This window comes from Diceros bicornis, chromosome 14 (assembly GCF_020826845.1).
Source record: "Diceros bicornis minor isolate mBicDic1 chromosome 14, mDicBic1.mat.cur, whole genome shotgun sequence".
NCBI lineage: Eukaryota > Metazoa > Chordata > Mammalia > Perissodactyla > Rhinocerotidae > Diceros > Diceros bicornis.
Window position 1 is genome coordinate 36,464,312 of NC_080753.1, and position 72,089 is coordinate 36,536,400.

A 72,089-nucleotide genomic window follows, 5' to 3' on the forward strand; every position below is an offset into this window, starting at 1 on the left:
AAAACAACCAATATGTCTATTCTGGAACACTGCAAAAATTTCCTATACTTTTCCCTACTGCCTCATTTGTCCCTTGTCTCTCAATTCTATTCTTGGCACAGCAGCTAGACTGATCCTTTTAAAAGGCAAGTCCTACCTTGTCTGTATTTGCTCAGAACTGTTTCACTCAAAGGCAAAATTCTCCCAACATCCTCCAGCCAACATGATCTGCCCATTCATCTGATCTCGGTCAGTTATGCTCTTCTCCAGCCGTACTGGCCTCCTGGCTGTTTCAAGAACACACAGACATGAGCATCATGGTGGAGTGAGCTTTCCTGTGAACTCTTCCCCCGACAAGATACAACAAAAGCAACAGTCACAGACCAACAACGGAATCCCAGACAGTGAAAAGCTAGAGTGGAGGGATCCACACTGCCGCACATCTGAGAGCGGAATGTGCTGGGCCCCCGGAGGAAGTGGGGAGAGGTAAGGAGAACTCCTCTCCCTCCCCATCAGATCAGCCATCCCGGTCCGTGCGGCTCCCAGAGAGGGGGGAGGGGCGGCCCTCAGCAGGGAAACCGTGGCTCTTCGGACTCTCTCAGCCAGTGGGAAACTCCCGCACAGAGGACTCAGAGGAGCCACATGGCTACCATCAACATCTGAGCACCCCAGAGAGCAGATAAAGAGGGGCAAATGAGAAGCCTCCCACGTCAGGGACCCAGAGGGCAAAAGAGAGAGCTCCCCCCTCCCCGCAAACCGGACTCTGCAGCTCAACTGACCAGACCAGACCTAGCGATCCACGGCAGACCTGATCAAACTACTGGCAGACCAGACCAAGTGATCTGCGACAGACCAGACCAAGCGATCCGCGGCAGACCTGATCAAACTACTGGACCCGTGGATTGCAGTGGGGAAAAAAAAACAAAACTGCGGATCGCAGCAGAAAAACCGGGGCAGAGCGCAGGGGGCTTAGACTACACAGCCCTTTACCACCAGACAGTGGCGGCAGGTGGAAATTGCAACCAGAGATTTCCAGGATGAGGAAAAACAAAACCAACACAGGAACCACAATGCAAAAATATATGAAATCACCAGACCAGAAACAAAATGACAAGCACCCAGAAATCAACCCCAAAGACACAGAAATCCATAAACTAAATGACAGAGATTTCAAAATAGCTATCATAAAAATACTCAACGAAATACGAGACAACACAGATAAACAATTCAATGAGATTAGGAGTTTCTTCACAAAGAGATTGAAATCATAAAGAAAAACCAATCAGTGCTGATGGAGATGAAGAACACAATGGAGGAGATAAAGGAGAATCTGGAATCTTTAAAGAACAGAGCTGACAATATGGAGGAAAGAATTAGTACTTTAGAGGATAGGAATACAGATATACTCCAGATGGAAGAGGAGAGAGAACTAAGACTAAAAAGAAATGAAGACAGACTCCGAGAAATATCTGACTCTATTAGAAAATGTAACATAAGAATTATAGGTATTCCTGAGGGAGAGGAGAGGGAAAGAGGAACAGAGAGCCTATTCAAGGAAATAATAGCTGAGAATTTCTCAAATCTGGGGAAGGAGCAGGAAATACCAGTAAGCGAAGCCAACAGGACACCTATATATATTAACAGACAGAGGCCTTCACCACGACACCTAGTGGTAAGGCTAGCCAGGGTCAACGACAAAGAAACCATATTAAGGGCAGCTAGACAAAAACAAAAAATAACGTACAAAGGAACTCCCATCAGGCTCTCAGCAGATTTCTCAACAGAAGCTTTATAGGCTAGAAGAGACCGGAATGATATATTCAAAATAGTGAAAGACAAAAACTTTCAGCCAAGAATACTCTATCCAGCAAAAATATCCTTCAAATATGATGGAGAAATAGTAACTCTCCCAGATAAACATAAGCCAAGGGAGTTCAAGGCCACGAGACCCCCACTACAAGAAATACTCAAGAAGGCCCTCAGGCCTGAAAAAAAGAAGAGAAAGGGAACACAAAGCTTGGAGCAAGGAGAAAAGTAGGTAGACAAACTCAGAAAAATAGTAGACCTTTACCGGAATAGGTTAGCAACCACTTAAATACTAAACTCAAAGATCAAAGGAGGAAATCGACCAAAAATAAATTTAACCTCATCACTGTAAACACACAGCCACAACACGAGATAGAATAAGGTATAACAAGAACAACTTAGAAGGGGAAGAGGAAAGTGACTGAATTGACTTAGTATAAGGAAATAGGAGGCTATCAGATAATGGACTATCTCATACACAAGATTTTTTGCCCAAACCTCAAGGTAACCACTAAATAAATAATCAAAGCAAAACCACATATGATAAACAAAGAGAAAACTAGAAGAATCATAAGACAGAACAACCAAACTGAATTGGCAGTCCAAAACAAATTGGACAAGAAACAAAGGAAATGCAAAAGAACCAGAAAATAAGTGACAAAACAGCAACATTAAGCCCTCATATATCAATAATTACCCTAAATGTAAATGGATTGAACTCTCCAATCAAAAGATACAGAGTGGCAGGATGGATTAAAAAGCAAGACCCAACAATATGCTGCCTTCAGGAAACACATCTTAGCACTAAAGACAAGCACAGGCTCAGAGTGAAAGAATGGAAGACAATACTCCAAGCTAACGGCAAACAAAAGAAAGCAGGTGTTGCCATACTCATATCAGACAAAGTAGACTTCAAGATAAAACAGGTTAAGAAAGACAAAGAAGGGAAATATATAATGATAAAAGGGACACTCCATCAAGAAGACATATCACTTATAAATATATATGCACCCAACATAGGAGCACCAATGTACATAAAGCAACTATTAACAAACCTAAAAGGAGAAATCAACAACAACACAATAATAGTAGGGGATCTTAACACCCCACTTACAGCAATGGATAGATCATCCAGACAAAAAGTCAATAAAGAAATAGTAGACTTAAATGAAAAACTGGACGAGATGGACCTAGTAGACATACACAGAGCACTCCATCCAAAAACAGCTGACTACACATTCTTCTCAAGCGCTCATGGAACATTCTCTAGGATAGACCATATGTTGGGAAACAAAGCAAGCCTCAATAAATTTAAGAAGATTGAAATCATAACAAGCATCTTTTCAGACCATAAGGCTATGAAACTGGAAATGAACCATGAAAAAAAAAACTGGGAAAGTGACAAAAATGTGGACATTAAACAACATGCTACTGAACAACCAATGGATCATTGATGAAATTAAAGGAGAAATCAAAAACTATCTGGAAACAAACGAAAATGATAATATGCCATATCAAACCCCATATGGGATGCAGCAAAAGCAGTCCTGAGAGGGAAACTCATAGCAATACAAGCCCACCTTAACAAACAAGAAAAAGCCCTAACAGGCAACCTTAAATTACACCTAACAGAACTAGAAAAAGAAGAACAAACAAAGCCCAAAGCCAGCAGAAGGAGAGAAATAATAAAAATCAGAGCAGAAATAAATGAAATTGACACCAAAAAAACAGTAGAAAGTATTAATGAAACAAAGAGTTGGTTCTTCAAGAAGATAAACAAAATCGACAAACCCTTAGCTAGGCTTACTAAGAAAAAAAGAGAAAAGGCTCAAGTAAATAAAATTAGAAGTGAAAGACGAGAAATTACAACAGATACCATGGAAATACAGAGGATTATAAGAGAATACTATGAGAAATTATATGCCAACAAATTGGACAATCTAGAAGAAATGGATAAATTCTTAGACTTACACAACTTCCCAAAATTGAACCAAGAAGAAATGGAGAATCTGAATAGACCAATAACAAGTAAAGAGATTGAAATAGTAATCAAAAACCTCCCAAAAAATAAAAGTCCAGGACCAGATGGCTTCTCCAGTGAATTTTACCAAACATTCAAAGAAGATTTAATACCCATCCTTCTCAAACTATTCCAAAAAATAGAGGAAGATGGAACACTTCCTAAATCATTCTACGAGGCCAACATCACCCTGATACCAAAACCAGACAAAGACAATACAAAGAAAGAAAATTACAGGTCAATATCGCTGATGAACATTGATGCAAAAATCCTCAACAAAATATTGGCAAACCGAATACAACAGTACATTAAAAAGATCATACACCATGATCAAGTGGGATTTATGCCAGGGACGCAGGGATGGTTCAACATCCGCAAATCAATCAACATGATACATCACATCAACAAAACAAAGAATAAAAACCACATGATCATCTCAATAGACGCAGAGAAGGCATTTGACAAGATACAACATCCATTTATGATAAAAACTCTCAATAAAATGGGAATAGAAGGAAAGTACCTCAACATAATAAGGCCATATATGACAAACCCACAGCCAACATCATACTCAACGGGGAAAGACTGAAAGCCATTCCTCTGAGAACAGGAACGAGGCAGGGCTGCCCACTCTCACCACTCCTGTTCAACATAGTACTGGAGGTTTTGGCCAGAGCAATTAGGCAAGAAAAAGGAATAAAAGGAATCCAAACAGGTAACGAAGAAGTGAAACTCTCACTATTTGCAGATGACATGATTGTATATATAGAAAACCCTAAAGAATCTGTTGGAAAACTATTAGAAACAATCAACAACTACAGCAAAGTTACAGGGTACAAAATCAATCTACAAAAATCAGTTGCGGGGCCGGCCCGGTGGCGCAAGCAGTTAAGTGCGCGTGCTCTGCTGCGGCGGCCCGGGGTTCGCAGGTTCGGATCCCGGGCGTGCACCGACGCACTGCTTGGCAAGCTATGGTGTTCTGGCGTCCCATATAAAGTGGAGGAAGATGGGCACGGATGTTAGCTCAGCGCCAGTCTTCCTCAGCAAAAAGAGGAGGATTGGCAGATGTTAGCTCAGGGCTGATCTTCCTCCCCCCCAAAAAAAAAAAAAAAAGGAAGCAAAAATCAGTTGCATTTCTATATGCTAATAATGAACTAACAGAAAGAGAGCTCAAAAAGATAATACCATTTACAAGTGCATCAAAAAGAATAAAATACCTAGGAATAAATCTTACTAAGGAGGTGAAGGACCTATACAATGAGAACTACAAGACATTATTGAAAGAAATCCATGATGACATAAAGAAGTGGAAAGATATCCCATGCACGTGGATTGGAAGAATAAACATAGTTAAAATGTCCATATTACCTAAAGCAATCTACAGATTCAATGCAATCCCAATCAGAATCCCAACGACATTCTTCACAGAAATAGAAAAAAGAATACTAAAATTTATATGGGGCAACAAAAGACCCCGAATAGCTAAAGAAATCCTAAAAAAAAAGAACAAAGCAGGAGGCATCACAATCCCTGACTTCAAAACATACTACAAAGCAATAGTAATCAAAACAGCATGGTACTGGTACAAAAACATACACACAGATCAATGGAACAGAATTGAAAGCCCAGAAATAAAACCACACATATACGGACAGCTAATTTTCGACAAAGGTGCTAAGAACATGCAATGGAGAAAGGAAAGTCTCTTCAATAAATGGTGCTGGGAAAACTGGACAGCCACATGCACAAGAATGAAAGTGGACCATGTGCTATCGCCATTCACAAAAATTAACTCAAAATGGATCAAAGACCTGAAGGTGAGACCTGAAACTATAAAACTCATAGAAGAATATATAGGCAACACACTATTTGACATTGGTTTTAAAGGAATCTTTTCGGATGACATGCCTACCCAGACTAGGGAAACTAAAGAAAAAATAAACAAGTGGGACTTTATCAGATTAAAGAGCTTTTATAAGACAAATGAAACCAGAATCAAGATGAACAGACAACCAACCAGCTGGGAGAGAATATTTGCAAAACATACATCTGACAAGGGGTTGATCTCCATAATGTATAAAGAACTCACACAACTGAACAACAAAAAAACAAACAACCCGATCAAAAAGTGGGCAGAGGAAATGAACAGACACTTCTACAAGGAAGATATACAGATGGCCAATAGGCACATGAAAAGATGCTCAACATCACTAATCATCAGGGAAATGCAAATCAAAACAACACTAAGATACCACCTCACGCCCGTTAGAATGGCTATAATCACCAAGACAAAAAACAACAAATGTTGGAGAGGATGTGGAGAAACAGGAACCCTCATACACAGCTGGTGGGAATGCAAATTGGTGCAGCCTCTATGGAAAACGGTATGGAGATTCCTCAAAGAATTAAAAATAGAGATGCCCTATGATCCAGCCATCCCACTACTGGGAATCTATCCAACGAACCTGAAATCAACAATCCAAAGAGGCTTATGCACTCCTATGTTCATTGCAGCATTATTCACCATAGCCAAGAAGTGGAAGCAACCTAAGTGTCCCTCGACTGACAATTGGATTAAGAAAATGTGGTATATATATACAATGGAATACTACTCAGCCATAAAAAAAGACAAAATCGTCCCATTTGCAACAACATGGATGGGCCTGGAGCGTATTATGTTAAGTGAAATAAGCCAGAAAGAGAAAGACAAACACTGTATGATCTCACTCGTATGTGGAATATAAACCAACACATGGACAGAGAAAACTGGACTTTGGTTACCAGGAGCAGGGGGGGTGGGGGGTGGGCACAAGGGGTGAAGGGAGTCATATATATGGTGATGGACAAACAAAAATGTACAACCCAAAATTTCACAATGTTAGAAACCATTAAAACATCAATAAAAAAAAAAAAAAAAAGAACACACAGACACACCCCTGCCCTAGTGCATCTGCACTGGAGGCTCCCCCTGCCTGAAAATAGCTTGCCCCAGACACCCTTGTGGATAATTTTCTCATGTCCTTCACATCTTTCCTCAAAGGTCACATTCTGAGTGAGGCCTATGCTGACCATGCTAGTAAAACAGTCGTCTTCTGTGTCCACACCCACCCACATTCAGGATTGCCTTCTCCACTGCACTTATCACCTTCTAATATAAACCCTTCCTTTATTTACTATGCTTAGAGTATATAGTCTGCCCCTTCTCGCTAGAACATATGCTCCATAAGGCCAGCAATTTTCACCTGTTTTTAGTTCAGCAATGTATTCCAGATGCAAAATAATGTATCATATAGCCAATACTCAAAACATGTTGGTTGAGGGTGGCCCAGTGGCATAGAGGTTAAGTTCACATGCTCTGCTTTGGCTGCCTGGTGTTCTCGGGTTCAGATCCTGGGCGCAGACCCATGCACAGCTTATCAAGCCATGACGTGGTGGCGTCCCATATAAAGTAGAGGAAGATGGGCACGAATGTTAGCCCAGGGCCAATCTTCCTCAGCAAAAAGAGGAGGATTGGCAACAGATGTTAGCTCAGGGCCAATCTTCTAACACACACACACACACACACACACAAATATTGGTTCAATGAATCATCATTGTGGAGCACCTCCCTATTCTAGAGACAGATCTTTATTAATGCAGCCTCAGATCAAATGTTATTCTGTGGCAGCTATAGCACAACATCCACTTACATTGCCATCAATGCCAGCTGAACTTTTCTCAGAAGGCTGCTCTCCCAACCCTCCATCCATCTCTCCCTCCCACAACAACCCTCCTGCACATCACAGCACACAATTAAATTTCTCTCTTCAGAAAACAATGATCTTTGACTTATGGGACCTATTTTCCAACCAAATATAAATCTAAATTAGATTCTGCTTTATAAATCCATGAGTTTGAATTGGAGCCAGCACTTGGATTACTAGAACTAAGGGCAGGGAAAAAGAGTAGGAGAGTAGAGAAGCTGGAAATCTAACAGAAATTTATCCAAGATGGTAAACTATCAAATCTCTCCTCTCTGTTGATATCAGAATCTGGTTCCTTAAAAAGGTTGGGGAACAGATGGAAAGAACAATTCAGGAAACAACACTACAAGGAGGCCAAGAGCTGGACAGTCTGCACATTCATCCATCAATACCACAGAGTCTCCTGTATGCAGAGGCCACCTGGGCCTGCTGGGGACAATGACAGGCAAAATGACTCCTGCTGCTGTCAGAAACGGGGGACATCCAGAGGAGAATGAGACCAGAACTCACACACAAGAGCAAGAACAGGCACAATTCTCTACAGAAACAGAGAAACAACAAATAAATACACAAAAGATAGAGGCTGAGGGCCAGATCCAGGCCCGAACCAGGGCTGACCTGGCCTCATGAAGCACCTGCTGCCCACAGTCTTGGAGACACGAGAAGTCTCAGGTGATATCTGAGTCCCTGTGATCACAGGGCCTGGTGGCACAAGGTTCTACTGAAGGGACAAGGACAAAGGAACAGAGAGTTGACCCAGCAGAAGAGTGACCACATCAAAGCAAACGATGCACTGAGCACTGACTGGGCACAGGCCCTGTCCATGCTGGGCTATTCAGAGTCTTCTCCTGTCCCCACCTGCAACATACTCAGCACAGCAAACATGCAATTCTGGAAGGTTCTCAAGTTTTATTTCCTCTCTCCAGTTTTAAGAATCTTTCCTTTATTAACCCACCAACCCCACCTTATCGCAAGAATTTGAAGAGTTTATGTCCAGATTCTTATTTTCAATAGAGAGGCAAAAATTTGCACCTTGTTCAAACATGAAGGTAAGAAAAGGATTTAGGACCTGTAGACATGTTTTTAAAATATAAGCAAAAGATTTAAATCTTAGAATTCTACCAACTTAGAACTCTGGCTGTTGCTCCCCACTCCTCCACCACATTTCCCTAAATTCAAACAATGCTTTTTCCCTTCACCCTCAGACTTCTCTCTCCTTATCGTCTCTACCCACATGAAAATATACATGAAACTTTTACATTTGTGGAGTAAAGAAGGATTCTCTAAGCATGAATGAAAGATGAAAAACCATAAAGAAAAAATAAAATGTCAATCAAATATCAAAACACATGCCTGTAATCAAACTCAAAAACACACAAAAAATTTGACAGATGAAATGGTAGCGTGTGTCAATATGCTTGAGGCAAAGACCAACAGGAACACACCTGTGGTTGAACACATTGTAGAGGGGAACATGAACCATGGAAACTGTGTGGAGTCAGGATGAGGGTGTTAGAAAGAATATATTACAGGATTTGAGCTTTGGTTGGGTGATTTGAGGGAGGGTCTATGGAAGCCTCTGTTTAGCACATAAATAGCTCTACTTAATTACACAGCAGATAGTACTAACTTCTCATGGGACTTTCTCAATGTTTGTTGCTTTTATGAAAAAAATATTTTAGAAATTTTTATTATTTCAAATACTTTATCGTGCAAAGCTAATTCATAATATTATTCAAATTTTCTTTTGGAGTGTTGCTAATTATTTTCATTGAATTCTGAGCACTGACAGAATGTGCTAAGCACTTTCAACTTTCACACAGCTTTTGAGCATCATTTGCTTATAATATTTACATTGCTAGCAATAATAAGACACCGGTGAGTTTTCATAAAATTAGCAGAGATTTTTGAAAATTTTAGCAATGCAAATTATTGTTTCCTTTGAACTAAATCTTACACAATATCAAAGGCATTCCCACTTGTTATAATTTTTGTACAATATTAAATGTTCTGTGACTGTGTTCAGGCTGTAACTCATTATTAATACCACTAATAATGATATCATTACTTCCTTGTTTCTTCTCGGATCCAGAAGATTAATGTTTACAACATTTAAAAGCAGTGTTAAAAATATGTCCAAACTTTGTTCTTCAGTTCATTCTTACTGTTTATTCTTTGTACTCTATTTTAAGTTCTTGAATTTAAAGATATCAAAAAACTGCACTTCTATTTTCTCCACAAAAATACAGCACACTAACAATAAGAACAAAGGAAAAGCCAAACACACATGCTTTTTAGAAGTTGTGCAATATGAGAATGATAAACTGATGATTTTCCTAAATCTCCGAGTGAAGAAAGTACAACACAGCCATGCTGTTGTCCAGACTGCTTTTGGACTCAGTCTACATCAACTCTTCCTTATGTATCCAGCCTGCCGGCCCACCCTGCACATTTTGGATTTGCCAGCCCCCACAATTGCATGAGCCAATTCCTTAAAATAAATTTCTCTCTGTATATACACGCATCTTACTAGTTCTGTTTCTCTGGAGCATCCTGACTAATGTCAGGGTATTAGTGACTGTTATTTTCACTAAGAATAGAGATCTACAAAAAATAATAGTTTGCTGTTTTCATTTTCATCAGTTTACAAAGGCAGACGGTGAAAACACAATCATGTGATGCTCATTGGCTATGGTGGCACACAAGCAGGAGAAACTCACCTTGCCTGAGGTGAAGAGTGGGGGGGTAAGGCAAATCATCCCTGAGGAAGTAACATTTCAGCAGAGACTAGAAGGGGGCAAGATCACAGGTTGTGGCAGGTAGATGGGGTAGAGTATGCCAGATGAGGGAAGAATACGGGATCAAAAGTTCTGGGAAGGAAAGGACATGTGGAACAGAAGCAAGGCCAGGGTAGCTGGGACAAAGAGAACTGCAGGCTGCTACTTCTGTTTGGGCGCTCCCTCCCTCCACCTGCACCACCTCCTACGCATTCATCATATGGAATCACTGGGTGACTTCAGAAACCCTGGAATTACCAAATAGTAGGAAATGGAGGACCTGAGACTTCTAGCTTAATGGCTTTGTTGTAGAGATAAAGAAGCTGAAGCTCGCAGACAGAAGTGACTTCTACTAGGAAACAAAGGGCATGACAGGGATGGAACTCCCTGACTCAGGCCAGTGCATTTTCCCCAGTGACACCAAAGGTGATATGTGGTAAGGGAATGTTAGTGGAGAGAACAAGGGGACCATCAAAGGTTGAGATGTTACAACATCATAGCAGGGGACCTGGAGAGAGTCCTATTTCCAGGCAACTTATACCTCAATTCAAGCCATGAGAATACTGCTAAAACTCCTCCACCACTCCAGATCCCTCTTCATATGTGAGGTACCCCGGTGGCCAGGGAGAGATTCAGGAAGGTGGTAGAACTTTGGATAGAACCTGATGGATGTGTGTTATTTGGGTTGATGAAGGAAGTAAAAATATACTCCAAGCAGTCAGAAGTTAGAGTGCGGCAAGGTGTGGGGTGAAATTGGGCTAGTGTGTTCAGGTTGTAGTTTAATAATTCGTCATTAATGTCTCTTGAGCATTGAGTGCTATCGAAACAGTTTGTGAAAGGCCTTGAATGACGAATGAAGGCATAAACCAGTGAGAGGTACAATTAAAGCTGAGGAGTGAGGCTGCTCAGCTTTCATCAGTTGATCCACGTGGGAGCATGAATTCAACAAAGGTTTGCCAGGTGTTTATGTTACAGGCATTGACATAGTCTCCACCTGCTAAGGGCTCACAGGGTAAGAGGAGAGAGACAATACACAATAAAGTTTGGTATAGTGTGTAAGAGCTGGATTAGGAACTTGAGCTGGTAAACTGTGGGAGCCCAGAAAACAATGGGATTAATCCAGGCTAAGGCAATCTCAGAGTTATTCAATTTGATTCTGAAATTCATTTGAGAATTTTCTCAGAAGTTTGGTGCTTGTTACTGTTATGTTGTTTATATTCTCTAATACCTCAAGGAAAACTATACCAAGCACCAGGGTTTTAGGGACACATTTGTCCCCTTTTATCTAAAAGACTGGTTCGTCATTCCCCTTGCAGATGATGCTGGACCTCAGCTTCTCCCTTGAGGCTGTGAGCCCCACACTGCTGGACCAGACATGCAGGGAGGATGGAGAGAGGGAGGAGGAAAAAGCTGGGGACTCTGTGTTACTGACGCCTTCCCAACTTGCATGAGGGTGCTTCCTTCAGCTATAACCATTCTTCTGCACTTATACTCTTCTGAGTCTGGTTATTTCCAAACCAAGCAAAGCCCTTTCTCTTTAAAACCAATATTTTCTGCTGGCAGCTGAAATACTCACTGTCTTGCAGTTACGTGCCTGTTCACAAATGTAAAATAGTCTGATTCTGCCCACTTTTCAGTGCTTAGGCTGGAAATGTTGTTCACTGGCCCTTTGTTATATCAGGAAAGAGATTAGTCCATGGTGTAGCCAAAGTCAGAACAATCCTGGAGAAGCCCTTCAATACGGAACTCAAATGTAATTCAAAGAGACATAGGCACACATGCCACAGTGCCACATGGCACGTGTGTAAAACAAATCAGGGAATATTCATAAGCAGAGAAGGATCAGAACACACTGATCTCTACTCTCTCATTGTCCCATGGAGGGATGCACTTAGGCTGGCACAGTAGACTATATTCCCATGGCCAACGTTATAGGAGTGAGCATTCCCCAATATGCTCTGCATATTTACCGGATCAGCAAAACAGAGACAACTGTTCCACTACGACATAAACAGGTCCCTGGCCAAAGAACTGAACTCATTAGAGAGTGGGAGTCCCTGGAACTCAGTGACTCCTTCACTGGCTTGTTCTTCCGAAGAATGGATTCAGACATGCTGACCCAGCTCCCTGCTCTGCTAAGGAGAGGGGGAGTGAAGGGGCCTTGAGGGCATCTAGCTCTGGGTCTTCTCAACACATTTTCCAGGCTCTGATTATAACTGCTCGCTGGGTTCTTCAGTCCCTGCAAAGACCCTGTCAAGCATTTCCGAGAGTACCAAGAGGTTATTTCCAAAGTTATCCCCCCATTTTCCACTTTCTTCTCAAATACATTACCACAACCTGTTGATGTTCTTCTGGGCAATATACCTTTTCCACTTTGCTATGCTAAACAAGCAAAACAGTTTATTCACTCCACTCACAATGAAAATTTTTATGCGTTTTTTTTTTTTTTTTTTTCCCTGATAATGGCTTCCAACTCTGCCATGTTTAACCTTTCTTTCCTACTGGATGGTGGGTTCCTTAATAATTAGCTGGGTATAGCTCATGATTTTACATTACTTTATGTTACTAGTACAATCTCATTGCAGTATTTAAAAAATTAATCCTGTTACAACTTTAATTTCAAACTGGATATGAAAATATGAATCCTATACAGTGCTGTATGCCAATTATATCTCAATAAAACAAATGAAAAAATGTTACTAAAAAAGATGAACAAGTAGTGTTTTAGGCAGATTTAATATATACTGATACATATTAATACTGAATTTTTAATTCTTTAAAAATGAGCAAAAATGTCTTCATTGTATAAGCAAAAGAATATGAAGTTACCCAAGAGAGGAATAAAATTGGTTTGTCTATGGCCTTTGCTTCCACAATATTGAAGCTGGAAGATAATGGAGCAGCATCTAAAAGAGCTTCAAGGAGAAAAATGTGCCTCCAACAAGCTTTTCCCAGTCAAACTGTTGCTCCTATAATAGGATACCAGGTTGACATAATGAGCTCTGAGAGGACTCAGGTAATATATCACCTGGGGACGCTCCCTGAGCAAGGTTGTACTCAAACTTGAGTTCTAAAACAATGAAAGATGGATCAGAAAGTTTAAGAACTCAAGATTGAGGAAGCCATGGCTAGAGAAGAGGACAGGAGTATTATTAATGCTAATAACAGCTACCATTTTTCAGTGCTCATATGGCCCAAGCACTGTACTAAAACCTGTATATATATTTTTCAAAATAAATGTAGTTTATTTTGTAAATAATACCCCCACTTATCTCAGTAGTAGCATTATCCTCATGTCATGTATGAGAAAACCAAGTTCGGACAGCTCAAGTAATTTGTCAAGATAAACTAGTTAGTAAATAGTGGAGCTGGAATTCCAAATATAGTCGAAAAAGTTCCTCAGATTCTCACAGTTTATTTTGTTATAATATCTTTATTTTTCTTATGTTTATCTATGTTTTCTAGTTACTTTAAATGAAAGATATATTATTTTTGAAATAGAACACCAATTTTTTTTTTAAACAGAAAATATGATTCTTGATGACTTAGTTAGCTTGGTCTTCCATAACAAAATACCATAGACTGGGTAGCTTAAACAATAGATATTTATTTCTTCACAGTTCTGGAGGCTGAGAACACCAAAGTCAAGGCAGATTCGTTCCTGGTGAATGCTCACTTCCCGGTTTGCAGATGGCCACCCTCTCACTGTGTCCTCACCTGATGGACAGAGGGACAAAGCTCTCTGGCATCTCTTCTTATAAAGGCACAAGTACCATCACGACAGTCTCACCCTCATGACCTCATTTAACCCTAATTATCTCCCAAAAGCCCCATCTCCAAAAACCATCACACTGGGGGCTAGGGCTTCAACATATGAGTTTGACAGGGACACAAACGTTCAGCCCATAATACTTGCCTTCTCTTCTCTCCAAACTAAGTTAGTGTTCTGACACTGGTTTAAGAGCATATATTAATTACAATAACATCGTTGTTACAACAAATAAACCCCCAAATTTCAGTGGCTTAACACAGTAGTGGCTATTTTTGCCTCTAAGCTGCTCAGTGTGGTTCTAATTCAGAAGTGTGTTGAGGAGGTTGAGAGGTAGCACTATCTGCTCCACACAATCATTCAGGGATTCAGGCTGACAGAATTGGTACCATATTCATTATGTGTCTCCTAGGGTTGCTGTCGTCATCTTCATCCAGAAGAGTGAAGACAAAGGGCATAGAAGAGTATGTTAATAAATCTTCATTAAAGATATTATGAAAAATAACACTTTTCCATATTTTTTTCCATATAAAAATTTCAAATAGAGATGGTCAGTTTTTTGGTTTTTTACTTTATCATTTTTGTATTTAGGTCATGTTTCGAAAGGCCTTTGTTATAATAATGTTATAACATTTTGAATTTTCTAGGTGGAGGGGAAGGAGAGAAGAGGGGAGAGGTGGAGGGGAGGAGAAAAGTGAAAGTGAAGGAGGAGGCAGTAGAGATGAGGAGAGGAGAAGAAGAGAAGGATGGCTTAGTGTTCTGGTATACAGAGATATTGTTTTATAATTTAAAGAATTTCCAGAATTCGTAGGCCAAGGCTTATGTGCTTTTTATAACCCACAAGGTTTCTGGTTCTTCAAAACTGGCTATGTGACAACCAACAGCTTCCATGAGCTGAAGGCAATTCTCTGGAGAATGGGGCAGCTGTGAGTTTTTAGCAATAACATTGATAGTAGCTGAGGCATGAGTGTACCAAACCTTGGTGGGTACCCAAAGTGACTGCTGCAGTCAGTCTTTTGCACTAATCAATTCCACTTTCTTCTTACATTAGTTACTCCATGTGAGCACAGCTTCTCCAGAATTCTGGAAGGTCATAATTTGTAGAAAACTTAGCAAAGGACAACTAGGACTATTATTGGAATGAAGAATGCCCTTGCTGCGGTTGGTTCCAAGGCTACAACACATCACCTCCTCTACCACCCGTTCTAGACTATTCTAAACCTTGGATAACACCTTTGGTGGTCTGGGTAACTATCTCGTGACTTACCCAAATCCCATCCCTGAGGAGTCTGAATCTGTGGTTTCCAGACCTCTATCACCTGTGGTTGCTATCCTGCCCATTTACAACTAAAAATGGACATGGGCATACCAAGCATAGCCCTTGTGGATCACCTGAGTGCCAAATATATTCCCTTCGACTCCCCTCCTGCTTCTCCTGGTGATTGGGATCAATTATCGTTGTCCATTCACTAACTCATTCCCTTGTCCATTGGTCTGCTGGCATGAGGAGCCCAAAGAGAACAGGTGGCAGCCACAGCTCTAAGTTTAATGGCACTCATACTGTGTTCCCCGATGGAAGCACCCTCCTCTGGAAACCTGAACTTCTAGAGCAGTAGAGTCTGTTGAGGGTATGGGAGGCACAAACACCTCAAGTGAGTTACTGAGAGTGATGTGAGTGAAGTCATTCCTTCTTCCACACCTGGCTGTGAGACATACTTATTCTACTCTTTGAGGTCATAGAATCCTATAATTGCTGCTGGTCTAAACCTTTGTATACAGTTCATCCTGAAGGATAGCACCCATTGTTGCAGGGTGTCATCTTCAGGATGTTTGCACAGCTGTACTTTCAAGAGGCCCTTCCACTACTCTATCAGCTGGGAGTTTCTGTATGCTATGGTATGGGGTGGGATCAGTGGATCTCCTGATCAAGCACTCACTGACATACTGCCTTTGTTTTAAAGTAGATTCCTTAGTCCAGGGCACTGTTATGTACAGTCCCATGTCAGAAGATCCTATCTATGTGAGTGTTTGGATAATGTTTCTGAATGAGACATTGTGGGAAGGAAGGGCAAATGCATATATGGAATACATGTCAATCCAGATTAGGAGGAATCTTTGATTTTTCTAGGGTAGAAGAAAAATAATGTTATCAACTTGCCACCAAATGGCAGTTTGGCCTCCACAGGGTTGGTATGCTATTGCAATTTATTTGTTGCTGGAAGGTCACATATCGGTTTTGGCAGTAACTATATCAACTGTGGTGAAAGGGAGCCCATGCTGTCGGAGACTTGCATAGTCACCCTCTTTGCCACCTTGGAGACTCTTCATGAGACTGTTGTGCAAGCTTTGTGGTGGTAAGGGCAGAGGCTGGCTAGTTTACTGGCTGAGTCATCCTGTGCACTTGGTAGTTTAGTGTCTCTTGTAGAGTGGATAATTTGTGGTTGGCATTAACATTTGATATAAAAGATCTTAACACTTTGTGTCTACTATATGCCTCTTCCCTAGAAATCCTTGTCTCTGATCTTACAGTCTTGCTCCTTCAAGGACCCTGATCAATCAGATAAGCCATGGCCACTGCCTGTGAGTTTGTGCATATTCTTACCTCAGGCCACTTTTGTCTCTACACAAAATGGATGAGGAGGAGGAGCACCTGAAGTTCTGCCCATTGGAAGAAAGTTCTCTCAACACTGGTCATCTCTGAATGGGACTGTAGTGTAGCAATAGTCCACTTTTGGTTCCCACCAACATACTGAGCTGACACATATAAAACCAAGTTCAGCTTTTATACATCAGTAAGAAAAGATCCACACATTCTTCTATGCTCTCATTCTTCCTTGTTCTGGATGAAGATGACCACAGAAACCTTAGAAGATACATAGGGTGAAGTCCAGTAGGGCTCCAAATGCAGGAGCTTTTGTCACTGTGGAACTGGGATGTGCCACCTTCCTGGCCTTGGATGCATTCACCAACCCAGAAGCTCATCAAATATTGTTCAAGAATTTTTACAGACCTTAAGATTCATCTCGCCACCTACCCAGAGGTCAGTGAGTGGTGCTGCATGTTCCAAACCTCTAAACTCTTGGCCTTTTGGTGACCAGCCCTATCCTGAATCTCTCTTGGGGCCCTACCCTAAGTCACTTTATTTGCATAACCTCTAGTGTGCTAAGAAAGGGGCTCCTTTTGAGTAACAAAAGATAATCCTGTCACTCAGCATATTCCGTGGGTTTTAGGAGCTTTGTGCCAGGAACCAGGGACAGAGACCAAATGTATTTCTTATTGGCTTAATAAGAAATACATTTGTATAGTACATTGGTATAATAAGAAACACATGGCTTTATTTCGGGGCTCTCCATTCTGTTCCATTGTTCCATGTGTCTGTTTTTATGCAGTATCATACTGTTATGACTACTATAGCTTTGTAATATAGTGTGTAATCAGGAAGTGTGATGCCTCCAGCTTTGTTCTTTTTTCTCAGGATTGCTTTGGCTACTTGTGGTCCTTTGTAGTTCCACAGGAATTCCTTCTTTCTACATTATGATAGAGAGCAGGAGAAGTAACATAGTTGTGGGACAAAATTAAAAGTATAGTCTTATTTGTCTCATGTGAATATAAACAACACAGATCCTCTTCTTCATAGGTATTCAATGCATTAGGCATATCAATAGTCATTACCACATACCAGCAATTCTGTAAACATGCTCTATTAAAGATATCACATCAACACAGCTGCTATAATTGGTGCTAATTATTGATTAAGTTTTCAGTAGTCCACTATCACTGGTAATGATCCATCCAGTTTTTGCAAGAACTACAGTGGTGAGATAAATGATTGTGCAATGGGACCACCATCCCTGCATCCTTTAAGTCTTTGAGGATGACATTAACCTCTTCCCTTACCCCCAAGATACAATATTGTTTTCAATTTTCTGTCTTAGCTGAGGTTGGGAGGCTGTTTTGGGGGGCTTCCACTTGGCCTTTCTTACTACAAAGCTGATATTCCACTGATCAAAGAACTAATGTGAACTTTCTGCCAGCTATAAATATGTCCGTTCCAATTATATATTTGGAAACCAGAGGAATAACCATGAAGTGGATGTGTGGACACAGAGAACCCACTGAGATTTGGATGAACCTGAGACAGATCTCAAGTTATTTCCTGTTCCCCATATACCTCTCTTCTAATGGGGGTTCATGATGGTGCTTTGGTTCCCCAGTGTCAAACTGGACTATGCATCCAGTAGACTTAAAAAGTATCTAAATATTTTCTTTCATCAGTGTATGGAGACCTGAGTAAATGGCCATAGGTACCTTTATGGAAGGACTTGGGGAATTACCACTGCACATAATTGCCATGGTGTTGTAGGGTACTTCCTCAGGGGACCTAGGCTTTCCTTCAACCAATGCGTTCTGGATCCAAGAATCAGCTCAGGTCTGGAAACTGGGCAAGTTATTGTAATTTTCTATTGGTCAACAAATCTCAGCCTTCAATTCTTCATTCTTGATCTATTAATTATAATATTAAGCAACACTCTTGTTGGCTGCCCATCTATCTTGACTCCAGAAACACCATGGTCTATTTACCATTTCCATAAACCCCTTGCAATCAGAATTTCCCAGCTTCCATTCTGACATTGCTGGCTATTTTGGTAATTTTGCTTGTTTCTACCTTGCTGCCACCTGTCCTCTGGCTTTCTGGAATCCTGTTTTCCCCATTGCTCCTAGGGTGCCTAGTTCTGTAATATTATCTCCTAGAGTCAGCCCAGCCTACAAAGGACAAAAACAATGAGGTTGATACTCTGTTCACCTGCTCATTCCTTATTGCCTGATAAACACAGTATCCTTTGGGCCCTTCCAAGGAAAATAGTTACCTGGCGGGTTTTCCAGTTTTATAGAGTAGATTCATAATAGCATGCCCCCTTCTCTGAGGCTTTTGATGTCTTTGTCTACAATCTGTCATGGCATTGTTTGGCTACTTCATTTAATGTGGGCCATCACTTTTTATTTATTAGTTTTATCTTTTTTATTACCCAAATAAATAAACCATTGCTTATTCAAGCTCTAGATTCAGATCATTACTTCAAAAATTGAAATTTGTCATTCTTTTTCCATCTTTTGCTCCCAACGTCTAACCCCAAAACCTCTACCCTCTTCCCACACTAACGAATTCCACACTTAAAGAGTCTTGGTAGGAGAAAGAGACCACCTCCTTCAGTAATAGAGGAAAACCCACTTTCCCAAATATTCTTGCAGATGGACACTGTACAAGTCTCCACCGGCCAGGTGATCACTTGCTGGACTCTGACTCAGCATATGGTGACAGATGGGGCTGGCCCCATGGCCTAGTGGTTAAATTCAGCTTGTTCTGCTTCAGTGGCCTGGGTTTGGTTCCCAGGCATGGACCTACACCACTCGTCGGCAACGCACATACAAAATAGAGGAAGATTGGCACAGATGTTAGCCCAGGGTGAATTTTCCTCAGAAAAAACAAAAGAAAAAAAGAACATGGTAATAGATAGGCTGGGACTGTGCCGAATGCATTTGGCAAAGGTGGTGTGAGTGGCAGTATGTCACCTAATTGCCAGAAGCAGCAAAGATAGCAGTCTTGGCTGCAGGGTCCAGTGTCCAGCATCAGGAAAATCCGTGGTATGAGCAGTGACAACTGTGCCCAGCAGCAGGGGAAGTGGTTCCTATGCGGAACTCAACCGAGGGTGGGATTGTGGATTGTGTTCCTGACTGTGTAGCCTCAAGCCTGTAGTGTGGCTTTCCCTGAAGTAAGAGAAGACTCCCGTTCTCTCTCTCTTTCATCTCTTTGTCTCTCTCTCTCTCTCTCTATATATATATGTATCTTCATTTATGCTTCAATTAGAACAATTTGGAATCCACTATTCGCACCAAGAATTGAGTGAGAAATTCACATAGGGAATAGTTTCAGACAGCAATAATTCATAGATTTTTTTTCCTAGCTTTATTGAGATATGTGATGTATAACATTGTGTAAGTTTAAGGTGTACAACCTGTTGATTTGGTAAATTTATATATTGCAAAATGATTACCACCATAGAGTTAGCTAACTAACACCTGCATCACATCACATAATTACCATTTCTTGTTCATGGACAGAACATTTACGATCTACTCTATTAGCAACTCAGATTTTCTTTATGCTGAGCTGATAGCCACTTCCTCACTCTTCTACCTGGCTATACCCCATGGGAGAGAAAACAACACATATGTCTCTGGATATCTCTTGCCTTTTTCTTCCTAGGGAAAAAACCTTTTAAATGTGGATTTTAAGACCTCTCCCCACCCTTGGTGTTCTCTGAACCACTGATGTGGTTCACAAACTGGCTGAGCACCAGCATTGCCTGTGGGCTTGTTAAAAAATACTCAGGCCTCTCCCCAGACCCACCATTTTAGAATATTGGGCACAGAATCCAGGAATCCCTTATTTAACAAGCTACAGGTGAGGCTGATGCACAGCCATGTGGGAATCCTGGTCTACCTTCCTGCTAATAACGTGTGATCTGAAGACCAGCAGCATCAGCTGTTTGTTATAAATGCAGAATCTCATGCTCTACTGCAGACTCGGAATCTTAATGAGATGCCCAGGGGATTCCTGTGCACAGGAAAGTTTGGGAATCCCGGGGTCTCCTGCCTTCTAGATGCGGAACTAGAACTGTGCAGTCTGCTCTGGGTGTGTGGTTTGAAGAGATCCCTCAGCACTGGGGGTCCAGGGTTCAGTCCTGGTTCCTTTCTTTTCTATAGTCATCACTCCATTGGTGACCTCATCCGTTCTCAAGGCTTTAAATATCATTTACCTGGCGTCACCTAACAAATCTATTTTTCCAGCCCAGACATCTAACCTAAACTACAGATTCACATATCCAACTACTAAAACTAACCTCACCTGCATCTAATAGACATCTCTGTTTTAACTTTCCTAATTGAATGTCTAAGACACTGCTTCCTCAAATGTTTCTTCTAGAGTCTTCCCCAATTTCACTGAAGACACTCCATATTTCTACTTGCACAGTCTGAAATTTGGGGTGTCCTCCTTGATTCCTGTCTCATAACCCAGATTTAATCCATTAGGAAATGCTGTAAAGCCCATCTTCAAAATATATCCAGAATTCAATAATTTTCTATTATTTTCTCTGCTCACACCCCCCCACAAAGCAAGCAACCTCCCTAGCCTTGAACATAGCACTAGTTTCCTACAGTTTTCTCTACTGGTTGCTCACCCTTCACCTCTTGATTCTGCACAGCATCAGACTGGTGCTTCTTGAGAGAAGTCACACCAGGTCGATCTGTTCAAAACCATCTTGTAACTCCACATCTTACTCAGAAAGTCAAAAGCCTCCTAATATCCTCCAGGCTTACATGATCTGTGTATACATGGACCTCATCTCAATTATTCTCTGCTCAAGCCACACTGGCCTCCTTGCTCCTCCCAGAGCACACAGACACACTCCTGCTCTAGTGCATTTGCACTGGAGGTTCCCCAGCCTGGAAGAACTTACTGAGACATCCTCGTAGACAAATCATGTCCTTCAAATCTTTACTCATCACCTTACCAGTGAGGTCTACACAGACTACGCTAGTAAAACAGCCATCTTCTCTGTCCCCACACACTTACACTCTGGGTCACCTTTCTCAAAGCACTTACAACTTCTAACATAAACATTTCCCTTATTTACTATGCTCATAGAACATAGTCTGCCCCTTATCACTAGAACACATGCTCCCCAAGGCCAGCAATTTTTGCCTGTTTTTAGTTCACTGAGGTTTCTTGGATGCAAAAGTAATTTGTCACATATCTGGCAAATGACAATTATCAGTTGAATGAATGATCATTGTAGAGCACCTCCCTATTCTAGAGACATTATCTTTATTAATGTAACCTCAGGCCACATGCTGTTTTGTGGTAGCTAAGTACAATGTCCACTCACACTGACATAAATGCCACCTGTACTATTCTCACAAGTGCTGTTCTCCCCTCCTCCTCCCTCCTTCCAGCTCCCCCTTGCCCACAGCAACCCTCCTGCACACTACAGCACACAACTATATTACTTTCTTTAGAAAAGACATACCTAGGCTTATGGTCCTCTTTTCCAACCAACTGTAAATCTAAATTAGACTCTGCTTTATAAATCCGTGAGTGTGGACCAGAGCCAGCACTAGGATTACTAAAGCTATGGGCAGAGACAGGAGGCAGGCTGCAGAGACAATAGAAACCCAAGGGGAATTTAATCTAAAGATGAAAAACTATCAGATCCTTCCGCTCTGTAACTCCAGAATCTGGTCTTTAAAAAAGATGGGGAGAGATGGAAAGAATAATCCAGAAAACAACCCTAGAAGGAGGGCAAGAGATGGATGAGTCCAAAAATTCATCTCTTGTTACCAGAGTCTCCTGTGTGCAAGGACCACCTGAGCCTTGTGGGGACAATGACAGGCCAAATGACTCCTGCTGCTGTCAGAAATTGGGGACACCCAGAGAAGAATGAGACCAGAACTTGTACACAAAAACAAGAACAGGCCTAATCCTCCACAGAAACAAAGAACAAAATAAACACCCGAAAGAGGGGCAGAGGACTGGACTCAGACCTGAGCCTAGGCTGACCTGGCCACACGAAGTCCTCACTGTCCATGGTCCTAGAGACATGACAAGACCCATGTGATGTCTAAGTCCCCGTGATCACGGGTCCTGGTTTGACAAGGTTCTTCTACTGAAGGGACAAGGACAAAGGAGCAGAGAGATGACCCAACTGAGGAGTGACCATGTTAAAGCCCATGATGCACAGAAGACTCAGTGGGCACAGGCCCCGTGCACACTCAGCTTCTCACAGCCTTCTCCTGTCCCCACCTGCAACAGACTCGCACAAACAGGTACATTCTGGAAGATTCTGTACTTCCATTTATTTCCTGTCTCAAACTTTAGGAATGTTCTCCTTTATTAACCCATCAACCTTATAAGACAGGAATTAGGAAAATATTCATATCCAGATTCTTATTTTCAATAAGGAAGTACGAAGTTGCAGCTCAGTGCACCATGAAGTTAAGACAGGGATGGAGACTGCCCAGCACCACCTCTGCTGGAACAGGAAAGTTGATCAGGGAAGAGAATACAGGTCAGTGTGCAGAGGGGGTTGTGGTGGCGAGCGGGTGGGCCAGTCTCCCCACCTCCTTACATTATGCTAATAGGAATGCAGACACATTCAGATGCCAGCTGCAGAGAAAGAAGTCAGGGAATCTTGAAGTCACAAAGTGGGGATGTGAACAGATCTTGCATCACTCAGTCTCCAACAAGGCAGCTGTCTCACACTGTGAAAGAAAATAATCATGAACAGGTTCAGGTCAGTCACATAGTGTTGACGTTCTAAACAGCCCACCACATGTTCAATTTTCCCACTCAAAGAATTCCCATAACCCTATGCGTGTCCTGTCCCCCTAACACCTCTCCTACTTCAGGTCTTCAGGGTCTCACCTTGAGGATCCGTGAGAGACACATCAGAGCCTTGGGCACTGTTACTGCTTGGGGTAGAACAAAAGAGGACATGGTCAGAGCCCATAGGAGATGAGACTAGAGGAGGAACTATGGGGTGGGTGAGCTCCCCCATGGGCTCCTATCTACACTATCCCAAGTGTCTCATGGATCAACCTCCCAAATCAAACTTACTTTCAGACTGAGTGTAGCTCCCTCTTTTCTCACCTGTGGTAAGAAAACAGGGAGAAGCTTAGGTCATGAGATTCTAGAGGAACCCCCTAGTCCTGGACCACAGGGAAGTTTCCAGAACCATGACTGAAGACCCAGGGTAGGATCAGGAAATGTGAAGAAACAAGATGTGTGGGGACTGGACCAAATGCCCTCCTGGACCTCTGTCTTCAGCAGGGACCTTCCTCTCTGACCTTTAACTGCTGGGAATCAGGTCCCCAGCACTAGAACGATCAAGGTGAAAAAACCTTTTGTTTTCACAAATGCTTTACAAAAGACTGTTAGCAATCAGCTCCAGAGTGGCAAACTCATGTGAGTGGATGGTACTTCCCATTAACGAGAAAGGGCAAGCTCTACCTGGGGCTTGAAACCCGTCAGTGGGACAAGAAAACTTACATCCTCCCACTCCCTTCCCTACCTGAGTGCTTTTTCCTCCATATCACAGCTCCAGTGACCACAGCTCCAAGGAGAACCAGGCCAACAATGATGCCCACAATGGGGATGGTGGGCTGAGGAGGCGGCTCTGTGAAGGGAAGGGAAGGTGAAGGGTTTTGACCTCAGGCTTGAGTCCTGACCTTGGTGAAGTTCTCTAGAAGGGCTTCTGCTTTCCTTGAGCAGAGGGGGCCCCATCCCCCTCCTCACCCCATCTCAGGGTAAGGGGTTCAGGCAGCCCCTCATGCTGCACATGGCATATGTATCTTTGTTCCTCTCCAGAAGGCACCATCACAGCCACCCACTTCTGGAAGGTTCTGTCTCCTGCAGGCCTGGTCTCCACAAGCTCTGTGTCCTGGGTCAGGTCCTCCCCATCACGCTGCCAGGTCAGGGTGATCTCTGCAGGGTAGAAGCCCAGGGCACAGCACCTCAGGGTAACCTCACTGCCAGAGTTGGGGTGGTGGGTCACATGTCCTTTTGGGGGTTCTGAGGAGGAAGAATCAGAAAATTCACACTTCTGTTACCTCCATGAGCCACTAAAGCAGCATCATGTGACCATCCTGAGAACTGACAACACAATTGGTTTGGAAGGAGGAAGCACAAAACCCAGACAACCAGCTTGGACTTGGGGATCTGGGATATAATCTCCTATTCCTTGTAAAGTTCCAGAATCAGGGTGAGAGCCTGGTAGAAGGCTCCAGGTCTCTAAGATGAGAACACAGACTTCTGGTCCTGACCTGGGTGGAGGATGAATGATTCAGAAAAGTGGGAGTGGGACCTGCAAAGATGTCTCAGGCCAAGAACAAGGCCTTGAGAGAGCAAGTCATGGTTCACAAGATGGCTGCCAGAGTCAGAGGGAACCAGCGATGAGTGACTTCAGGGATGGTCTCCCCTTCTATTCCTGAAGAAACTGGGTTCCTTAACTGTCCTTTAGAGAAGGGCGGGTCCTCTGGTCGAGTCATTAGTACAGAATATGAAAATGTGAGTGGATTCTTCTCTCTCCTGAGGGGTGGTATTCTGACACTGATCCCATTTTCCTCCCCTCTTTGTGGGATGTCACACCCAGCCCGAAGGGAGATCGGGAGGCCCCGTGGCCCCATGTACCCGCGCGCTGCAGCGTCTCCTTCCCGTTCTCCAGGTATCTGAGGAGCGACTCCACGCACCTGCCTTCCAGGTAGTTTCTGTGCTGCTCCGCCACACCGGACGCCTCCCACTTGCGCCGGGTGATCTGAGCCACTGTGTCCGCCGCGGTCCAGGAGCGCAGGTCCTCGCTCAGGGCGATGTAATCGGCGCCGTCGTAGGCGAACTGACTGTACCCGCGGAGGAAGCGCCCGTCTGGCCCCACGTCGCAGCCACAAAGCCACTGGTAGGTGTGAGACCCTGACCCCGTCCCCGTGGTCAGCCCTGAGCCCGCCCCAACACCCTGCACAGATTGAACCTAAACTGAACATGAAATCGGGTAAAAGTCTCCGCCCGCTCTTCCCGGGTCGGGGGGCGGGGGCCGGGCGGGTCCCGCAGCCTCGGGGTGAATCTCGGACCCGGATACTCGGGGAGACCCCGGCCCGTCCGTGGGGGTGGGGGTCGTGAGGTGAACCCGGGCCCGCGTCGCTCACCGGCCTCGCTCTGGTTGTAGTAGCTGCGCAGGTTGTTCAGGCTCACTCGGAAATTCTGTGCGTTGCCGTTGAAGATCCGCGTCTCTTCTTCCCAATATTGCGCCCCCTCCTGCTCCACCCACGGCGCCCGCGGCTCCGCCCTCGGATTCGCGGCGTCGCTGTCGAACCCCACGAACTGCGTGTCGTCCACGTAGCCGACGGCGATGAAGCGGGGCTCCCCGCGGCCGGGCCGGGACACGGCGGTGCAGAAATACCTCAGGGAGTGGGAGCCTGGGGGCGGGGAGGGGCTGAGACCCGGCCCGACCCTCCTCCCGGCGCGGGTCCCGGGTCCGAGGGTGATGGGGTAGGGGGCAAGCGGGTCTGAGACAGAAAAAGGGCGCCGGGGCGGAGAAGGGCGGGGACTTGGGGTGGAAGGAGGAGTGGGCAGGAGGCCCAGCGGGGTCAGGACGGGGCGGGGGTCTGGGCAGGTGTCAGCGGAGACGCGCCTTCCCCGGGGGTCCTGAGCCTCCGCCGCGCTGTCCCCTCGCTCCGCCCCCCGCAGAGGCCGTTTCTTCTAGACCCCGCACTCACCCGCCCAGGTCTTGGTCAGGGCCAGGACCCCCGAGAGCAGCAGGAGGGACATGTGGGACGCCATGACCCACCTTCTCCGAGTCTGGAAAGAAGGTGAGTTGGGCTGGTTGGTGGAGACTTTATAACCCGGAACCGCGGAGACGCTGATTGGCTGCTCTAGAAACCGGACACGCAATGGGAGTGAGAACTGGGGCCGCGTCATGAGTCTCCAGGCAGGAGGACCCCTGAACACAGGTTGTGAGAGGGAGAAGTGAAACTCGGGGAGATGAGGACTCTCCAACACTGAGCCTCCCCGCCCCAGACACCGCCCCCGAGCCTGAGACCCTGAGCCACGTCCGGGGACCTGGGACTTTGCCCTGACCCCTCTCCTCCTGCACCCAGAGCTCTTTGTCACACTGTCTCCCTGAGTCCTGGCCCAGGAGCTGTGTGAGTCAGTGATTCTCAAGCATTTTGGTTTCAGGGTATCTATAAAGTATTACAAATTAGTGAGGACCCCAAGGATAATTTTATGTTGGTTATATCTATCAATATTTACTGTACTAGGAATAAAAGTTTTTAAATATTTTTATTAATTTATTTAGAATAATATTCATAATCCTTTGCAAGTTAACAGAAATAATGTTTTTGGTGAAAGTAACTGTTTCCCAAAATAAATGAAGTAGTGAGAAGAGTGGATCTTTTCACATTTTACATTTCTGCAAGTCTCTGTTTTGTCTGTCTTATTAGAATACCACTGGGTTTTCATATTTGCTCTGCATTTAATCTGTTATTTTGGCTGAAGTATATGAAAAAAAAATACAGTCTCACAGAAATATGTGGGAGTAGTATATTTTTAATAACCTTTTCAGATAATTGTGAATATTCAACTTTGATAGTAAAATAAAAATGCACAAGTGATAGTTTCTCAAGTGTTATTTGTGAAGTGGAACCTGAAACATTGACTATTTCCTATTCTGTTACTTTAAAATCCACAGAACTATTTTGCATGTTGAATGGCTCTTGTAGTAATGGATGATTTTTTGAAGTAATGCATTGTTTCACCGTCATATAGATTTTCCCATGTTGATGCATTTTACTACAAATTATCAAAATATCACCTTTGTTAATATTACCGCAGATCCCAACAGGCAATTTTGTCAGTACTGGGAAGCTGTCAAGCTTATGTGGTGGGACACAAGTTTTCCAAAATTCTGGTTTTCTCTTGAGAGCTTACATTTTAGCAAGGCAATAAGTACTGTCAGTTGTTACCTGCCCGTTGACTGTCTTGAAGGGAGACGCTCACATTCATTTTGAGAAAGTGTGTGCCAATTAACCAAGTCTAAATAATCAGAGTTTCTGTCTTTCATTCTTTGAGGTAAAAATGGCATTCCGTAAAAAAGAGCCTACCTCAGCTCACACAAATTATTTTCTTTGGACATAATACTTGGGAATGTAGGAGAAGGGATTTATGTGTACTTCTCACGTCATCATATAAGATATTTTTAAAATGTGGGTAAGGATAATGATTTGGTAAAGATAATTTTTAATGCTTCAACCAGGATGATTTGAAGTAAGTGTTTTTTTTTTTTTTTTTTTCTTTTTCTGCAAGTAAGTGGTGGTGAAGATAACTGCCATTGCAGTTTGGTACCATAGCCTCTATTCTTAGTCAGTTTTATGTCAGTGCAAATGTCAACATAGTGAAAGCCAAATGATGTCTAGTAATATTGTGAAAATAGTTTTGACCTCATGGATCCCGTGGAAGGGTCTCAGTAACTTCAAGGGTTTCATGGACCACAGTTTGGGAACTGCTATTCTGAATAAACCAGAGAGAGTCAGCCAACTGGTTCTCACCTTTGCCTCCTCTTCGTTTCCCAGAATTCCTCTCCCTGAGTTTGGACTCCCAACCTCCCAAAACTTAGTTTAGAGCATTGCCCCTGGTCTCCTCTGAAAGAGAAATCACCACTAGAAATTTGATGCCAGAGAGTGTCCTCAGTCTGGGAAAGGAGGTAGAAGGACAGATACTCCCCCTTTGGAACTGGGAGCAGTTTGTGCCTGAAGGCACTAGACCCACTGATAGCCTATTCTGGTTTTGTTATACACTGGCTTACTATGTACTCATATCTCAAACAGAAATCTGACATATCTCTAAGAGAAATAATATTGGCACTTTTGTTTTACATAGGTCTAATGCATCTCTCTTGAGGCCCACAAAGTGTGAAGAGCAGTATGTCCAATAGAATGGTCTATGATGAAGGAATTGTTGTATATCTGTACTGTCCAATATGGTAGCCACTAGCTACATGTGGTGTCTGAAGTACAGGTGTATACATCTGTGGAACAGGGGTCTGGGTCTCTGGGGCTCACTGCAGTGACTGAAGGTGGAGTGAAGGAGTGGAGCACAGCAGTAGCATGGGCCCTGGGATGACAAGGTGCAGCAGTGGCTTGGGCCCAGGGGGCAGGGTGCAATAACAGCAGGCCCTTGGGATGGCAGGTCAAAGTCAGGACTTAAGACCCAGGGGAACAATCATAGAACAACAGCAGAAAGGCCTAGTTATGGCCCCTTAAAGACGCCTGTAAGGACTTAGGGGCCAGGGTGCAGAGCAGCAGCAGAGCAGCCGCGGTAGTGTTGGGTCAAAGCCGTGACTGGTGGCATGGAGGCAGGGGCGCAGAGCACCAGCAGCTCCACTCAGGGCCTGTACATGACCAGGCGCTGTGGCATCCCAGACCCGGAGAGTGGGGCACTGTTGCAACTGGGGTCTCTGTGGCAGGTCTCACTGCAGTGACAGCTCTAACCCCAGAGATGACACATAGTGGTGGGATTCTGAGCAGCTCTGTCAACTGGGATCAGCATTGGTGAAGACTAACGGGGGCTCTTGGTAGCAAAGAGTGCAAACGTCCATTGCAGTGAGGCTTGCTTGGGTTCTCCTGCTTCCTTTTCTCCATGGGGTGAAATCCCTCTGACAGGATCCCCCTTGGCACTGAGCTGCTCTGGACAGGGGAGTGGAGGGATGCAGGTAAAATGCTTTCTATGTGCCATCCTCGGCTTTTGAGCAGCGCAGGGTTTTTGCTGCTGCTTCCTGTAGTACAGAGCTTTCCCAGAACTGTTTTACAGTTTGTAGTTGTTTATTGATTATTTTTGTTGTTTTTTGTGGGGGAAAGGAGTTTTGGGACCTCCTCACTCTTCATCTTGCTTACGTCATCTCTTCACACCAAAGATTTTAACAAACTATGTGTGGGTATTGGTAATGCTCTTACTAATTATCTATTCACAAAAGAGAAGGTGCTGAGAAACATATACTACATTTTTGAAGAGAAATTGAAGTGATCACTCTTCTGATAAGTTTTGCAAACTGTATTTGAATAGTAGTCAAACACTTTATGCTTGATTAAAATATTCCTGGATTTAAGGATTTTTGGAATAATGTTTCAGGATATGTTTGTCAAAACTGTCTTTTGCTAGAGAACTGTGATGTTGTTAAAGCTTAAATATTTTAATAAAAATATAACACTAAGAGAAATATTTTAAATGAATGCAATTAAATCTTTGTGATGTGAGTAGCAGGCTGCATCTCGGGGTACACACAGATTATATCTTCTGGAGCTTCATCATGCTATACAGGGAGGTGGTTTTAAGAGGTCAGCTCTGGAGTAGGTATTTCTGGATTCAAAACCCAGCTAGCACCTATTAGCTGGAAACCATTTGAAAGTTACTTAACATTTTCATATAACAGTTATTTTAAAACGGAGATAATAATATCTGCCTCAGAATTAGTGTGAGGATTACACTAGATAATCTGTATGAAGCATTTAGATCAAATTTGATACAAACTAATTGTAATAGCATTTGTAATAGCTAACCATTGTAATAGCAACACTTGTGTAAGTAAAGCAGGTTTATTGTGTTGAGGATTGAAGTCATTTCTTTCAAAAAACAGAATAAATAATACAGTGATGTCATGAGAGAAAATATCACAAAATTGTTTCCACTTGTTTATTTAGAAAATAGGTCTTCATGGTCTCCACATTCACCTAAAACATTCAATCAAAAGGCTTGACATTGTTTAGCTGATGCACTTGCATACAATGAAAAACTGCATATAAGTGGCATTTAACCAGATAATGTAATCAAAATACAGTTATGAGAAGTAGAATAGGTTATCTGTAGCCCCAGATGTATGTCACATTACACAATTGAGCATATTCCTGTAATGTATATTTAATGTCATAGATTTAATTATATTCTAAAAGTTGTACAGGGATTAAGAAATTGTATCAAGTCTACTCTAAATCTCCTAAATGAAAAAAAAATTAATCATTTTAGTCTACATGTTCATTACAGAAAAAGTAGAAAATACAAATGTTCACACAGAAAAAAATCTCTAGGTAATCCTACCACCCAGTCATAACCTCGGGCTGAACTTTGGAAGGGAGAAGTGTACAGGCAGGGAGTAGGTTTTAAAGATTATTTGCAAGCAAATGCAAACATGCACATTATTTTTAATTGTTTTGTCTCTCTCTCCACCTTGGCTTGATTTCTTTGGGCTTGATTCTGTGTCTAATGAACACTCTGTGTGTTAAATGTAGGAAGGAAACGGTGCCCTTAAATAGAAGGAGATGGCGAACAAAAGACTGAGTATATATTGGAGAGAGGACATTGGATAAACAACAATACGTCTCCTTCTCTTTTAGAAGTCAAAATAAGAGAGAATTGGATCAAATTGTAGCACAATAGGATTACATTTGATACGAGGAAAGATATATTGGCTTTGAGGGTAGGGAGATTCACAAATGGCATCCTAGGGAAGAAGTGGATTAACATTTTTTTTGTAGTGACTGCTATCTGTCAGGTACTTTACACATATATTATTTAATTTAATCCTATAGCAGCCCTTTGAAGGACACACTATTTCCTTCTTTTTTTTTTTGGTGAGGAAGATTAGCCCTGAGCTAATGTCTGTTGCCAATCCTCCTCTTTTTGCTGAGGAAGATTGGCCCTGGGCTAACATCTGTGCCCATCTTCCTCTACTTTATATGTGGGACACCTGCCACAGCACGGCTTGATAAGTGGTGCATAGGTCTGTGCCCGGGATCCGAACCTGTGATCCCCGGGCCGCTGGAGTGGAGCACAAGAACTTAGCCACTACGCCATGGGGCCGACCCCTATCTCCTTCTTTTTAGAGGCAATGAAAATGAGGCTCAGATAAGTAAGGCATTATGTCCGAGTTAACGTTATTTATTGAATGAAACATGGGAGACATGGACTTAGGTCTCATCTGTTTCTTAAGCTGTAGTGAGGGATAGATTTAGGTGTTGCAGGCCTGAAGATGACACATTTTTGGGAACCCTTTGAGGAAAAGAATACAAAAAGATGATAAGTTTGCAAATTTTACAAAAATATATGGACATAGAAACTTATTTCCAGGATCCCTCCTGGACTTTGGAAGAGTTTTGTTCAAATGAGTGTGCAGAACTTAAATTTCTTAGCTTGAAAATTCTGTCTTTGTATACTGAAAACAATACACAAACTATGAATTATGTGACAGTTTAACAGAAGGTAGAGGTACTTTATCTAAAACCATCAGAGACTGTTTTGATCAGGGAACAGTACACTGACAGCGTGACATAACCTAAGGCTGGGGTTTACAGAGTTGCCCCAAATGGAAGAAAGTGTAAGGTAGGAAAAAAATCTGGCTGACAGCCAGAGGCCACATGTCATAAAGTCACCTCATTTTCATCAAGAAGCAAATGCCATTATTCAAAACAAAGGGGTGGGGTGTATGCTTCTGCAAATAGTGGTGTAGGTAATTTGGAGCACCTAGCACAGCTGCCTGAAGCAGTAAGGTGTAAACAAGTAGTGAAAAATTATCTGACCAGATCTGGAGGTATTTGGAGGCTCAGGGAAGTAAGACCTATGCTTGGACCTGCTTTTTTTGGGGGAATTTACTGATTTCAGAGGGGACATCGAAAAGCTGAATGGATGCACAGCCTTTTTTTTTTTCTTTACAGCCCCTTTGTGTTGAAACCCTAAATCTCTGCAAATATTGAAAAACCTAAGGCTGAAACCAACTCTTGCTATCAGAAGGAACTGTCACTCTTGGTATGTTCCCAAGAAACAAGAATGCATCTGCCAAATCAATGGATATATACTATGTACCTGAAATCCTGTTAATCTGTTCTGTCAATGATACCATGTCTGGCATGACAGCTGTGATCAAGACTACTGCTTGGTTGAGCTTGGGATAGTCTGTGTTCATTATCCAGGAATCATCTTATCTCTGCAGTGGTCTTTCAGTCTTTGAATATTTAATGGGGGGAGCACTAATCTTGGCCATACTTCCCAAGGTGTGGTATTGCTTTGCCTTAATGTCCTAGCCAGATGAAGCAGATTCAAAGGCTTTCACTTGGCTTTCTGTAGAGATCAAGGACCTGATGTAGGGCTACTCTACATTCCAGGTATGCCAATCCCAATTATATACCTAGTGGCTGGGGAATGACTATTGGATGTGTCTCTAGTAACAAATGACTGACTGTAAGGCAGACTCACCATGACTCCAATCATTATCTGGCCTCTGTATGTCCACTCTAACAGGAGGGCCATGATGATGCTTCGGTTTCGGGAGAATAAAAGTTAAGTCAAATGATGTATTTAATGGTCCTTGAAGTACCTGGGAATTCCCCTTTTCCCAGTGTGTAGTCATCTGCATAAATGGTGGTAGTTCCCTTTGAGGAGGAACTGAAGTTATCTTTTCGGTAAATGCTTACCATGGTGTTGCATGCCGATTCTTCCTGGGGGACATGCCTACATTTTCAGGCAATGTGTTCTTTATCTGTAAATTGGCTAAGGTCAAGGAACTGAGCAGGGAATTGTGACATTTTTATTGGAGGAGACCACTCTCAGTCTCCTGCCCCTACAGTCTTGCCGCCTTCTGGCTGTAGATGTCAAACAACACCCTCATTGATTGCTCACTGATTTTGCCCCTAAGGACACCATATTGCATTAACCGTCTCCACCAACTCCCTGTGGGTCAAGACTCCTTGGCTGCTCCTCTGACTTCACTGTTAGTTTTGGAAATTGTAAATTGCTGGATTCTGGTGGTTCACTTCTACCGTCTGTCCTCTATTGCTTTAGAGCCACTTCTTCTACATCACTGTTAATCCAGCTGTGTTATTACCTCTCCAAATCATCAGCCCTGTTCTACAGAGGAGAGTCACCACTGAACTTCTTAGTAATTTTGGTACTCCTCCAGCAGGCATAATTGCCTTGGTGAATGGTGTATCTCCTCTAGGCTCTCATGTAACATAATATTATGGTGGATTATTTGGCCTCATATAATATGTCCATTTCAATATCCCCATTTTCCTTGAGTTTCTTTATTCTTTTCTCTATGATCTGCCAGGGCAACCCAGGCATTTCATCATTGATTAGCATGTTCTCCTGACCTCTCTAGGCTTCTACGAGCCACACTAGCCACAAGTTTGCCACACTCCTAGGGTCTATGCCTAAGAATTCAATGTCCTCAAGTTAATGCATTTTTCTTTATTCAGTTTTATGTTCCAGTTTCTTGATTAAGCACCCTCAAAATCCAATCCCCTGATTACTCCTACTAGTACGTGCTGGCTAATATTTGCGATTCCTTTGTGTTTAATCTCTTTTCTCCCTAACAACCCCAGGGCATCCTTAGTTAACTTATGCAGGGCTTTAACTCTAATGATTGGCTTGGAAGCAAGAAAAGATGTACAGTGTTGTCTATGGTAATATGAAAGATAGAATGGGTATCTACAGAACCCATGGATCTTGCTAATGAAATTACCAGAAAGAATGGTAAACGTTTCAAGTGACTTCTTTGAGTTGACTATTATAAAATAGGGAAGAATGTGGTGAGATAAAGAAACAAAGCAGTCAATTTTCAGGTAAAATAATAAATAAGTAAGGAAGTCAGGACTTTTGAGGCTTAAAAAACTAAACTATATACCAGTCCTAGTTACTCTAGGTGGCAGAAGGTTCTTGATATAAGAGATGGCTTACGGGCAAAGATTAAAATACAGGATGCTGTTAATAGGTAAAGATCTCAAAGATGTGGGTGTAGATCCTTTGCTGAAACCTCAGAAAGATAAAGATAAAGCCTAAAAAAGTTTCTAAAAGTCATAAGATCAGGCCTCCTAGACCCTCTATGCTAGATCAGAAGGCCCCTAAGAATTTTAAAGACAGCTTTATAATTACTTGTAACAAGAGGACAATGTTTCGCAGAATTTTAAGAGTGTCATCCCACAATAACCTGCTTTTCAGCCCTAGGCAGAGAAAGGCCACCTCCTAGAGATTTGTGAGTGTGGCATTTGTCTACTGAGTAAACCTCAATAAGAATCATAACACCCTAAAATATTTTAAAGAGAATTTCATTAGCATCATCACCTGAATTTCATCATTTTTGGCAGTAGGGGACAGAGTTAGAAAAATGTCCCCAGCTGGATTTTACAACTGCTACATTACTGTTATGTGCCTCACAATTTGCCTTTTGGAATGAGATTTTCTCTGGTGGTCATTCTGTACTATCTTACCATTATGTATTGACTGGATGATGGGCAGATAATTTGATTCTTTAGTTCAAAGTTCTTCAGATCAAAAAAGCCATACTTGAGGAACCGTACCCCAAAAGCCCCTTCTGTACTTTGACCTGATTTATATAAAAACCTAGACTTTGAATTGATGCTGCTATGAGATGAGATTTTAGGTTCATTTGGAGCAATAGTATAGTACTTTGTATGTGGGGACAATGGAAATTATTAGTAGTCAGAGTTGGGGCTCTGGTGGATTAAGGATGTTGCAAAGTCTTTGAAGCTCTATCCAATGAAAGGTAGGAATAATTTACTCTCTCTTTCAAAGCTTGGTGTCCTGTGAGTATTTTGGCCAATAAAGTATGGTAAATGTAGCATTAATATGGGACTTTGGTTTTGTCTGAGAGATGACTGGTAGATTTTGCCTTGGTCTGTGGCCCCCATTAAAAGTCTACCCTGAGGCATCCCTGCTGAAGAAGCACATGATAGCCACATAGAAAAACTGAAGAAAGGGAGAATAGAGAAAGAGGTTTTGTCAGCTCCCAGATATCTCTTGACCAGCTATTCAAGTCACCCCTGTCAGTGTATATCTCCGAATGTCAATTATATTTGACTATCCCCGCCAGTATGGATTACTGGGCAAGTCAGTTCAAAAAAAGCCCAACTCCAAGGAACATGATGGACCCAGTGCAGGAAGTAGCCATCCTGGAATAGAGGGACAATATTTTGATGATCAGTGCTTTCTATTGAAAAATAATTGATCAAAAGGGGAAAATGGCATAAGAAATTTTGATATTTTCAAGTATATGGGAAAACCATTCTGGTTTGAACCTGATCTGGCCTGAATTTTATTTGTACCAAAGAAGCCTGACTTACAGCCTGTAAAACATACATTGTACATCTGCTTTAATCATTACCCCAAAGTAAAAAACATAAAGAAGAAAATGTACTCTTTGAAGATAAGAATTAATGCCTCCCCTCCTATGATGCCAGGGTCATGTTGACTCGCTGTGTATGTGCTAATCTGTAACAAATGTCTCTTTGAACATTTAAAGGAATGTACCCCTGTCATGCTTGATGGATGTATCCTTGTTTTGAAATGGTATATAACTGAAAATTGCTCTTCTCTGGAGAGCTTTATTCCCCTGTGAAGGCTGTGAATCACAGGCTGCAGTCCTCAGTTTGGTTCAAATAAAACTCTTCTACTATAGAATGATTATTGATTATTTTCATTGAAATTTCCTTGGTAGTATATGGGAAACTTGAACAAACGAGACACTAGCCTTGGAATTCTAGAGTTGAATTTGTTTTCGGAATATCAATTGATACAACTGATTTCTTACGTATTCTTATGTGTTCTTGAATGAAATCAGAAATACGCCTATATTACCCATGTATTGGGTAGCTGGATAATACTTAGGCCTGTTTGTCTGTGTTGTTCCTATAAATTAACATATTTTCATGTGAGCAATAAAATTATTATGCTAATATGTATTAAAGATTTCAATTTAGTGCCATGTTTACTCAATTGGGAAAGGAAATGCTAACTCATGTATGAGTTAAAGGATATTTTTTTATTTTTATTTTATTATTTTTTTGTGAGGAGTTCAGCCCTGTGCTAACATCTGCCAATCCTCCTCTTTTTTTTTTTTTGCCGAGGCAGACTGGCCCTGGGCTAACATCCATGCCCATCTTCCTCCATTTTATATGGGATGCCACCACAGCATGGCTTGACAAGCAGTGGGTCGGTGCATGCCTGGGATCCAAACCAGCGAACCCCAGGCCGCCACAGCAGAGCGCGCGCACTTAACCACTTGCGCCACCGGCCGGCCCCTTAAAGGATATTTTTAAACAGTATGTCATAATTTCTTTTTCTCAAAGCATGGAGGCAAGCATATAATTAAAACAGATAATTTTGTAGTCACTAATTAACAGAGATAAAATAAGCAATGGTTTATCTGAAGAGTTTTGGAACCTCTATCCCTAGAGATGTCTCATACGTCCACTGAACAAACTGTCAAGGATTACTATAAAATATTGTCAAAAGTGGAGGCAGATTAAAAAAATCTCAAAAGTTGCTTTCTAGCTCATCAATGTGTTATTTTCCCCTCAGACTTTGGTGATGGAAAATTATGAGTTTGAAAACTCTTCCTATGTTTTTGTTTTGTTTTCCTATTTCTATACTTATTTTCACAGATTGCAATGCTAGACAACTGAGAAACTGTAGATAAATTCAAATGAATGATATTTTGAAAGAATGGAGACCATATTGCAGTTACCTCTAGAACCAGAGGGACTCAGTTTGAATTCTAGTTTCAGAACTTATTGCAAAACTGGCAAATTTAATGGTGACTGTAGTTAATAATATGATATTGTATACTGGAAAGTTGTTGAGAGTAGGTCTGAAGCATTCTCACTACACACACAAAGAAATGTTAATGATGAGGTGATTAATGTATTAATTATCTAGATGGTGGTAATCTCTCCACAATGTATATGTAAATCAAATCATCATGTTCTACACTTTAAATATATATAACTATGTTTGTCAGTTATTCCTCAATATAGCTTGGGAGAAAAAACAGCAAAATTTACTTAAATCCTTTGAGACTCAGTTTTCTTGTGTTAAAGTAGGAATGATTTTAGCATTTCTTTCACTGGATGTTTGAAAGAATTAAATGAGCTAATATGTGTGAAGAACTCAGAACACTAACTTACACAGTGAGCACACAATAAATGTTTTTATTTCTATTACATTCATAACATATTATGTAAAAAGGAATTATACTTATAGTCACTTGAGTATAAGATATTAGAGACTTACAGTAGCTGGTCATACTAGCATAAGACTACAAGGGATAAGCAGAAGGTTGTGTTTCAACAGACACTGATCTGCCAGTGACCATCCCATGTCGGGTCAGTTCATGTTTTCCAAAGTGGGCACTGTGAGCAGTCAGTGAGACCAAAGGCAATACCTTAGGCCAGGGGAATCCAGACTATAAGTGTATAACAAAACTCAAAGACAATTAACAGGACTAGAATCTAATATCTACAAAGGTACAACGTAATTTTTTGTCTCCAGTTTACCTTCATTTTTTTTTTAAACCAAAGATAATCACTGTAAAACTAATTGGTTTATATTAAAAATTGGCCTGGTTATTCATAGAAGTGAAAATAAGAATACTCACTGAGAGTTTCTGAATTCTGGAGGGATCAGGTAGGGAGAAAAGTAAATGTTCCATCATTGTTCACAAAGCTATATCTTACCAAATTGTTGATATCTTAAGAGAAAAGATTTCTTTAAATCCAGTTCAGTTTTATGATCTGAAAGTTTATCAGAAACCTGTATTCTGGAGTAAATGTCAGAGGTCTTTCCGTGAGTCTCACTGAAGATGAAAGATATTTGCAAAAGCATCAGAGTAAAACAATAACTGTCTGTAAATGACAGAAAAACTTAAAATGGCATGGTTAAAGATCTGATTACAATGCAATTGACAAGGAAATTTAGTTATTTATATAACATACATTTTAAGATAGTGACTAGAATTATACCAGGACATATCAGATTTTTAGGAATTTTATATAATTTTTAGAACATGTATTAATAACATTTATCCACACAACATAACCAAAGAAGGTTTATCATCATTTAACAATGCTTCTCATGCAATTTGGGAAACATACCAAATAAACCAACTAACCTAATTACCAAATAAACCTAATTAGTTTATTATCTCATTCTTTATAGAAAGAGAGAACAAATTCTTTGATTAGTCCCAGAGATCTCCTGGAAAGTCTCAAAGTTACTTTCAGGTCAAAAGAAAGACTTTATTTAGAATTTGAATTTTGTGGAAGTTGGCCAAAAATATCAAAAGGTTTTAAAAAACTTGGTCAAATAGGATCATAGGTGACTGTGAAACAATGTTAAGTTATCCATTTAATCAAAGTGACAACGGAAGATGTTAAAGGCAAACATAGAAAGTTAAACAGTTTTAAAAAAACCTTGGCTCTCTTAATAGAGACCTCAGCTTTTTGAACATAGGAAATTATTATGACAAAACAGAATCCTTGCATTTTAGGTAGACTTACTCAAAGGTGAAGAAAATCTTTCATAACATCTTTATCAAAGTAATACAAGAAAACTACCATTTTAAGAGAGAGAGAAAACAAAATTCTAGTTTTTGCACCAGCTTACTTTTGATATTAAAACTCATTTACTTAATTAAATTTACTTCAATCTTAGCCAACTTGACTACATAAAACTTTACTTCAATCTTAGCCTACTTGACCTGCATAAAACTTTTTCCTCAGGATTTCTCTTCGACAAACTTTCTACACCTTTCTTTTTTACGTTAAGAATTTGTCCTATGCCTTGCCTCCTTCCTAGTACTTTAGTACAATTTACTTTCTTAACAAACAAACAAAAATATCTCCCTTCCTTATACCGTCTTTACAAAAAACATAAATCTTACTTTCCTTGTATACAGAGATGTTTCTATTTTTTTTTTATATTAGCATCCTGTGGATTGGCAGACTTATAAATACTGTCTAGAAACATGTACTTTCTCACAAAAAATTTCTCATTGTGGCACAAAATATGGTTATTAATAAACGGAAGTATTTTTCTAGTTTCTCTGAAACAAGAAACCAAAAGTAGATAAATCTATGTTTGGTAATTAATTTTTAATATTTTATTTTATGTGGAAATGATCTAGATACTCAATAAATTTATATCATTTAACTTAATTTGGCAAAACTCTAAGGTTTTAAGTTATGAAAAGGTTTCGAAGTTACTTTTATGTATCTATATCATAGCACATAATTATTGATAAAAGTTCACCCCAAAACTTTTATCTTTCTTATGTCTAGTTTGTTTGTTTCCAATAATTATGTTTATATTGCCTACGAAAGCTTCATGAGACATTAGGCAAAATCAGCTATCATTCAAAGCTATTTTTGCTGACAAATTTTGTAACAGAGATAACATGTCTGTATCATATCCAATGGTGATAACTCTGAAAACATGCTTATTTCAAACCAACAAACTTAAATAAGCTTTTATTTACCAAAGATTATTTTATATCATGTCAACTTGAAAAACATCTGAGTTAGTTTCTATTACATTTAGAAATAATTTATATAAGTGCTTACTTTAAACCAATTAAATAGACCTCTTTTAGAAATTATACCATCCAGAGGTAGAAAAATATCACATATATATAACATACAGACATACATAGATACATAGACAGACACAAGCAGAGACTTTAAGTAGTTTTCATTAAATTTTTGCTGTGAATTAGGTACAATACAAAACTCACTATTTATAAAGTAATAGTTGGATCCAAACTGTGTTTCTGGAAGGTAAAATAAATCAAGGTTTTCTGCTTAGAAATTGGTGATGGTCTAGATAAGAATTCCTGGAGAGGTTACAAGCTTTTTGAGATAAATAGGGGAGGTTTGGGAGATTAGTGAATGGGAGTGGGTAAAATCTGAACTGCCTCTAGAGCTGCATTTCCAGTTTTGCAAGGATTTGTGAGATAGGGACAGTTGCTCTCAATTCATCAGAAATTGGATTGTAACTTAAATGACATTATAGATTGATCTACCTTTCCGACTACATCATCGCTCATTTGCTTCTTTCTCTCTGGGTACATAGTTTTATTTTAACTTGGGAAAGGAGTCTTATATATGTAAAAACATTTCCATCAGGCTTTGAATATCAGCTTCCAGTATGGCAGAATTTCTGATCATAAGTTGCTAAATTCTTTCAAATATCTTGTCAGGTTTTAGCCAGAACAAAAGGTAAATATTTCTGGCAATATTAACCAACTCCATTAATTTTTAATTTTAGTTTCCCCTTGAATGTTTAACGGAAAAATGTAGCAGTTTCCCATAATCCTTTCTGAGTCTCATTAACTCTGGGAAGGGCTCATACTGGGCCCTCCTTCAAAGGTAGGTTATGGGGATGTCTGTAAAACCATAACTTAATATACTTTTATATAGTCTTTTCTTTTAGGTACCTCTTATAACTTAATTTTTCATTAGTTTTTGCAACAAAACTTTCAATAAGCATATTTTGGTATTTTGAAGGCTTTGCTTTTAAGTGAAATCTTAAATGACCTTATATAATTAGAGTGTTCCTTCTAATGGCCAATGTAATTCCCCTGAGCCTGGCAGAAGTTTGGTAGGACCCTAGCTGCAAATGGAGTTTAACCCACATTTCTGTACAGCAGTATCTGACTGCAAATGGAGTGCAACCACATTTCTGTCCAACAATATTTTAGGGCACTCAATCCGATGGTTACCAAGCCAATCTCTCAGGACACAAAACAAGCTTAGTAAGATTTTGTTGTTCTTTGTAAATATTTACAGCTTCCAAGACCATGGTTTTAAGCAGTTATGCTGGAAGGTGGCATGTTTGACTCTTTAGAGATTAAAGATTGCATTTAATTTGTCTGTTCCATGGTTCTCAAATATAGTGCACAAAGACAAGTTTTGGAAGTTCAAAGGAGCCCCAGAGTGGCCACTGTCATTTTAAATCATCTTTGGTATTATTGGTCCACTGTGACAAAAATTTATAAGAGGAAGGACCATAGTTCTTAAATATAAAACCAGCTGGAGTTCCTGAGGGAGGTTGATCATATATGGTTGCTCTAGAACAATTGTTCCCCATTTTAGCAATCCAAGACTTAAATTATTTTTCGTCAAATTTGCCCATTTTATTAAGTACTTGTAAGTAAAGGCTCCATACATATTGTACATAAAGGCAGCTGGAGTTCCAGTGGGTGGCTGCCCATCTGGGAGCTTGTCAGCTTTAGAAGCATGGTTTCCCATTTTCTTTTAGTTTCCTTTGAATATAAAGTTTGAACAATTCCTAAGGGTAGTGTAGTGGGTCAAAAATGTGCTGCTTATGAGTGTCGCTTCCTAAAAGGTTGTGAACACTCTTTTATGTGTCTCGGTTTCCGCCACTGGCAGTCTAAAACTGCCATGGGGGCTCAGAGCACTGAATGACCAATCCTTATGTGTGCATCTCTGGAAAGCCATTGATTATTTAATGTGAATGATGATGACAGAGTTCCCTATGGGCTGCTGCACATTGGAAGGATTGACCTCAGACACTTCCACTAGGTTCTCAGTTGCCTGAGAACACTTTGTGGCTGGAAGGTGCAAGTTACCCTTTTCTGTGGAGCTGAATGAGTTCAGCCTCTCATTTTGCTGTCAAACAATTTGTTCAGGCTTTATAAACATAAATATTTCTCAGTTAAAAGCCAAATTAAAAGGTGAGCCAACACAGTTCTCTCCAAATTTCCCCCTAGGTTCCCCTTACCAAGAAAAGTACTGGTACACCCTTAAGACATTAGATCTTAACACTGAAAACAGCTTGAATAAAAGTCAGGACTTCCAACTTAAATAAGGAGGTTTGGATTTCAGGAGAGCTCACTGAAATACCTGAAAAGTACAGTGAAGCCAGGGGGTAATAATGGGCCCGTGCTGGTACCAAGCGGTGGTTCAAAGTAGGCTCCAAGTGGTCTCAGATAAGTTTCTCTAAAATCCTGCCAACTATGCCAAGAAATGTCAATGCAAATGATCAATAATCGTTCTAAAGTGGAGAGTTTTATTTGAGGCAAACTGAGGCCTATGGCCCGGAACTTATAGCTTTCATAGGGGAAGAAAGTGCTCTGGAGAAGAATAATTTTCAGCAGGTTATATAACATTTCAAAAAATATACATACATCAAACATGACAAGGGTACATTCCTTTAATGGTTCAAGGAGATGTGTGTTACAGATGAGCACATACACAATGGGTCAACATGACCCTGGCATCAGAGGAAGGGTGACATTAATTCTTATCTTTAAAGAGTACTGGCATGATGAGAAGGGAAGCATTAACTCTTATCTCCAAAGAGAACATTATCTTCTTTATTTTTTTTTACTATAGGGTAATGATTAAAACAGATGTACAATGTATGTTTGACAGGCTGTAAGTCAGCCTTCTTTGGATCAAATAAAATTCAGGCCAGATCAGGTTCAAACCAGAATGGCTTTCCCATATACTTGAAAATATAAAAGTTTCTCATTTAAGAATTCATTTTTCAATAAACTTGACTGGACTTTCCCATTTACTTTTCCTTTATTCAGTTCCCTCTGTTAAACATATTGTAAACAATTTGAGAAGCAGTACAATTTCACATTCAACTTTCTCATTGCCTGTTTATGCCTCAGAAGAGTTCTATAGATTTCCTCAAGTCAGAGCCTCCTTGTGATCACCCTACTCAAGGCTCCCTTCACTTCCTTGTTCCTCAAAGTAATAGATCAGTGGATTTAGTACAGTAGTGACCTCACCGTTCATGATGGCAATGATCCGATCCTGGTCCATGGAGCTACCTGAGGCGGGATGAATGTAAGTGAAAAGAACAGGAGCATAGAAAAGAATAAATACAATTAAGTGGGAGCCACAAGTAGACAGTGCTTTGTAAAGCATGCTGCAAGAAAGGGTCTTACAGAAGAGATGGGTGATAATGTATAAATAGGAGAGAAGTGTTAGTAAGAAAGAGCCCATGGCAATCGTCCCTGTGACAGTACTGAGTAGCCACTGGTTGAGCTCAATGTTCCCACAGGCCAGCTTCAGCAATGGCTTAACATCACAGAAGAAGTGATGGATATGGTTGGAACCACAGAAGTTCAAGCGAGAGGTCATTGTGGAGTGCAGCAGGGCATGGAAAAAACCAATGGTCCAGATAGTGACAGCCATCTGGGTACAGAGGTGACGATTCATGATAAGAGGGTAATGAAATGGTTTGCAGATAGCCACAAAGCCATCAAAAGCCATTACGGCCAACAACATGGCCTCAGTGCTACCTAGAAAGTGGAAGAAGTGAAGCTGGCTTGTGCATCCCAGGAAGGAAATTGCTTTGTGTGTAGAGAGGAAGTTCTCCAGCGTTTTTGGCAGTGTCACCATGGAGTAGCAGGTATCTAGACATGACAGATTTCCCAGGAAGAAATACCTAGGTGAATGGAGTCTTGGATCAGAGATGACAACCATCAGAATGGCTCCATTCCCAGCCACATTGAGAAAGTAAATTGCGAGGAAAACCACAAAGAGAAAAGGCTGCAGTATTTGAACGTCTGTTACTCCCAGGAGGAGAAATTCAGTGACTGAGGTTTGATTCGGCATCACTTAAAAGGAAAGACAAAAGAATTTATGGAATGCTCTCTCTGATGGGAATTGGAGTCTTTTCAATCTAGGATTTTCCTTCCTAGATGACAATATTTTGAGGGAGAGCATTGTTGTTTTACATAGTCCCAACCTCAGAGATTGTACTATACTTGGATCATTGCACTATCAAATATTAAGGTTACATGTTGATTATGTGCTGTGACTCAACCATTTTTTTCATTATTAAATTTATCGTTAATATTTTTCTTCCTTCCAAGAATTTAGAGCATGTTGCCAACCTATCATCTTCTCTGACTGTGAACATGTATCTTCTGATACAATTTTCCTTTCTTCTTCCTAAGTGGCTCCAACAGGGGGCAAAATTTTAAGTACTCCACCGTACTGCTATCTCATGACCTAGTAAGAAACCACCTAAAGAGTTTTTACTTCAGAAAACTAGACAAGGGAAGAATAATAAGAACTATAAGGAAATCTAATACAAGTGCAGACATTCAGAGTGCTTCGTATACAAGGGGAATCATTCAGTTTGGAAAATTCCTGAGGGGAGAAGAAAAAGATTTGACATGACTAGAATAGAAAAAAAAGTGATTTAACTACGAACACTTCTAGGGAAGCCATGGGATTCTAGGCTTTATAGCTGGAGGAAATTATGAGAAATTATCTAACGTCCACTACACCTCCATGAAAGAGAGGCTTCAAGCGATTCAGAGTAGCTTTCTTTGATAGCCATGCATACTTTGTATATTGTTAAAATTCACCACTCCTGTTTAAGATACAAATGTTATGCCAAATATCATTTTCATTTCTCTGACCCATAAAACAAAGTTATATCAAAAATTCCTTTGGGGGAGAAGACTTTCCTGCCATTTAAAAAACATTATCAATCAGACTTATTTGCACTAAATGACTTATTTCACTGCAATTTCAATATTTAGAGATTACATTTTTACTTTGGAGAATATCTAGAGAGTCAGGCATGTTGAATTGAGAATGAAATATGGCAATAAAAATGTAGGAAGTAAAATGCTTTCATAATTCACAGACACAATGAAGAGTTCATCATAAGATAAGAAATCAGCTATAAATTGTGGGTATTAAAATTTAATAATAGAAAGCAAACAAAAAATAGGGGCAAGTGCTCAACCTGTATCCTAGTCTACTCTCTTACCTGACTGAGTGTTCAAGTTCACAGCTAAGAAACTTTTTAGGGTTACCTCCCAGTGATTATAAATAGTAGAAAAATATTTGAAGTGATAGTTCACACTATTACTATTCATGATGCAGCACAAGCTCTTCATCTTCAAAACCTATTCCTCTATTTATACAATTCTTCCTGCCTTTTATTAGCCATAGATCTCTAGACAAATCCTGAGGGAGCATGTCCCCTGGGTCTGAGAAGGATTCTTGTAAGAGTAAACAGGACACATTTCCATACCTGCAACACAACAGAATTCCCCTTGGTGAATTCCTATCTGAGTTTCATTTTTTCATTGTTCTTATTTATTTTCCTTACTGTGTTTTGCACTTTTTTCCAGAACCATGGATAGCACAAACCTCAATTGTCTCATATGTTTTCTTAGTTTAGTTATCTTTTATTTCCTGGGACAGAGGTATGGATACACATTCTCATTGTGGAGACTTCCTTGGAAAAACTCTGTGTATAAAATGGGAAGAAATTTGGCAATGAAAGTTAAGGAGTGGGGGACAGTCATATCCCATTGATCCATTCAGAAAGATGATTATGTTTAATATTCTACTTATTTATTACTATGGTTCTATGGAAAACAAGGAAAAGGGAATATAGAGAAGTAGTATTGCTTTTGTTCCTTCTAAATTTGACTCTTCACTGTTGGTAATAATACTAAATTATTTTCCTTAATTTTTGGATCCTAAGGCTCACTTTTCTCTCTGGGGGAATGAGACGGGTCTCTACATTGGGTATCCTTGCTTCTTGCTGTATCCTTTAGTTAAAAATATTCTGCCTGCTTCATCCAAGGAATATTAATGTGTGATCTGACATCTATCCAGACTTTATAATGAAAGTTATAAATTCCATATACTTTGTCCATTTTTCTATTGAGGACCATTTTTGTTGCTTTGTAGGAGTTAATTATATATTCATTATATTAATAATTTTGTGTTATAATATGTGCTATTACTATAATACAAATAAATAAAATTTTTTTGTGTGCTGATTGTGTAAGTTATTGTTCTGAGTTCTTTACATATTTAATTCATTTAATTCTTTCAAACATCAAGTTGAAGGAATACTGAAATAATTCCTACTTTAATACATGAAGACTAAGGCTTAAAGGATTTAAGTATATTTTGTTGTTTTTTTCCCCAAGCTTTATTGAGGAATAATTGAGAAATATAGTTGTATTTATTTAAAGCGTGCAGTGTGATGATTTGATTTAAGTATACAATTGTGGAGAGATTATCACCATCTAGATAATTAACATTTCCGTCACCTCACATCCTTAGCTCTTTTTTTGTGTGTGTGTAGTGAGAGTGCTTAAAATCTACTGTCAGCAACTTTCAAGTGTACAGTATCATATTATTAACCATAGTCCCCATTAAATTTCCCTGTTTGCAATAAATGGTGAAACTAGAATTCAAACTGAGGCTCTCTAGTTCTAGAGATAACTGCAGTGTGTTCTCCATTCTTTCAAAATATCACCCATCTGAATTTTATCTACGGTTTCTCAGTTGTCTAGCAATCCATCACTTTGAAGTCATGACCAGTGATTTTCCTCTCTCTGTTTTGTCTCTCCGAGGTCTTTTTTATAAATTATTTTCCTCCTCAAATCAAAATAAAATTGCTTCACATATTCTTTTATTACAAGGCAAGCTTCCTGGGCATGTGAGCTATGCAGTCCCTCAGGGCTCCATGCTTAGTAGAGCCCCCGGCTTGATTTAACACTTTGCTTTTACCATCTTGAAATTCTTACTAATTTTTCAACAAGAGACCCTGCTTTTTTATTTTGCACTGAGCTCTACGAATTAGGTAATTTGTCTTATTTATTAGTTAGAGTTTTAAATTTTCTATTTAGAAGTGTAGTGTTATAGAGTTCATGTTTATGTGCTGTGAGATAATCAAGGATTGGCTCTACTTGGTCTCTGTGTAGACAGACAAACTAGCTATTCTTTCTTCACAGCTGTATGATGCCATCGCTATAAAATTCCAAGTTGCCCAAAATACATGGTCTATTCCTTCATTTTTTCCCATTGAACAAGCTACATTTTGATTAATATTATTTTATTTTAGGTCTTAATATCTTGTAGAATGGATCCAATCTTTATTTTTTTTTTGTAAAAAAGCCCTGAGGAGTTTTGACAACTCATTTCCTAAGCTATTTCAATGTTATAGGCAACTTTGTTTATGGAAGACAGACCTAAGGCCAGCACATGGTAGTGGGTTAAAATTGAGATCTTTGGGTGAAGCCAGGATTCTTGAAAGATGATATTGTAATGAAAGGGGTGTACAGTAGACACAAGTCTACCCACATATGGAACAAGGTGACAAAGAGTTCCTCTGTTGTAGCTTAGGTTCTGAAATTTAAAAACAAAAGGTGTCTCCTGAGAAGCTATAACTTAACACTTACTCTTTATAGTGTTTACAGTTTGAATTTATACCACTCCATACCTACAGGAACTCTCAAGACAAGATTTAGCATAAACATTGTTCTTAGGATGATTATATCCCTGGACCATGTGGCTGAAGTAAACACTTCTGAAGGTATACATTCAGAGATATCATAAAGAATATTTAACAACCAGTATATTAAATAATTTATTTGTTATGTATCATATGATCTTCTAACTGAACGAAAATATATATTATAGAACTACTTCCTGGGTGATATAATTACAAACAAAATATTATTCAAATCATTTGAATAATTTCCAAATAATTCATTGATTTTAGAGGATTTTCCCCATGGTCATTTGTTTCTTATGACTGTTTTTAGGTCAGTGATGCTCTATTCATTCCATAATTTGACACAAGGAAGAGTAACAAACTTGCCAACGAATTTCCTATTAAATTGGTAGTCATTAGTTTACTTGCAGATTAATCTCTATATAATTTCTCTTGACATTATCAACATTGTTTTTTTTGTGTGTGTGTGTGAGGAAGATAAGCCCTGAGCTAACATCCATGCCAATCCTCCTCTTTTTGCTGAGGTAGACCAGCCCTGAGCTAACATCTATTGCCAATCCTCCTCCTTTTTTTCCCTTTTTCTCCCCTATGCCCCAGTAAATAGTTGTATATCATAGTTGCACATCCTTCTAGTTGCTGTATGTGGGACACCGCCTCAGCGTGGCCTGACAAGCTGTGCATCGGTGCACGCCTGGGATCCGAACCGTGGCTGCCAGTAGCAGAGCATGCACACATAACTGCCAAGCCATGGGGCTGGCCCCCAATACACTTTTTGTAGCTGAAACCTTTACCAGCTTGTGCTGAACTTAAATAAATTCATTAAAATTTTTCTAGTTTATACTTTGAAAATTTTATATGTTCAATATCTTTATAATTAAAGAACTCAGAAAATTTTCAAGTAAAATGCCTCGTGTAATTAACTGATTTAATTTCCTATTAAATTTTGTGTTTATAGGGGGAAAACATTCTTGTGAATAAAACTATGAAGTCAGCCAACTTGAAAGAGCACATCAGGTCTGTTTATCCTGAAAATGCATCAAAACAATGTTTGGTATTTATATTTTTCATGTTAAGAGAACAGAACTTTGAAAAGCTGAGACACTTACAAACTAGGTTTTGCTAATTCTCAAACACCTTTTCTTAGAGCACGCTATAAAGTTGCTTTCAAATTGCCAAACAAAAGAAGCCTGATGGAGGAGATTTAGTGAGGCAGGCACTCTGGAAATGGGGTGGGTGTTTTACAGAAGGGAACTGAGGAAAAGCTGGAAGCTATTTCTTTGTTAAAGATGAAATTTATTCTGGAAATTTATTCTATTTCTTTAAACATTTTGAAGTAGATCATCGAGGAACAGCAGCCTTACCATTTCTCTTCAATGCACAACTGGGTGAAACTGCAGACATCTCTCAATGTACCGGCTCTGCTTTTCCGTTTGCTCTGTTCAAGCTGATGTTATCATAGAATTCTTAATTTATGAGTTTTCTTCATAAACTATTACAGTTATTGATGTTTTGGAAATAATGAAAATTTTTGTTTTTGTTTTAAACAAAACTTTGTAAAGAAAATCTTCACACTCAGCTCAGATGGAGTTTCTGCGATGTTTGGTGATGCATCTGGTTTTGATACTTTAGTGATGAAGGAAGCTCCTGAATTCTTATCATTCATTGCACTTTACACAGGCATGCTCTAGCTATGTTTCCAACAACACTGAAAATCCACAGTCAAAATAGCCATCAGAAGTAACCAGAAGCAGGGCTCTCTATCATTGATTTAAAAACAATTTGTCATGAAATGTGTGCATAATATGAAGATCTTGTCAAACGTGTGGAATCTGTCTGGCTTTCAGAAGTCTAATTTTTTAAACTAAGCTTCCACATTTGGAACACTTTGGAATAAATATTTTTATCTAGGTTTAGCTTATCTGGCAGATATTTTTAGCAAAGGAATAAAAAATTTGTTTTAGTTGAAGGTCCTGCAGTTACCATTAAGGATGCTACTGAAAGTTAAAAATTTTCTTGATTTAGCTAGAGGATGATCTCTTACTTTCTATATCATGCAGCTCTGTATTATTTGACTTTTTTGTAATGAGCATGTCTTGTTTTATAATCAGGAAAAAATGCATTTTGTGAAAAAAATAAATATTTTGGCAGAAGTCTAATCTTCGTAATTGTGCTTGATGAAGGCTCGTGTAATAAAATAAACAAACTTTTGTTCATTACTCTACATGTTATTAGATCAACTGAATGGCAGAACAACGCTCTGAGGAAAGTACAATGGTTTCATTGTTCTTTATTTACCTGTGCAGAACTCTTATCTGCTCAGTGCCTTATCTAACTGATGCTAGAAAGTGGGAGAACATCCAATCCAGATTCATGAACTACAAAGCCTCTGCCATTTCTCTGCACTAATATTAACATAAGATTATCAACTCCTTTTACCTCTGGAGAAGCTGAATAACTGAAAGAACAGGCAGCATATGGAGATACTGGGTGTCAGGAGAAGCAACTCTTACTTGAAATGTGCCACAGATAACTCACAAAAAACAAATACATAAACTTAATGCTTTAACAAGCTACGTTGCACAGGTAAAAGGCAATGGTTAGGGATTATTTTCTGTTTGGATATTCCACCAGCTTTGCTTTCTTCTGGCTTCTCATGTGGCACCATTACTGACTCTGGTTGGGTGGCAGACTCTTCAGATCCAGGACACCAACACCTTCAGAGCTTCCTTGATATCTTTGTCGCAGAGTGTATAGATGAGAAGCCTGAGAAGTAGGGTGATGACTGAGTAGAAAATGGCCATAATCTTGTTGATATTTGAATCATTTTTTACTGCTGGGTGGGCATAAATTAGTATGACAGTGCCAAAGTAGATGGTGACCACAGAAAGGTGGGCTGTGTATGTGGAAAAGGCCTTATGTTGAGCAGCAGTGTAAGCTATGGCTGAAATTGTGACCAGAATTGGAGCATGAGAAGGCATGGTAAAGTCCAGTGGTCCTAGACTAATGACGGTGCTAAAGGCATAATCCTCCACTTGGATGGCATATCTGTCTGTGAAGAAAAGGTGGAAAATCTAATCTGCATCACAGAAGTGGTGAATCTGGTTGAGGGTGAAGAAGGAGATTTGTGCAAGGAGAAATCAGGAGAACATGGGGCAGAGGAATCAAAGACCAACAGACTCTGGCCAGAGTACCAAAAATTTGGGAGGTGAGCAACAGTGGGTAGTTAGATGGTCAGCAGATGGCAGCATAGCAGTCAAATGCCATGGTGGTGAGGATGAAGAGCTCAGTGGCAACCAAAGAGAAGAAGAAGTATTAGTGAGTGATGTAGCTGAGAATTGAGATGACCCCTTGGGAACATAGAAAATTGGCCAGCATTTTAGGAACAGTGACCGTGGTGTACCAGAGCTCTACCAAGGAGAGATCACAAATCAAGAAGTCATGGGAGTGTGGTGGTGCCCATCCATGGCCACAATGAGTGCAATGATTGCATTGCCGACCAGGGACAAGAGGTAGACCAGGAGGAAGAGAGAGAAGAGGGAGACATGGAGAGTTGGAAAATCTTAGGAAGACAAATTCAGTGACCAATGTGTGGTTGGCTCTCTCCATTCAGCCTGTAGGTCAATGGGGGAAGAAGAGGAGTGGGCTATAGGAAGATCTTAAGATGTACTCAGTTATGTGTTTCTTCTCCAGCTTTATCCCACTATTGGGATTGGCACACACTCTCATTATTCCTTTTGATTTCTTGGCTGGCTTTCAGCTTCCCCAAAGTAAAATTCTCTACCTTTTAAAATAATTGGACAGTGAACATTGAAGGCGATTCCTTCACTACAATCAGTGCTAAAATGCCACATTTCTTAAGAATTTTTTTTCGGATTGATTAGAGACTTAGCATTATGGCTCTAGCCAGACTGAAACATTTAACATACTCTGCTTCCATGTATAGGTTGAACCACATGTAATTCTAGATATTCAACTTTCTTTTGACTTCAGAAACAGCAATTTCATATTATTTACCCTAAAATCTTTAAGATTTATTTAGTATATACAATTGAGCTCTCTCTCACGTTAAGAATCTTAACTTTCAGGCTTGCAGAAGATATGGAATCTTACTGTTCTTTTATCTGCCTGTTCTGGATATGTGACTCTGAGTCAGTGGCTCTGTCTTATGCCATCAGATATCAGAAAGTGGGGATAGAGTGAGTGTGTTTGCTTTGTACAGGTTCTAACACAGGATGGAAGAGGCACTTCATGGAGGCTTCTGTATTCTGAATATCTGAGGTGGATTAGATGAGATCTTGCCCAATGGAGGATTAATGAGGGAACATACTTAAGAGTGAAAGGGTGAATTTTATCTGGGACTCCCAGTTGAGAATTGTAGGATGCGCTAAGTTCTTTAAAGGGAGAACAACTCCCTTCAATAATGATATATACTTAACCCAAGCTGAACAAAGAGAAAAGCAAGCCTCAGAGGACACTCAGGCATACAGCATTTTAGTTAACCTTTGGATGGATGAAGATGATAGTATTGACATTATCAGGACATGAATTGAACATAGATTTCTAATTCTTGAAGGTTCCTTCCTTAGGAGTGTCTCTAAAAATAGAAATATTAAAAATATTCGTCACTAGATCTAAGGTTAATATACCACACATTAAAGCAAATGGGATATTTCCTTGACATAATATAAAGTGAGGAAAAGGTATAAAGAAAAACCTGATATTTAATATAGCCTGGGGTGATGCCAGCAGGATGGAGGGCTAGGAGGTACCTACACTCATCTTCTCCCCCCATATCGAAAAAAAACAATGAATAATCAATTACAAACTGACCAAACTAGCTCAGGAAAAGCTCTGGATTTTGATGAAGAAGTATCAAAAACTCCTTGGAGCTCAAAAACCAAGGATAGCCATCTAGAGAAGCACAGGAAACATTTTACCTGCATCACTCTATCCCCCAGTCCAGAGCAGCTTTGTGCCAGGAAGGATCCACTGAGAAGAATTTCATCTCATGTGGAAAAGGAAAGCAGAAGAACCCTAGGTAGCCTCACATTTGTACCCATTGCTACTGAGGACACAGCCAAGACTTATCCCAGCTGACAGAGCTGTTAGGAGTTGCCGCTGCTGCCTCTCCTCCTCAGAGCTGGAGCTGTTGCTGTGGTGAAACCAACCACAGGGGCCCCAGTCACTTCTGTGCCATGGTTTCTGGAATCAGGTTGCCACAGCTCCTCACCATATATGGGACCAGAGCTGCTGCTGCACTGCTCCCCATCACCAGCCCCACATCCTACTATAACTGGGGCAGCTGCCACTGCTCTGAGCCCTGCCTTCCTGGGTCTTAGCTCATATTTTGACTGCCATTGCTGGGGCCAAGCTGTCACTGCTCTGAGCCTCACCTCTGGGTCTCAGGTCAAGGCTCTGGCTAATTGTTGCTGGGGCTGTGATGTCATTGTTTTGAGCCCTGCACCGCAGGTCCCAATAAAAAAGCTTTAATGGCCACAACCAGGGATGTGATGCTGCTGTTCTGCATCTACCCTCTGGGGCATGAGTTGGGCCTTTGACCAATCACTCCTAGGCTCTGCTGCTATTGCCCCCTGCCCACTGGGGCCAAAGCCACCACTGCCATCTGTCATCTTAGGGCCTGTGCCACTGCTGAGTTCTCCCCATCCCCATTATCTGAGTCACAGCAACGAACCCAGAGACATGTGAATGCAGTTCCATGGGAGACATGCATATGTCTGCACCTTAGACACCAGTGCCCTGCTACAGCAAGTGCACCTGTGCCCCAGGACCTAGGTACTGAGAAGTTCTATGTGTTCTTGATGCCAGGACCCCAGTCCTACTGCTCTGAGCACCAGCTCACCAGACCAGGCACCAAGAGGGATCCCCTAAGGTAGAACTTCCTTCCATGGGCAAAAAAAGGTGAACAGGAAGACCACAGCAGCCTTTGTGTCTGAGGATCCCAATAGCCCTAGCCTCTTGTGTCACGTGCAGGAGTTTCACAGTCTTGGTCACAGAAGATCTCCAGTCTGTGCTGATAGTGACCTCAGCTGATGGAGCTGCACAAAAATTACACCACTCTTCCCTCCCAGGAACCAAAGATGTTGTATCCTGCCCAGCCAGTGCCCTCACAGTCACCTTCAGGTAAAACGTTTTCCCACCAAAGCCAGTCCAAAAAGGTGGGAAGAGGTGCTGCTTCCTAAAATGTGCAATAATCATTGGAAAGACTTTGGAAACATGAAAAAGCATGGAACATGACACCACCAAAAGAAAACAATAATTTTATAGTAACTGACCCCAAACAAGTGGCTTTTGGCAGGTTACCTGAAAAATAATTCAAATTATTATTTTAAGGAAAGTCAACAGGATTCAAGAGAACACAGATAGGCACCATAATGAACTCAGGAAAACAAAGCATGAACAAATGAGAAATTCAACAAAAAGATAGAAATCATAAAAAAGAACCAGCCAGAAATTCTGAAGCTGAAGAATACAATGAATGAAGTGAAAAATGCTATAGAGAGCTACAACAGCAGGCTCAATTAGGCAGAAGAAAGAATTTGTGAACTTGAAGACATAACTCTTAATATTATCCAGTCAGAAGAGAAAAAATAAATTAGAATGAAAAAGAAGGAAGAAAGCCTTATGATTTATGAACACCATCAAGCAAAACAATATTCACATTATTGGAGTTCCCGGATAAAAGAGAGAGAAAGGTACAAAAAACTTATTTAAAGAAATGATGAGAGGCTGTCAAGATGGTGATGTAGGCAGACTCTGAACTCACCTCCTCCCACAGACACAACAGATCTACAATTACTCTTGGAACAACTACCACTGAGAGAGTACTGAAAACTGGATAAGAGTAACCCTGCAACAAGCCACAGTGCTGACTGAGGTGGAAGATGCAGAAATTCCCTTCTGGAGAGAAAAAAAAGCCACTTTCACAAGCCTCAGAGGTTCACGGCCGCCTGGAAGCAATTTCAAGGGATGCAGCCTTCCCTGGAGGAGTGGGGGACCTGAGCTGGGGAGCATTGCAGCTATAAGCCTTTTTTTGACCCAGCACAACCAAGACGAGTGTCATAATATCTGGCCTTGCTGGCTACTAACAACAACAGGGAGTACCTCCAGAAAAGCTATCAGACAAAAGTGGGGGGGAAAAAAAAAAAAAAAACAGCTCTTAAAGGGCCCATGCACAAATGCATCCATTTCAGAAAGCAAGCTAAAATCACCAGAAAGAAAGGTGCACGGCCCTTTGTTGAAAAGAGGGTCACCTGATAGGCTCTAGGTGCATCTTGGAGAGAGGTGAGAGCTCTCCAGGGATTCAGACAATGGTGGTAGCCATTGTTGTGACCTAGTACAGGCGTGCTGACACAGAGGCTGGCAGATGCCATTTTTCCCTGCCTCAGCCCAAGATCTGCTGCACCCACTAGAACACCAATTTAATCCAGCTCAGCCAGGGAAGGCAGCCTGCTCTAGGGACTGGCCCCACACCGCAGCAAGTCCTCGGGCAACTTGTGGGCCTGCATAGGCTAGGTGACTGGATTCTCTGCAGCTGGGCAAGTGGCTTCACCACTATGGGACAGAGATTGAGCGAGGAGTGGGTGGAGTGTATGGGGCATTGGTAGGGTGTGTGGGGCCTCTGCATGGGGTGACTGGGTCTGCTTCGGGGAGTCGGGGCACATGCATGGGGCAGGCCTGTGTTGACAGTGTGTGTGGCCCTGTTGATGGTCAGGATTGTCAGCTGCAGAAGAGTTGTGCTTCTCAAACAGCCACATAAGGGATCAGCCCATCCTCCAAAGTCTGGAACAGTTGGGTGCTCTCTTGCCCGGAGCCGGCTTCACCCAGCTGCCATCCCGAGAGAGCTGACAAGAGTCTTATAGGCTGTAGGCTAACAGCAATTGTAAGTTCCTGAGCCCAACAACCAGCCACACTAGGGGCCTACTCCCTTAACAAAAAAACTGCAACAGTACACTAAAAACTGTAAAACACTGTTGAAAGAAATTGAAGAAGACACAAAGAAATGGAAAGATGCTCCATGCTCTTGGATTGGAAGAATTAACGTAGTTAAAATGTCCATACTTCCTAAAGCAATCTATAGATTCAATGCAATCCCTATCAAAGTCCCAAGAACATTTTTCACAGAAATAGAACAAAGAATCCTAAAATTTATATGGAACCACAAAATACTCTGAATAGCCAAAGGAATCTTGAGAAAAAAGAACAAAGGTGGAGGTATCACATTCCCTGATTTCAAAATATACTACAAAGCTATAGTAACCAAAACAGCATGTTCAAGAGTTTTTACAGAGCTTAAGATTCAGCTCACCACGTTCCCAGAGGTCAGTGAGTGGTGCTGCATGTTCCAAACCTCTAAACTCTTGGCCTTTTGGTGACCAGCCCTATCCTGAATCTCTCTTGGGGCCCTACCTAAGTCACTTTATTTGCATAACCTCTAGTGTGCTAAGAAAGGGGCTCCTTTTGAGTAACAAAAGACAATCCTATCACTCAGGATATTCCATGCGTTTTAGGAGCTTTGTGCCAAGAACCAGGGACAGAGACCAAATGTATTTCCTATTGTTTTAATAAAAAATACATTTGTATAATACATTGGCATAATAAGAAACATATGGCTTTATTTCTGGGCTCTCTATTCTGTTCCATTGTTCCATGTGTCTGTTTTTATGCAGTATCATACTGTTATGACTACTATAGCTTTGTAATATAGTGTGTAATCAGGAAGTGTGATGCCTCCAGCTTTGTTCTTTTTTCTCAGGATTGCTTTGACTACTTGTGGTCATTTGTAGTTCCATAGGAATTCCTTCTTTCTACATTATGATAGAGAGCAGGAGAAGTAACATAGCTGTGGGGCAAAATTAAAGGTATAGTCTTATTTGTCCCATGTGAATATAAACAACTCAGATCCCTTCTTCATAGGTATTCAATGCATTAGGCATATCAACAGTCATTACCACGTACCAGCAATTCTGTAAACCTGCTCTGTTAAAGATATCACATCAACACAGCTGCTATAATTGGTGCTAATTATTGATTAAGTTTTCAGTAGTCCACTATCATTGGTAATGATCCACCCAGTTTTTGCAAGAACTACAGTGGTGAGATAAATGGTTGTGCAATGGGACCACCATCCCTGCATCCTTTGTCTTTGAGGATGACATTAACCTCTTTCCTTACTCCCAAGATACAATATTGTTTTCAATTTTCTGTCTTAGCTGAGGTTGGGAGGCTGTTTTGTGGGGGTCCACTTGGCCTTTCTTACTACAAAGCTTTTATTCCACTGGTCAAAGAACTAATGTGAACTTTCTGCCAGCTATAAATATGTCCATTCCAATTACATATTTGGAAACCAGTGGAATAACCACGAAGTGGATGTGTGGACACAGATAACCCACTGAGATTTGGATGAACCTGAGACAGGACTCAAATTATTTCCTGTTCCCCATATGCCTCTCCTCTAATGGGGATTCATGATGGTGCTTTGGTTACCCAGATATCAGTGTCGAACTGGACTATGCATCCAGTAGACTTAAAAAGTATCTAAATATTTTCTTTCATCTGTGTATGGAAACCTAAGAAAATGGCCATAGGTACCTTCATGGAAGGACTTGGGAAATTACTACTGTATATAACTGCCATGGTGTTGTAGGGTACTTCCTCAGGGGACCTAGGCTTTCCTTCAACCAATGCGTTCTGGATCTGAGAATTGGCTCAGGTCTGGAAATTGGGCAAGGGATTATAGTTTTCTATTGGGCAACTAATCTCAGCCTTCAACTCATTCATTCTTGATCTATTAATTATAATATTAAGCAAGACTCTTGTTGGCTGCCCATCTATCTTGAGTCCAGAAACACCATGGTCTATTTACCATTTCCATAAACCCCTTGCAATCAGTATTTATCCAAAGAACTTGAAAACACCAATTTGCAAAGGTACATGCACCCCTGTGTTCATTGCAGCCTTATTCACGATAGCCAAGACTTGGAAGCAACCTAAGTGCCCATCAAGGGACGAATGGATAAAGAAGCTGTGGTATATATACACAATGGAATACTACTCAGCCATAAGAAACGACGAAATCCAGCCATTTGTGACAACATGGATGGACATTGAGGGTATAATGCAAAGTGAAATAAGTCAGAGGGAGAAGGCCAAATACCGTATGATTTCCTTCATTAAGTAGTAGATAATAACAACAATAAACAAACACATAGGGACAGAGATTGGATTGGTGGTTACCAGAGGGGAAGGGGGGAGGGAGGAGGGTGAAAGGGATAATTCGGTACATGTGTGTGGTGATGGGTTGTAATTAGTATTTTGGTGGTGAACATGATGTAGTCCATGCAGAAATAGAAGTACAATGATGTACACCTGAAATTTTTGCAATGTTATAAACCAATGTTACTGCAATAAACATGTCAATTCTTAAAAAAAAAAAAAAAAAAGGAATTTCCTGGCTTCCATTCTGACATTGCTGGCTATTTTGGTAATTTTGCCCTTGTATCTACCTTGCTGCCACCTGTCCTCTGGCTTTCTGGGATGCTGTTATCCCCATTGCTCCTAGGGAGCCTAGTTTTGTAATATTATCTCCTGGAGTCAGCCCAGCCTACAAAGGACAAAAACAATGAGGCTGGGCCGGCCCGTGGCTTGGCGGTTAAGCGCGCGCGCCCCGCTACCGGCAGCCTGGGTTCGGATCCCGGCCGCGCACCAATGCACCGCTTCTCTGGCCATGCTGAGGCCGCGTCCCAGGTACAGCAACTAGAAGGATGTGCAGCTATGACATACAACTATCTACTGGGGCTTTGGGGGGAAAATAAATAAATAAAATGTTTAAAAAAACAAAAAACAATGAGGTTGATACTCTGTTCATCTGCTCACTCCTTATTGCCTGATAAACACAGTATCCTTTGAGCCCTTCCCAGGAAAACAATTACCTGGTGGGTTTTCCATTGGTATCGAGTAGATTCATACTAGCACGCCCCCTTCTCTGGGCCTTTTGATCTCTTTGTCTACAATCTGTTATGGCATTATTTGCTTCATTTAATGTGGGCCATCACTTTTTATTTATTAGTTTTATCTCTTTTTTTCTTACCCAAATAAATAAACCACTGCTTAGTCAAGTTCTAGTTTCAGATCACTACTTCAAAAATTGAAATTTGTCATTCTTTTTCCATCCTTTGCTCCCAACGTCCACCCCCAAAACCTCTACCCTCTGCCCACACTAACGAATTCCACGCTTAAAGAGTCTTGGTAGGAGAAAGAGACCACCTCCTTCAGTAAGAGAAGAAAAGCCACTTTTCCAAATATTGTTGCAGATGGACATTGCACAAGTCTCCATCACTCAGGAGATCACATGCTGGACTCTGACTCAGAATACGGTGACAGATGGGGCTGGACCCATGGCCTAGTGGTTAAGTTCAGCTTGTTCTGCTTCAGTGGCCCGTGTTCGGTTCCCAGGCGTGGACCTACACCACTTGTCAGCAACCCACGTACAAAATAGAGGAAGATTGGCACAGATGTTAGCTCAGGGCGAATTTTCCTCAGCAAAAAAAGAAAAAAGAACATGGTGATGGATAGGATGGGACTGTGCAGAATGCATTTGGCAAAGGTGGTGTCAGTGGCAGTATGTCACCTAGTTGCCAGAGGCAGCAAAGATAGGAGTCTCGGCTGCAGGGTTCAGTGTCCATCATCAGGAAAGTCAGTGGCATGAGCTGTGACAACTGTGCCCAGCAGCAGGGGAAGTGGTTCCTATGCAGAACTCAACCGAGGGTGGGATTGTGGATTGTGTTCCTGACTGTGTAGCCTCAAGCCTGTACTGTGGCTTTCCCTGAAATAAAAGAAGACTCCAGTTCTCTCTCTCTCTTTTCCATCTCTTTCTCTCTCTCTCTCTATATATATGTATCTTCATTTATGCTTCAATTAGAACAATTTGAAATCCACTGTTTGCACCAAGAAGTGAGTGAGAAATACACATAGGGAAGTTTCAGAGAACAATAATTCATAGATTTTTTTTTCCTAGTTTTATTGAGATATAAGTGACATATAACATTGTGTAAGTTTAAGGTGTACAACCTGTTGATTTGATAAATTTATATATTGCAAAATGATTACCACCATAAAGTTAGCTAACTAACACCTGCATCACATCACATAATTACCATTTCTTGTTCATGGACAGAACATTTAAGATCTACTCTCCTAGCAACTCAGATTTTCTTCATGCTGAGCTGATAGCCACTTCCTCACCCTTCCACCTGGCCATACCCCATAGTAGAGAAAACAACACATATTTCTCTGGATATCTCTTGCCTTTTTCTTCCTAGGGAAAAAAACTTTTAAATGTGGATTTAATACCTCTCCCCACCCTTGGTGTTCTCTGAACCACTGATTTGGTTCACAAACTGGCTAAGCACCAGCATTGCCTGTGGGCTTGTTACAAAATACTCAGGCCTCTCCCCAGACCCACCATTTTAGAATATTGGGCACAGAGTCCAGGAATCCCTTATTTAACAAGCTACAGTTGAGGCTGATACACAGCCATGTGGGAATCCTGGTCTACCTTCCTGCTAATAACGTGTGATCTGAAGACCAGCAGCATCAGCACTTTGTTACAAATGCAGAATCTCATGATCTACTGCAGACTTGGAATCTTAATGAGATGCCCAGGGGATTCCTGTGCACAGGAAAGTTTGGGATTTCCTGGGTCTCCTGTCTTCTAGATGCAGAACTAGAACTGTGCAGTCTGCTCTGGGTGTGTGGTTTGATCAGATCCCTCAGCACTGGCGGTCCAGGGTTCAGTCCTGGTTCCTTTCTCTTCTATAGTCATCACTCCATTGGTGACCTCATCCGTTCTCAAGGCTTTAAATGTCAGTTACCTGGCGTCACCTAACAAATCTATTTTTCCAGCCCAGACATCTAACCTAAACTACAGATTCACATATCCAACTGCTAAAACTCACCTCACCTGCATCTAATAGACATCTCTGTTTTAACTTTCCTAATTGGATGTCTAAGATGCTGCTTCCTCACATATGTTTCTTTTAGAGTCTCCCCAAATTTCACTAAAGTCATTCTATATTTCTACTTGCACAGTCTGAAATTTGGGGTGTCCTCCTTGATTCCTCTGTCTCATGACCCAGATTTAATCCATTAGGAAATGCTGTAAAGCCCATCTTCAAAATATATCCAGAATCCAATCACTTTCTATTATTTTCTCTGCTCACACCCCCCCATAAAGCAAGCAACCGCTCTAGCCTGGGACACGGCAGCAGTCACTCAGAGTTTTCTCTACTGGTTGGCTGCCTTCACCTTTTGATTCTGCACAGCACCAGACTGAGGCTTCTTAAGAGAAGTCACACTAGATCAATCTTCTGTTCAAAAACATCTCGTAACTCCACATCTTACTCAGAGAAAAGTCAAAAGCCTCCTAATATCCTCCAGGCTTACATGATCTGCGTGTACATGGACCTCATCTCAATTTCTCTCTGCTCAAGCCATACTGCCCTCCTCGCTCTTCCCAGAGCACACAGACACACTCCTGCTCTAGTGCATTTGCACTGGAGGCTCCCCCACCTGGAAAAACTTACTGAGACATCCTCGTAGACAAATCATGTCCTTCAAATCTTTACTCATCACCTTACCAGTGAGGTCTACACTGACCACCCTAGTAAAAAGCCATCTTCCCTGTCCCCACACACTTACACTCTGGGTCACCTTTCTCAAAGCACTTACAACTTCTAACATAAACACTTCCCTTATTTACGACGCTCATAGAACATAGCCTGCCCCCATCACTAGAACACATGTTCCCCAAGGCTGGCAATTTTTGCCTGTTTTTAGTTCACTGAGGTTTCCTGGATGCAAAAATAATTTGCCATATATCTGGCAAATGACAATTATTAGTTGAATGAATGATCAGTGTAGAGCACCTCTCTATTCTAGGGACAGTATCTTTATTAATGTAACCTCAGGCCACACGCTGTTTTGTGGCAGCTACAGCACAATGTCCCCTCACACTGACATAAATGCCACCTGTACTTTTCTCACAAGTGCTGTTCTCCCCTCCTCCTCCTTCCTTCCAGCTCCTCCTTCCCACACAAACCCTCCTCCACACTATAGCACACAACTATATTATCTTCTTTAGAAAAGACATACCTAGGCTTATGGGTTCTCTTTTCCAACCAAGTATAAATCTAAATTAAACTCTGCTTTATAAATCATTGAGTTCAGATCAGAGCTATCACTAGGATTACTAGAGCTATGGGCAGAGACAGGCGGCAGGCTGCAGAGACAATAGAAACCCAACGGGAATTTAATCTAAAGATGAGAAACTATCAGATCCTTCCTTTCTGTAACTCCAGAATCTGGTCTTTAAAAAAAGATGGGGAAAGATGGAAAGAATATTCCAGAAAACAACTCTAGAAGTAGGGGAAGAGCTGGATAAGTCCAAAAATTCATCTCTCGATACCATAGAGTCTCCTGTGTGTAGGGACCACCTGGGCGTTCTGGGGTCAATGACAGCCAAAATGACTCCTGCTGCTGTCAGAGACTGGGGACACCCAGATAACAATGAGACCAGAACTTGTACACAAAAACAAGAACACGCCTAATCCTCCACAGAAACAAAGAAAAACATAAACACTCAAAAGGGGGGCTGAGGGCCGGACTCAGGCCTGAGCCTAGGCTGACCGGGCCACATGAAGTCCTCACTGCCTGTGGTCCTAGAGACATGACAAGGCCCGTGTGATGTGCAAGTCCCTGTGATCACAGGTCCTGGCTTGACAAGATTCTTCTACTGAAGGGACAAGGACAAAGGAGCAGAGAGATGATCCAGCTGAGGAGTGACCATGTTAAAGCCCACGATGCAATGAGCACTCAGTGGGCACAGGTCCCGTGCATGCTCTGCTCCTCACAGCCTTCTCCTGTCCCCACCTGCAACAGACTCACACAAACGCACACATTCTGGAAGATTCTCTGTGCTTCCATTTATTTCCTGTGTCAAACTTTAGGAATGTTCTCCTTTGTTAACCCATCAACCTTACAAGACAGGAATTAGAAAAAAATTCATATCCAGATTCTTATTTTCAATAAGGAAGTAAGAAGTTGCTCAATGCAATGCTCAGTGCAACATGAAGTTAAGACAGGGATGGAGACTACACAGTCCCACCTCTGCTGGAACCAGAAAGTTGATCAGGGAAGAGAACAAGGTCAGTGTGCAGAGGGGGTGGTTGTGCGGAGGGGGTAGGCCAGTCTTCCCACTTCCTCACATTATGCTAATAGGAACGCAGACACATTCAGATGCCAGCTGCAGAAAAAGAAGTCAGGGAATCTTGAAGTCACAAGCGGGGGTGTGAACAAATCTTGCATCCCTCAGTCCCCCACAAGGCGGCTGTCTCACACTGTGAAAGAAAATAATCATGAACAGATTCAGGTCAGTCACATAAGTGTTGACATTCTCAACAGCCCACCGCATGCTCACTAAGTCCCACTCAAAGAATTCTCATAACCCATGCATGTCCTGTCTCCCTAACAGCTCTCCCACTTCAGGCCCTACAGGGTCTCACCTTTAGGATCCGTGAGAGACACATCAGAGCCCTGGGCACTGTCACTGCCTGGGGTAGAACAAAACAGGATGTGGTTAGAGCCCATAGGAGATGAGACTAATTGAGGAACTACGGGGTGGGTGAGCTTCCCCTGTGGGCTCCCATCTACACTATCCCAAGGGTCTCAGGGATAAACCCCTGACTCAAACCTTACCTGCAGCCTGAGCGTAGCTCCCTCTTTTTTCACTTGTGGGAAGAAAACAGGGAGAGGCCTGGGTCATGAGATCCCAAAGTAACCTCCTAGTCCTGAACCACAGGGAAGTTTCCAGAACCATGACTGAAGAGTCAGAAAAGGATCGGGAAATGTGAAGAAAAGAGACGTGTGGGGACTGGACCAACGGCCCTGCTGGAGCTCTGTCTTCAGCAGGGACCTTTCTCTGTGACCTTCAACTGCTGGAAATCAGGTCCCAGCAACAGAATTATCAAGGTGAAAAAATATTTTGTTTTCACAAATGCTTTACAAAAGACTGTTAGCAATCAGCTCCAGAGTGGCAAACACATGTGTGTGGATGATACTTCCCATTAACGAGGCAGGGAAAACTTCTACCTGGGGCTTGAAACTCCTCAGTGAGACAAGAAAACTCATATCCCCCCATTCCCCACCCTACCTGAGTGCTTTTTCCTACATATCACAGCTCCAGCCACCACAGCTCCAAGGAGAACCAGGCCAATAACGAAGCCCATGATGGGGATGGTGGGCTGAGGAGGCAGATCTGTGAAGGGAAAGGAAGGTGAGGGGCTCTGACTTCAGGCTTGAGTCCTGACCTTGCTGAAGGTCTTAGAAGGGCTTCTGCTTTCCCTCAGCAGAGGGCCTCCCCATACCCCTCTTACCCCATCTCAGGGTAAGGCCCTCAGGCAGCCCCTCATGCTGGACATGGCATGTGTATCTCTGTTCCTCTCCAGAAGGCACCACCACAGCCGCCCACTTCTGGAAGGTCCCGTCCCCCGCAGGCCTGGTCTCCACAAGCTTTGTGTCCTGGGTCAGCTCCTGCCCACGACGCTGCCAGGTCAGGGTGATCTCTGCAGGGTAGAAGCCCAGGGCCCAGCACCTCAGGGTAACCTCACTGCCAGAGTTGGGGTGGTGGGTCACATGTCCTTTTGGGGGTTCTGAGGAGGAAGAATCAGAAAATTCACACTTTGGTTACCTCCATGGGCCACGAAAGCAGCACTCACGTGAGGATCTTGAGAATGGACAGGACAGTTGGTTTAGCAGGAGGAAGCACAAAACCAAGACACCAGCTTGGACTTTGGGATCTGGGATAACCTCCTATTCCTTGGAAAGTTCTAGAATCAGGGTGAGACCCGAGGATAGGAGGCTCCAGGTCTCTAAAGAGGAGAACACAGACTTCTGGTCCTGATGTGGGCGGAGGGTGAATGACTCAGAAAAGTTGGAGTCGGACCTGCAAAGATGTTCTTGGGTTGAGAACAAGGCCTTGAGAGAGCAAGTCATGGTTCAGAAGATGGCTGCCAGGGTCAAAAGGAAGCAGTGATGAGTGACTTCACGGATGGTCTCCCCTTCTATTCCTGAAGAAACTGGATTCCTTAACTGTCCTTTAGAGAAGGGCGGGTCCTCTGGGCGAGTCATTAGTACAGAATATGAAAACCTGGGTGGAATCCTTCCTCTCCTGAGGGGCGGTATTCTGACACTGAACCCATTTTCCTCCACTCTCTGTGGGATGCTAGCACCAGCCCCGGTGAGATCGGGAGGCCCCGCGGCCCCTCGTACCTGCGCGCTGCAGCGTCTCCTTCCCGTTCTCCAGGTATCTGCGGAGCCACTCCACGCACTCGCCCTCCAGGTAGTTCCTCTTGCGCTCCGCCTCACCGGCCGCCTCCCACTTGCGCCGGGTGATCTGAGCCGCCGCGTCCGCCGCGGTCCAGGAGCGCAGGTCCTCGTTCAGGGCGAGGTAATCGGCGCCGTCGTAGGCGGAGTCACTGCACCCGCGGAGGAGGCGCCCGTCCGGCCCCACGTCGCAGCCAGACATCCACTGGAAGGTGTGAGAGTCTGACCCCGCCCCGACCACCCTGCAGTGATTAAACCTAAACTGAAAATGAAATCGGGTAAAAGTCCCCGCCGGCTCTTCCCTGGTCGGGGGTCCGGGCGGGTCCCGCAGCCTCGGGGTGAATCTCGGACCCGGAGACTCACGGAGACCCCGGCCCGTCCGTGGGGGTGGGGGTCGTGACCTGGACCCGGGCCCGCGTCGCTCACCGGCCTCGCTCTGGTTGTAGTAGCCGCGCAGGGTGTTCAGGTCCACTCGGAAATTCTGTGCGCAGCCCTTGACCCTCCGCGTCTCTTCTTCCCAATACTCCGGCCCCTCCTGCTCCACCCACGGCGCCCGCGGCTCCGCCCTCGGACTCGCGGCGTCGCTGTCGAACCGCACGAACTGCGTGTCGTCCACGTAGCCGACGACGATGAAGCGGGGCTCCCCGCGGCCGGGCCGGGACACGGCGGTGCCGAAATACCTCAGGGAGTGGGAGCCTGGGGGCGGGGAGGGGCTGAGACCCGGCCCCACCCTCCTCCCGGCGCGGGTCCCGGGTCCGAGGTTGATCGGGTAGGGGGCGAGGGGGTCTGTGACGGAAAATGGGGGCCGAGGCGGAGAAGGTTGGGGACTTGGGAGGTCAGGACGGAGGGGGGCCAAGGGTGGAGTAGGGGGTCTGGGCAGCTGTCGGCGGACACGCGCCTTCCGCGGGGGTCCTGCGCCCCCCCCCCCGCTCCGCCCCCGCAGAGGCCGTTTTCTCCCAACCCCGCACTCACCCGCCCAGGTCTCGGTCAGGACCAGGGCCCCCGAGAGGAGCAGGAGGGACGTTCGGTGCGCCATGACCCGGCTTCTCTGGGTCTGGGGAGAATGTGAGTTGGGCTGGTCGGTGAGGACTTTATAACCAGGAACCGCGAAGACGCTGACTGGCTTCTCTAGAAACCGGACACGCAAATTGGAATGAGAACTGGGGCCGCGTCATAAGTCTCCAGATAGGAGGACCCCTGAACACAGGTTCTAAGAGGAAAGAGGTGAAACTCTGGGATATGGTGACTCCCCAACACTGACCTTCCCCGCCCCAGACACCGCCCTTGGGTTGAGACCCTGAGAGCCATGTCCGGGGACCTGAGACTTCGCCCTGACCCCTCTCCTCCTGCACCCAGAGCTCTTTGTCACACTGTCTCCCTGAGTCCTGGCCCAGGAGCTGTTGGAGTCAGCGATTCTCGAGCATTTTGGTTTCAGGGTATCTATCTAGTCTTACAAATTAGTGAGGACCCCAAGGATAATTTTGTTTATGTTGGTTATATCTATCAATGTTTACTGTACTATGAATAAAAGTTTTTAACTATTTTTGTTAATTTATTTAGAATAACATTCATAATCCGTTGCAAGTTAACAGAAATAGTTTTTTTGTGTGTGAAAAATGACTGTTTCCCAAAATAAATGAGGTAGTGAGAAGAGTGGATCTTTTTACATTTTACATTTCTGCAAGTCTCTGTTTTGTCTGTCTCATTAGAATACCACTGGGTTTTCATATTTGCTCTGCATTTAATCTGTTATTTTGGCTCAAGTATATGAAAAAAAATACAGTCTCACAGAAATGTGGGAGTAGTATATTTTTAATAACCTTTTCAGGTAATTGTGAATATTCAACTTTGATAGTAAAATAAAAATGCACAAGTGATAGTTTCTCAAGTGTTTTTTGCGAAGTGGAACCTGAAACAATATCATTGAATATTTCCTATTCTGTTACATTAAAATCCACAGAACTATTTTGCATATTGAATGGCTCTTGTACTAATGTATGGTTTTTTAAAGTAATGCATTGTTTCACTAAGTCATACAGATTTTCCCATGTTGATGTATTTTACTACAAATTATCAAAATATCACCTTTGTTAATGTTACTACAGACCCCAACAGGAAAGTTTGTCAGTACTGGGAAGCTGTCAGGCCTACCTGGTGGGACACAAGTTTTCCAAAATTCTGGTTTTCTCTTGAGAGCTTCCAATTTATCAAGGCAATAAGTACTGTCAGTTGTTACCTGTCAGTTGATTGTCTTGAAGGAAGACGCTCACATTCATTTTGAGAAAGTGTGTGCCAATTAACCAAGTCTAAATAATCAGAGTGTTGTCATTGATTCTTTGAGGTAAAAATGGTATTCCATAAAAAAGAGCCTACCTCAGCTCACACAAATTATTTTCATTGGGACATAGTACTTGGGAATGTAGCAGAAGGGCTTTATGAGTACTTCCAATGTCACCATGTAAGATATTTTTAAAATATGGATTTAGGGATAACGATTTCATAAAGACAATTTGTAATGCTTCAACCAGGAGTGTTTTTTTTTTTTTTTTTTTGTGAGGACGATCAGCCCTGAGCTAACATGCATGCCAATCCTCCTCTTTTTGCTGAGGAAGACCGACCCTGAGCTAACATCTATTGTCAATCCTCCTCCTTTTTTTTTTCCCCATTTTTCTCCGCAAAGCCCCAGTAGATAGTTGTATGTCATAGTTGCACATCCTTTTAGTTGCTGTATGTGGGATACGGCCTCAGCGTGGCCGGACAAGCGGTGAGTTGGTGCATGCCTGGGATCAGAATCCATGCCGCCAGTATCGGAGCGCGCGCACTTAACCGCTAAGCCACGGGGCCGGCCCCTCAACCAGGATGTTTTGAAGTAAAAGTGTTTTTTTGTTTTGTTTTGTTTTGTTTTCCTGCAAGTAAGTGGTGGTGAAAATAACTACTATTGCAGTTTGGTACCATAACCTCGATTCTTACTCAATTTTACCCCAGTGCAAATGTAAACATAGTGAAAAGGCAAATGATGTCTAGTAATATTGTGAAAATAGTTTTGACCTCATGGATCCCGTGGAAGGGTCTCAGTGACATCAAGGGTTCCACAGACCACAGTTTGGGAACTGCTATTCTGGATAAACTAGAGAGAGTCACCCAACTGGTCCTCACCTTTGCCTCTTCTTCATTTCCCAGAATTCCTCTCCCTGAGTTTGGACTCCCAGCCCCCCAAAACTTAGTTTAGAGCATTGCCCCTGGTCTCCTCTAGAAGAGAAATCACCCATTAGAAATTTGATGCCAGAGAGTGCCTTAGTCTAGGAAAGGTGGTGGAAGGACAGACACTTCCCCTTTGGAACTGGGAACAGTTTGTGCCTGAAGGCACTAGACCCACTGATAAACTGTTCTGGTTTTGTTATACACTGGCTTACTATATATTCAGATCTCAGACAGAAATCTGATGTATCTCTAAGAGAAATAATATTGGCCCTTTTGTTTTACATAGGTCTAATGTATCTGACTTGAGGCCCACAAAGTATGAAGAGCATAGAATGGTCTATGATGAAGGAATTGTTCTATATCTGTACTGTCCAATACGGGAGCCACTAGCTACATGTGGTGTCTGAAGTACAGGTGTATACATCTGTGGAACAGGGGTCTGGGTCTCTGGGGCTCACTGCAGTGACTGGAGGTGGGGTGGAGGAGTAGCACAGCAGCAGCATGGGCCCTGGGATGACAGTGTGCAGCAGTAGCTTGGGTCCAGGGGGCAGAGTGCAGTAACAGCAGGCCCTTGGGATGGCAGGTCAAAGTCAGGACTTAAGACCCAGGGGGACAATCGTAGAACAGCAGCAGAAAGGCCTAGTGATGGCCTCTTAAAGCCGCCTGTAAGGACTTAGAGGCCAGGGTGCAGAGCAGCAGCAGAGCAGCTGCAGTAGTGTTGGGTCAAAGCCATGACTTGGGACATGGAGGCAGGGGCTCAGAGCAGCAGCAGCTCCACTCAGGGCCTGTACATGACCAGCCCCTGTGGCATCCTGAACCCAGAGAGTGGGCACTGCTGCAACTGGGGTCTCTGTGGTAGGTCTCACTGCAGCGACAGCTCTAACCCCAGAAAGGAGACATAGTGGTGGGACTCCGAGCAGCTCTGTCAACTGGGATCAGCGTTGGTGAAGACTACTAGGGGTTCTTGGTAGCAAAGAGTGCAAACGTCCATTGAGGTGAGGCTTGCTGGGGTTCTCCTGCTTTCTTTTTCTCCATAGGGTGAAATCCCTCTGAGGGGATCCCTCTTGGCACTGAGCTGCTCTGGACAGGGGAGTGGAGGGATGCAGGTAAAATGCTTTCTATGTGCCATCCTTGGCTTTTGAGCAGCGCAGGGTTTCTGCTGCTTCTTCCTGTAGTACAGAGCTTTCCCAGAACTATTTTACAGTTTGTAGTTGTTTATTGATTATTTTTGCTGTTTTTTGTGGGGAAAAAGAGTTTTGGGACCTCCTCACTCTTCATCTTGCTGACAGCATCTCTTCACACCCAAGATTTTAACCAACTGTGTGGGTATGGGAAATGCTCCCACTAATTATCTGTTCACAAAAGACAGTAAAGAGGAGGTGCTGAGAAACACATACTACATTTTTGAGAGAAATTGAAGGAATCACTCTTCTGATAAGTTTTGCAAACTCTACTTAAATAGTAGTCAAGCAGTATGCTTGGTTAAAATGTTCCTGGATTTAGGGATTTTTGGAAAAATGTTTCAGGATATGTTTGTCAAAACTGTCTTTTGCTATCTTTTGCTAGAGATCTGTAATGTTGTTCAAGTTAAATATTGTAATAAAAATATACCACTTACTATGAGAAATATTTTAAATGAATGCAATTAAATCTTTGTGACGTGAGCAGCAAGTTGCATCCCAGGGATACACACAGATTATATCTTTTGTAGCTTCATCATGTAGTACAGGCAGGAGGTCTTAAGAGGTCAGCTCTGGAGTAGGTATTTCTGGGTTCAAAACCCATTTCTAGCACTTACTAGCTGGAAACCATTTGAAAGTTACTTAACATTTTCATATAACAGTTATTTTAAAATGGAGATGATAATAACATCTGCCTCAGCATTAGTGTGAGGATTACAGTAGATAATCTGTATAAAGCATTTAGATCAAATTTGATACAAACTAAGTACTTAATAAATGCTAACCATTGTAATAGCAACACTTGTGTAAGTAAAGCAGGTTTACTGTGTTGAGAATTGAAGTCATTTCTTTCAAAAAATAGAATAAATAATACTTGATGTCATGAAAGAAAATATCACAAAATTGTTTCCACTTGTTTATTTACAAAATGGGTCTTCATGGTCTCCATATTCACCTAAAACCTTCGATCAAAAGGCTTGACATTGTTTAGCTGATGCACTTGCATACAATGAAAGACTGCATATAAGTGGCATTTAACCAGAAAATGTAATCAAAATACAATTATGGGAAGTAAATAGGTTGTCTGTAGCCCCAGATGTATGTCACATTACACAATTGACCATACTACTGTAATGTATATTTAATGTCATAGCTTTAATTATATTTTAAAAGTTGTACAGGGATTAAGAAATTATACCAAGTATACTCTAAATCTCCTAAATGAAAAAAAAATTAATCATTTCAGTCTACATGTTCATTATAGAAAAAGTAGAAAATACGAATGTTCACACAGAAAAAAAATCTCTAGGTAATCCTACCACCCAGTCATAATCTTTGGCTGAACTTTGGAAGGGAAAAGTGTACAGTCAGGGAATAGGTTTCAAAGATTATTTGCAAGCAAATGCAAGCATGCACATTCTTTTTAATTCTGTTGTCTCTCTCTCCACCTTGACTTGATTTCTTTGGGCTTGATTCTGTGTCTAATGGACACTGTGTGTTAAATGTAGGAGGGAAATGGTGCCCTTACATAGAAGGAGATGGGGAACAAAAGACTGAGTATATATTGGAGAGAGGACATTGGATAAACGACACATCTCCTTCTCTTTTGGAAGACAAAATAAGAGAGAATTGGATCAAATTGTAACATGGTAGGATTACGTTTGATACCAGGAAAGATATATTGGCTTTGAGGGTAGGGAGATTCACAAATGGGGTTCTAGGGAAGTGGATTAACTCTTTTTTTTTCTGTAGTGACTGCTGTCATGTACTTTACATATATTATTTAATGTAGTGCTATAGCAGCCCTTTGAAGGCCACACTATTTCCTTCTTTTTTTTTTTTTTTTGGTGGGGAAGATTAGCCCTGAGCTTATGTCTGTTGCCAATCCTCCTCTTTGTGCTGAGGAAGATTGGCCCTGGGCTAATATTCGTGCCCATCTTCCTCTACTTTATATGTGGAACACCTGCCACAGTGTGGCTTGATAAGCGATGTGTAGGTCCACACCTGGGATCCGAACCTGCAAACCCCAGGCTGCTAGAGCGGAGCGTGCGAAGTTAACCACTCTGCCGCGGGCCAGCCCCTATTCCCTTCTTTTTAGAGGCAATGAAAGTGAGAGTCAGAGAAGTAAAGCATTATGTCCGAGTTAACATATTTATTGAGTGGAAAAGGGGAGATGTGAACTTAGGTCTCATCTGTTTCTTAAGCTGTTGTGAGGGATAAATTCATGTCTGAAGATGACACATTTTGGGGAACGCTTTTTAAGAAAAAGAATAAAAAATAATTATAATTTTGCAAATTTTACAAAAATATATGGACATAGAAACTTATTTCCAGGATTCCTTCTTGACTTTGGAAGAGTTTTGTGCAAATGAGTATTCAGAGCTTAAATTTCTTAGCTTGAAAATTCTTTCTTTGCATACTGAAAACAATACACAAACTGTGAATTATGTGCCAGTTTAATTGAAGGTGAAGTACTGTATCTAAAATCATCAGAGACTGTTTTGATCAGGGAA

General features: G+C 41.8%; 2 protein-coding genes and 1 pseudogene across 2 annotated transcripts; all 3 read right to left on the reverse strand.

Annotated features, from left to right (window-relative positions):
- Positions 1-23,558: 23,558 nt before the first annotated feature.
- On the reverse strand, positions 23,559-26,636 carry LOC131413313 (patr class I histocompatibility antigen, A-126 alpha chain-like). Its single transcript, XM_058553882.1, has 6 exons — positions 26,422-26,636; positions 25,852-26,121; positions 25,343-25,618; positions 24,449-24,724; positions 24,203-24,329; positions 23,559-23,625 (listed from the first exon to the last, which is right to left on the reverse strand). Exons 1-6 carry the CDS (start codon positions 26,621-26,623, stop codon positions 23,559-23,561), a joined length of 1,218 nt encoding a protein of 405 aa, XP_058409865.1. The 5' UTR covers positions 26,624-26,636.
- A 16,591-nt stretch (positions 26,637-43,227) lies between these two features.
- LOC131413942 (olfactory receptor 12D1-like) lies at positions 43,228-44,133 on the reverse strand. The gene has a single exon (XM_058554948.1). The coding sequence runs from the start codon at positions 44,131-44,133 to the stop codon at positions 43,228-43,230; it is 906 nt and encodes a 301-aa protein (XP_058410931.1).
- Positions 44,134-62,771: 18,638 nt separating this feature from the next.
- Positions 62,772-66,369, reverse strand: LOC131413930 (HLA class I histocompatibility antigen, alpha chain G-like; annotated as a pseudogene).
- Between the last annotated feature and the right edge of the window lie 5,720 nt (positions 66,370-72,089).

What these genes read in the sequence shown, in the direction of transcription:
- LOC131413313 (XM_058553882.1), bottom strand. Translation starts at nt 26,623, where the DNA reads ATGACGCGGCCCCAGTTCTCACTCCCATTGCGTGTCCGGTTTCTAGAG. An exon ending in CTACAACCAGAGCGAGGCCG is followed by an intron (nt 25,619 to 25,851) that starts GTGAGCGACGCG and finishes GGACGGGGTCAG; the next exon opens with GGTCTCACACCTACCAGTGG. An exon ending in GGAGACGCTGCAGCGCGCGG is followed by an intron (nt 24,725 to 25,342) that starts GTACATGGGGCC and finishes CTTCCTCCTCAG; the next exon opens with AACCCCCAAAAGGACATGTG.
- LOC131413942 (XM_058554948.1), bottom strand. Translation starts at nt 44,133, where the DNA reads ATGCCGAATCAAACCTCAGTCACTGAATTTCTCCTCCTGGGAGTAACA.